This window comes from Cheilinus undulatus, linkage group 13 (assembly GCF_018320785.1).
Source record: "Cheilinus undulatus linkage group 13, ASM1832078v1, whole genome shotgun sequence".
In the NCBI taxonomy this organism is placed as follows: domain Eukaryota; kingdom Metazoa; phylum Chordata; class Actinopteri; order Labriformes; family Labridae; genus Cheilinus; species Cheilinus undulatus.
In genome coordinates, this window is record NC_054877.1 from 44,519,662 (window position 1) to 44,591,750 (window position 72,089).

Below are 72,089 nucleotides of genomic sequence, written 5' to 3' on the forward strand. Positions count from 1 at the left end.
TTCTGTAAATAAGTCCAGAGGCACAGCTTTAATGCTTCCCTTATTATGTTGTTGGCCTCTCAATGCAAATACGCAACAGCACACAGAGACGCTGAGCCATTATGCAGTTATTTAGGGAAAACACCCCTTTCCATGCAAATTTTCTTTATTGCAACAAGCTAACTAATAAAGAGGATGGTAATAGTGGAGCATAAATAAAGATCAGCCTGCGGTTTGCAAGAGCTGATGGAAGAACGCTACAGTTTTTATGGCATGCGAACTTTCCAGAGATCAAGAAACAATTCCACCTCTGTATGACTTTAAGATAAATGATATGTACATAAGGTTGTGTACATAAACCATAACCAAGATCCATGAGTGGCATCCTTATGCATGACGAGGATGTGGTTTTTCTTTAGGTTTCCTTCATTCACAGCTGAAACTTCATCATGGTCGTGCTTATGTGAACACATTGCCTTTCGTTAAATGCATTGTCTGTTATTCTATAATAAACATGGGTTGTTAGAATCCATGCATGATGCAGGTGGAATTGGACAGATCTGTTGCGGGTGCTGGCGGGAGTGGATGGCACGTGCTCCGGAACGGATGCTAATGGTCAGAAATCCAATGTGGGTGGGCAAGAGGCGGGGCTCTGGTTAATACAATGAGACAACACGGTTATATAAAACAGTTACAAACAGAGGTTGGGAGATTTATAAAGATGTGAGTAAACTGAGAAGTATTTTAAAATGTGCCGAACGACTGGTGCTGAGAGCTTCAGAAAAAAGGGGTCCTAAGTCTCTGCTCCAGCAGATTTACTGTGATCAAATTTGCTGGAGCAAAGTAAACAGAGCATCCTGAATTAACATCCAAATAGATGGGATGTAGGGTAAAACAGGAGGAGCAAGAACAAATTGTTAGTCATTGGTTAAATATACTGAACTAACACATGATAAAAAGTTTGGTTTACTGAGTTTACCGCGGCTGCTTAGAGCGAGATGATAAAGAGGAGTGTCCTGCAGCCAACAGAGGGTATTTACTGATGCCACTTTGAGCAACTGCTCAGCCAGGCTGAGTGGCAAAACATTCTGAAACACACATGTCTGCTTAATGGGGAATAGATGAAAAAAAAACTAAATCTGCTCACTTGAAAGAGGTCCACACTGTTTACTAAAGACAGTGGACAGCTGACTTTGAGATGTGGTCATATATCAAGCTTCCTGACATTTTCATTGCAACTATAAAGCAGAGCCTGAAGGTACACGAGTCTGGTTCATGGGTGATGGATGTGAAATTGAATTAATGCCAAATTTTGGGTCACTGTGAAGTTAAAGATGAGTTGTTTCTGTGTATTTCAGTGATGTCTATGTACAGGTATAAAACATTATCATTTGTTTTCAGATGCCTTGCCACCTTCGGTATTATTTTACCCTGTTGTTGATCTGCTGAAATTTAAGCTCTTAATTTTCCTATAAGGTAAAAACACGAGGATAGAAATGGAGAGGTGTTCAGCTTCTATTCATCACTAACTGAATGCTTGTGGTACAGTAATACTCCAGCTTCATCTTGTGTCTTTGTTAACATAACATTATGGCTCCAAAAATTCCTATATAGACATATTCCATCAGCTGAGGATCTAAAGGGCCCAAGGTGAACATCATCAAACGTTACTTTTTAAAAAGACAGCACTTTTAGTTTTAAAAGTATCTTTCTCTGCCTCTCAGTGGCTGGAACACCAGAGACTAATACTGCCTGTGAAATCATATGCATACCCTCTGTATAATGAGTCTGAGGAGATTACCCACAAGTGAGGTTTCTCAGTCATGCACCGCATTTTCTTTAATTTGATGAAAAAACTACCAATACTACTGATACTAGCATTCTTTAAATTTTCCCATGATATTTGGAAATTTGTTTGAAAGGTTGGGGGAATTTGTGTTTTTTAGGCATTTTCATGGTTATTTCTGAAATATATTGTAATTTTTATCATTTGGATTTTGGGGAACATTTTTAGGTTTATGGAAACAGGGAAATGTGTTTGTAAATTTCGGGGAATTTAAGTGGTAAACTTGGGCGGGGTCTTGACATTTCAAGAATTTTCATGGAAATTTAGGGGAATTTTCTCTTATTTTCATGAAATTTTTGAGGGATGTATTTAAACATTTTTACGTATTCTTTTTAGAAATTGTATTTGTAAATTTTGAAATTTGTGGGGGGGATTTTTTTTGGCATTTTTTCATGGAAACTTGGAAAATGTATTTGATTTGGATTTTAAGGGGAAATTTGCTTTAGAACTTTCAGGTATTGTTATGGAAATTTGGTTAATTTATTCCTACCTTTTAGGAATTTGATTGGTGATGGGGGTCTTAAAGAGTTAAGAATTGTTAGGAAAATTTCAGAAAATTTGGATGTATGAGGGAATTTTCCCTCCCTTTCATGGAATTTTAAGGAATGCATTTGTAAAGTTTGGAGGAAATAAAAAAAATTAGGGTACTTTGGAAAGTTTGGGTAATTTGTTTGGGATTTTTTTCTGCATTTTTACAGTAAATTTGTTTCAAAGTTTGAGGGTTTTTTTGTAAAATTTAAGGCATTTTCATGCAAATTTTGAGAAATTGTGTTTTTCATGGAAATTTCAGGAAATATTTTGGATGTTTGGGGGAATTTTCAAGGAATTAGGGGGATGTTCTTGTAAAATTTTGGGGAATTTGTTAAAATAATTTTAGGGGAAACTTTTAATGAAAACTTGGGGAATTTACTAGAAAATTTTAAGGAATTTATACGTAAATTTTGATGGGAATTTGCTTTAGCAGTTTCAGGTATTTTATGGGAAATTTATTTCTAACTTTTTGGGAATATGATTGGTCATGGGGGGTCTTAAAAATGTGGAATTGTCATGGAAATTTCAGGAAATTTGGATGTATGGGGGAATTTTCCCACATTTTCATGGAATTTTGAGGAATGCATTTGTAAAGTTTAGAGGAAAAAAAATGGGGGTACTTTTTTTGGAAGGTTTGAGGAATTTGTTTGTGTTTTTTCTGCATTTTGAAAGAAATTTGTTCTTATGTTTGAGGTTTTTTTTTTAATGTACAGCATTTTCACAGACATTTTGAGAAATTGTGTTTTAGGGAATTTAATGAGAATGGAGCCGGGTGTCATAATTTTCATGGAAATTTCAGGAAATATTTTGGATATTTGAGGGAATCTTCATGGATCTGGATGGATGTTTTTGTAAAACTTTGGGCAATTTATAATAACAATTTTAGGTGGAATTTTTTAATGAAAATTTTGGGAATTTGCTTGAAAATTTTAGAGAATTTATACGCAAATTTTCATGGAGATTTTTTCATTCAATGGTTGAGATCTTGCTATAAATTCTCCACTGAAATTTTTTGATACTCTTTATGTATATTATCAAATATGTTTCATAATTTTCACAGAAACTGTATTTTTTTTAATTCTAGTGAGACTGTGTGGATTTTACAAAAGATGATTTCTAAGAATTTCATGACTTTAGTGTAAATGTAGTTGATGCTTGACCTCCGCGGTCCATCATCTAAATGACTCCCCCGTCCTTCTCTGCATTACTCTATTTTTGACTGAAGACCCCCAACAACTGACCAACATCTGCTCTAAAAATGATCCAGTGCTGTAATTTCTGCAGTAAAATGACCTTCAGTAGATTTGTGGGCATCATCTGAAGAAAAAATACTCCCTGCTCAAAGGCTGAGCTTTTGAAATGTTACGGACTGATCACAAGTAAGTGGGAGAAACTGCAAATATTTAATGTCCCATTCAGTCCCAGTCACCCTGAATGCACCCTAAATATTTTACAGCAAATATCTAAAATAACGTTGAAGTGTACTCGGTTTACAACGTGTCTAAATGAAACCCACAAAGCCTTAAACACAGCGGAAACCCTACTGTGGAGGAGTCAGACCAAAATGTCTCGTGCGTCGTGAGTGCGCAAAGTCGTGTGAGCGCGCGAGCAGGAGCAGAAGGCGTATCCACATCAGAGGAAGGGGGTCGAAGTGGGAGGAGGAAGGAGAGGAGGAGGAGAGGAGGGGGTGAGGGGGGGAGCGGAGGTAAGGAGAAGGGGAAGTGTTGTCGGTCCGTGACATGAATGAACCATGTTCGGTAACGGAGGCTTAGCTCTCCCGGTCTGCTCCTTCCTCCTGCTGCACCTCCCGGTTCTCCCGCTCAACAACAACTGGCACGTTAAGGTAAATAACTCGCTGTTTGTCACCCTTTTCCCTCTCTTTTCTTTGCTGTTTGTGCTTTTTAAAGTGGTGAAAAAGTTACGGAGGGGACTGGGGAGTTTGCTCACAAAGTCTGTCACAGAGCTTCGACCCCCTCTATCCCACCTTTACTTCATTCTCGGAGGCTTTTTTCCTGTTCGACCAGGTTAGAATGAAGCCAGCAGCGACAGTGTCTGAGTTTAACAGCCTCCAGAGAAGCAGAACCGTAGAACCACAGAGTAAGATTCAATGCAAGGAGAGCTATCTGTTACCAAATGCGAGAATGACACTGTCCCCCCCGAGAAAACGGTGATACTTTGTTGAATTAACGGGATGCATGAGTGCTGCGTCAAGGACTCAACGGTAACCACGTTTAACACCACTGTCTGCTATCTGTTCACATGAGTTCTATTAACTAGAGAGGGGACACGGGTCACAGGCTGAATGGTGAGTGGTGTTTTCTGCTTAAAAGCCGTTTAACTTTGAAAAATGAGAGTGCTTGCCTAAAAAAACACTCCAAATATCCTAAACCTGCTTTTTAAACCATGGCTGCTCTGTTCATTATCAAAGTTGCAGGTTTAGACTCCCACACTCCCAACCCCACTGCCCCGCTTTGACTCCCTGTTGAGTAGGTTATTGCTATGATGTAAAATAGCATTCTTTCTACCAAAGCATGTTTAATTCTTCTGTTTTCACAGTGCTGTTCAGAAAACATGCTCTGTGTCTGTAGAATAGATTTAAGATAAATTATGGATGCCAAGGAGGGACATTTTGTCATCCTGGTTAATCAGTAGTTGTAGTTAAAGCTACAATATTTAGGAATTTTTTACTAAAATGTTTATATCAGCGTTACTTAACCCTGCTTAACCAAAGAGCCAAATTGTTAAAAAAATACCTTTGCAAGAGCCATAAAAGCTTAAATGGTAAAAAGTGGCACAAAAATGGGTTAAAGTGGTAAAAAAAATAATGAGTTAGAGGGGGCAAAATGGTCAAAAGGCAGCAAAAATGGGTGAAAAGGGGCAAAATCGGCATAAAATGCCAAATACTGGGTTAAAAGTGACAAAAATGGGGAAGAAAACATAGCAAAAGGGGCAGAAAGTGGCAAGATTTGGGCGAGAAGTGACAAAAAATGAGTTACAGGTCAAAAATGGTCAAATAGTGTTAAAAACATCACATAAAACTGAGTGTAAAATGAGTAGAAAATTTGGGAAAAAATAAAAATTTTGAAAAAAGTGGCATTTAATGGCAAAAGGCAGCTTAAATGGGTAAAACTGGGCCAAATGGATAAATAGTGGCAAAAACAAGTGATGAAAGTGGGCTTAAATCAGCAAAAATTGATTGAAAGTGTCAACAATATTGCAAACAAGGGCAATGGAAATATACAGACAAATTTAGAAATTGAAAATTAAAGCATGGGAAACTGACTAATGTGACTTACAATTTCTGAGGTCAAAGTTTCCCTTTATTTAAGGTTTTCTGGGGAATAATATTTCAAATTAAGACATAAAGAGCCACAAATCATCACATAAAGCCATGTTTTATTTACAGTAGAAAATGAACAACATATCTGATGTTAAAACTCAGACATTTTACAGTTTCATAAAAATATTAACTCCTTTTGAGTTTGATTGCAGTAACATCTTAAAAAATTCAGGACAGGGCAACAAAAGGCTGGAAAAGTAAGTACAGCTGGAGGAGTGTTTAGCAACTAAATGGGCTAACTAGGAACAGACGTCAGCAACATGACGGGGTATTAGAGGAGCATTTTAAAGAGGCAGAGTCACTCGCCTCCAATTTCCACTTACAGCAACCACACCGCAATCCACGGGCGAATCGTACTGCAAAGCACATCGTTCCCTCTCTAGTCTATCAGAGCATTTCCACAGCTGGCGCTCCAGTCAGGCAGCGGTTCGTCTCTGGAGCACCACTCCGCTCCACCTCTTTTGAGATAAGCTGCAGGTCTATTTTCAGTGCTGGCCGCTGCCAAACCACGTCAATTACCGTCAATCAGAAAGCTCCAAACAGGAAGTCACAAGTGTAGAATATCCGGTTCTTTCAAAGTACAACACAATGCAAAGAGTCCTGGTCAATGCATTGGTCAATCAATGTTACGTCTCATCCTGCAGTGAGAGCAAAGGGTCACTGAGAGGTCAGTGGGTCACAGAGCTACAATGGCGCCATTGACATTTAGGCAAAGAATTTTACATAAAACAAAGATCCTTTAAGCAAACATTAACCTTTTAAATTCCTAATGTACTCACCCAGTGGTGGAAGCAATAATTTAATGGACTTATACTGGAAAGGATGATAAATTAACCCAAAAAGGTAAAATAGTCCGCTGTTGACAAACTGTTCCTGCATGAACTCACAGTTCTCCCGTGATCTCTGCCCACTGATCAGGGCGAGGTCACTCGCCTTTGGTCAGAGCAAACCCCTGGTGCTTTGGTGCGTCATCCTATGTGTCCTATTCTCCAGTCTGCAGAAAACTGCATGTAAATTTGTGGAACAATCTCAGAAAAAAAGTTCCTCTGCGTAAATTTGCAAAGACCTTGAATATTCCACAGTCTACAGTCCATAAAATTATCAAAAAAGTCAGAGAATCTGGAGAAATTTCTGTGCACAGGAGCCAAGGTTGAAGGTCATTAATGGATGGCTGTGATCTTGGGGCCCTCAGGGGCCACTGCATTTTAAACAGGCATTATTCTGTACCAGAAATCACTTCATGGGCTCTGCTTCCAGAAATGATTGGCTGTTGATGCAGCTCACGGTGCCATCTTCAGAACAAGTTAAAGCTGGATCATGCAAAGAAGAAGCCATATGTGAATACGAGCCAGAAATGCTGCCATCTTTTCTGGGTCGAAGCGCATTTAAAATGGAATAAGAAAAAAAAAAAAAACCTGGAAAACTGTTCTTTGGTCAGATGAATTGAACTTTAATTTATTTTTGGAAACCGAGGACACCTAGTTCTGAGGAATATAGAGGAGATGGACCATCCAGCGCACAGTTCAAAAGCCTGCATCTCTGATGGTATGGGGTTGCATTAGTGCCTATGGCGTGGGCAGCTCACACATCTGGAAAGGAACTATCAATGCTGACAGGTAGATTGAGGTTTTAGAGCAACATATGCTCCCATCCAGACAACGTCTCTTTAAGGAAGGCCTTGATTATTTCAACAAGACAAAGCTAGACCACATCCATCACAACAGCATGGCTTCGCAGAGAGTCCGGGTGCTGAAGTGGCCTGCCTGCAGTCCAGACCTTGCACCAATTGGGAGCATCATCAAAGGAAAAATCCAGCAAAGAGGACCCAGGACTGTTGAGCTGCTAGAACCCTACATCAGACAAGAATGGGACAACATTCCTCTCCCAAAACTCCAGCAACAAATCTCCTCACTTCTCAGGTGTTTACAGACTGTTGTTAAAGGAGAGGACATGCTACTCAATGGTAGACATGGCCCTGTCTTTACTCTTTTGAGATGTGCTGCTGTGATCAAATTCAAAACGAGCTAGTATTTTTTTTTTTATGAAATGGCAAATTTTGTCATTTTTGACATCTGATGTGTTTTTTATGTTCTACTTTGAATAAACTATGGGTTTATGAGATTCAAAAATCATTGCATTTTCCTTTTTTCTGTTGACATTTTACACAGCGCCCCAACTTTTTTGGAACTGGGGTTTGATTGGTTTGATATTTTTATTGGCATTTATTGGCCCTGTTTACAATCGCAGCAGGTGCAACATTTTTTTGACCTGAAATTTGCGTCAAACTACTAGTTTAAACTTTTTCGCAGCAGCAGAGATGTTATGCCTGACATATTATGCAAACATTCAAGTGCCAGTTTTTTAAAGAATATTCAACAAAAAATTCTACATTCTTAATTTTTGTACTTTATTCTTATTAAATATGAGAATGAACAAACTTTTCCATGCAACAATTCATATCCAAACGGCAATACGATTCAAAATATCAAAGTGTGATATTTTTAAAGAATGCTCCAGCCCTTGTTTAGGAATAAAAGAAAGTTAACCCTTTAAAGCCTATTGTATTATAGTTGATAAATACCTTAATGAGACCTCTATCTAATCAACGGGATCAATAAATTACTAAAAAAAAAACTTTTCAGTACAATCAGATAAATGATAAAAATTTCCTTCCAGTGGATTATCAGGTCTGATGTATCAAATATGATACAAAAAAATATGAGAAATTTTATGGCATTTTTTCTTTTTTGGGGGGATTTTGGTAGAAGGTAAAAAAAAAAAAAAATTCAGTTCCAAAAAATTGGAATTTTCTGGCTAATATTTGAGTTATTAGACTTAATTAGATAGATTGTAGATAGATAATTAGATAAAAAGTCTGGAATTGATTTGTGTTTTCATTTCATATTTTCATTTTACATCCAAAGCTTATGACTGAAACTTAGGATCATATTTTGACCTTTTAAATTCATAATTTTGACCTTTTTTTCCTAATATTGTTAACTTTTAGAGTCACAATTTTTTCTTTTAAATCAAATCTTGACCTTTTAAACTCTTTGCCTTTTTTTTTAAGCACAACTAATGGCCATAACTTAATGCTACCCCAATGTGCAATACTGACAGGCTAGATATTTATTATATTTATTACAATTGCAAATTCCTACTTTTTCTCAGGTATAGTAACTCAAATAATGTCCAATAACATGTCCAATTTCTTTTTTTTTGTTCACTGTGTAGAACAGTTTTAGTTTTTGTGTTGGTGATTGCTTACATTTTTCTTCTCTTTTTCTTGTATATTAGAATTATCTGTGCACTTCATGATGAATGTACTTATTCTTCTATGTTTGCTATGCTGATCCTTTGCTGCTATTAACACTGCAAATTTCCCCACTCTGGGATGAATAATGGTTCATCTTATCTTTTAATCCCATGTTTTCACTTTTTAAACTCCTGATCAAGAATTTAATCTCATATTTTGACCTTTTAGAGTCACAATTTTAAATTGTATCTTCTAATTGGACTTTTTAAACTCTTCATTTTGTATTTTATTTCATATCTTGTTCTTTAAACTCATTATTTTACCTCTATCTCCTATATTTGCCTTTTAAAAATCTTATTTTGACTTTTGATTTTGTATTTTGACCTTTAGGACTTGTAAAGTTGACTTTTTATCTTAGATTTTTATCCTTTAAACTCATTTATTTATTTAGCGTTTATTTGTCATGGAAACACAGTAACACTGATGCTGTGATATTTAATCATTTTAACTTTTTTTTCAGAAATCTTAAAATCCTTCATCATCACTGTTTAATTTCCCCCAAAATTCATTACTTGTGAAAACATGGTTGACAGTTTTAGTTAAATCTTGACCCTGTCAGGCCCTCAGGTTAGACCTACATTCAGATTTCGGCCCTCCTGTGATTGAGTTTGACACCCCTGATCTAAGTATTATATCACAGATTGTTCAGTATAGTTGCAATCACGCATTATTACCAGATCGTGCTGCACTTCTCCTCTGCTCTTTTTGTGTGCATCACTGCCTGAATGTTGTTCGCTGACATCACTGACCATTTGGCTCACTGGGGGCTACATGACCAAACTGATCTGCCGTCTGACCAAAAGGTCTTCACAGCCCGACTGTTTAACAGAATGAAGACGTCAGCACAGTGATAGCCCTCCACTGAAGGCTGATGATTCAGCTGTACCCAGAGGCTCTTAAACCTCCTCTAAATCAGCCCAGTTTGGCTTCTTTGCACATTAATTGACTAAACATGAAAGCCTGACAGATAACTAATAAAATGCCCCATCTTTAAGAAAGCACGGATCCAGCTGATATAGAAAAAACGCTGACGTCACATCTGTCTTTTTTGGATGTGAATTCAATTACACATAAAATTGATGGCAGCAGCAGAAAGAAAGTTGTGAAGCGCACAACAACTGGCAGAACATCTGAGACACTTTTCTTGGCAAGGACGCGCAGAGTAAAGCTCTCTTTACACTTTATTACACACAAACACCATGATGCAGCCTAGAAACAGTGATGTAAGGCTTTCTATAAAGATGCTTGGTTGTACTGTGGTGACAAAGTTTGTGGGTTTTAGGATGAACAGCTCAGTTCGTTTACAAAGAGTTCTCTGATGTTTTCTTTGGGAAACAAGCCAATAAACAAAGGCTCATGTATGCTCTTTTTAAAAAGTATTCACAAGTCTATTAAGAAAGCAAACCAGCCAGATCTTGCTCTTACAGTGTCACAAAAAGTATCCCCCCCCCCGAATGTTTTAGCATTTTATTGATTTTATAAATCAATCATGGTCAATATAATTTTGCTTTTTTGGACAAAAAATGAATTAAAGCATCTTTAATGTCAAAGTAAAAACATATTTCTACATTCCCCCCCCTTTAAGTCAGTATTTTATTTACTTTTGGCTGCAATCTCAGCACTCAGTCTGTGTGGATAGGTCTCAATCAGGCTTGCTCATCTGGACACTGATATTTTACTCCAAGCTCTGTCAGGCTGCACAGGGATCAGGTATGAGCATCCCTTTTCATGTCCATCCACAAGTTCTCTGTTGGATTGAGGTCTGGGCTTTGACTCGGCCACTCCAGGACATTCACCTTGTTGTCTTTTAACCATTTCTGTGTAGCTTTCTCTGTATCCTTAGGGTCATTGTCTTGCTGGAAAATAAATCCTCTCCCAAGCTGTAGTTCTCTTGCAGACTGAGTAAGGTTGTCCTCCTGGATTTTCCTACATTTGCCCTCGGTCATTCTGCCCTCTACCTTTACAAGCCTTCCAGGGCCGGCTGCAGAGAGGCATCCCCACAGCATGATGCTGCCACCACCGTGCTTCATGTGTTTGAGGTGATTTGTGTTTGGTGTTTGGTGTCTTGTCTGATTGGCCAAAAAGCTCCATTTTGGTCTCATCAGACCAAAGAACTGTCTTCCACTTGACCATGGCGTCTCCTTCATGCCTTTTGGCAAACTCTAGCCCAGATTTAATCAGAGGTTTCTTCAACAGTGTCTTTCTCTTTGCCACTCTCCCATAAAGCTTTGACTGGTGAAGACCTAGGCAACAGTTGTTGTCTGCAGAGTCTCTCCCATCTCAGCAGCTGAAGCTTGGAACTCCTTCAGAGTAGTCATAGGTTTCTTGGTGGCCTCTCACACTAGTCTCCTTGCACAGTCACAGAGTTTGTGAGGACGTCCTGATAAAGGCAGATTTACACATGAGCCGTATTCCTTCTATTTCTTGATGATGGAATTAAATGACCTCCTAGGGATGTTAAGAGGCTTTGAATTTTATGTGAAGACCCCATGACTTTTATTTTTTAATAACCTTTTTCTCTGAGTTGTTTGGAATGTTCTTTTGCCTTTATGGCGTAATGGTAGCCAGGATTATTGATTAACCACTGACTGGACCTTCCAGACTCAGGTGTCTTTATACTGCAGTTACTGGACTGGACTGGAGACACATTCACTGCACTCAGGTGATCTCCATTTCACTAATTGTGAGATTACTAGCACCAGTTGGCTGGACCTCTGGTGAATTGGGTCAGTCACTTTAAAGGGGGTGAATATTTATGCAGTCACTTATTTTACATTAAATATATTTTTTATTGACATCACTTTGTAGAAATCTGTTCTCACTTTGACATTCTAGAGTTTTTTTATTCATTTTTTGTAAAAAAAAAAAAAAAGCCAGATTATGTTGAGCATGATTCAAAATCAATAAAGGGGGTATAACAGCCAAGGGAATATATTCTATAATGTATGCAAGAGACACTGTATAACATTTAAGCACAGAGTACTCAGCTTTATGTAGCTGATGTGTCATAAATTGCTGATATCCATTTGGGGAGCTTCTTTTGGGATTTGCCATAACTCCAGGGCATGATGAAGTCTGTTAGGGTCCTGTCTTTAGGAGAAAGAAAGAATCGGAGAAAAGGAGTGGGAGGAAACGGTGCTGGATGCAGGAATGGATGCTGAAAGAGGCGTGGTTGAGGTGTGGTCCTAAAACATAGCATAATGTCTTTTACTATATCTCATTTTAAAATGTATCAATATGTTATAAAAACTCGATATATCGCCCAGCCCTACTATAAAGTCATTTTATGTTCTAATGAGAACCATATTTCTTTTTTTTTTTTTTTTATGGATTTATTATAGGCCAATCCAAAATGACCAAGGGCCACAGTTGGCCCATGGGCCCCAGTTTGGATGCCCCTAATATACATTTAACCCTTAAAGCCTGTTGTATCATATTTGATACATACTTTTATGATACCTCTTTCTAATCAAAATGATCAATAAAATACTAAAAAAAATCAGAATACAGTATGATAAATGATAAAAATGCCCTCAAGTGGAGCCCTATAATTTGTGTTTTCAGGCTTTAAGGGGTTAATGGTACTAAGGCCCTGTCCACACGGAGACAAAAACGATACATGTCTGTTTTGTTTTGAAAATGTTTTCCGTAAACACGAGATCGTTTCAGGAAATGCCCGTGTAATCACTGAACCACTGAAAACGCTGAAATCTTGTAAATGAAAATGTAACGCTGCCATGGAAATGCACCGAAAGAGAGAAGAAGATTACAGAGAATCTGTTATAATATCTCTGCGGTGGGTCTAAGACCATCAGGTGTGTGCTGTTCTCGGTGGTGGTAAAGGAGCATCAGATTTTGCTGTAAAAGCCATGATAAGCTCAGTAGCTCCTGCAGCATGAACACAACCCTGTAACCCGCCATTGTTGTTTTGGCCTGAGCCATGCATGGGACTTAAGTGGGCTATGCTATGTGTGATGTAATTGTTTCAAGAAAGATGCGGTTGGCTGTCTAAACAGAGACAAAATGGTAGGCTTTTATAGATTTGTTCACTCTGGGACCTGGTTTCAAAAAGAAGTGTTACGGACTCCCAAAATGCCGCCTCCATGTGGATAAATGCTGATAGGACAACAAACATACTGTACTTTCTCACTGGGTCATAATGTAGAGGTAATGTAAACAAACAAATCCCTCTATTCTCTCAGATACAGTATAATGATAACAAAGTAGATATTGTAATAAAGAGTACAAAATAAACTTGCTACCAAAAACGTGTCATTAACAAAACACATGAAGTTTATGCGGCCCTACTACAAATCAGAGTGGCTCTAAGTGTCTTCTGAGCAAATCTTGGAGGGTAAAATCCGTCTTAACATGCCTCACACTGCAGGAAAATCTGCCTAGAAAATCTTAAAAACCACGAGATACATTTTTGATTGGGAGGGGAGAATCAGGACAATAATCAGCAAGATTATCTTGTTTTGTGTACGCCACTGTAGCTATTTTGGATGTTTTTAACACTACTATTTTAGCAGATTCTGATATTACTGTATGAGTTTGATTTTTTTTCTTTTATTGAAAACTGTGTTCCTGATCTTCTTGATCAGGTCTTTCTTGAGAGAGAGATCTCTTATGTCAATGTGAAGAATCTGGAAAAAAAGACTCACTTAAATAAATGTGGGTTATGTTAATCCATCAGATTATCTGCATCAGATCCTTGCTGATGATAAAAGTTTGTAAACCAGTGTGTACCAGTGACTAAAACTGAGATGCGTGAGATGTAATTGTATCCGCTGGTTTAATCTAAATACTTGAAGCTCCTGTGTGAGTGAATGTGAGTACGAGTGTGGTTGTGTTGAACTAGCCAGAGGCTAATCTGACAGAGTACGGAGCCTGTGTGGGCTTGTTAATGACCCTGTTGAGACAACACACTATGTGGACTATAAGGCTTGATGAACGTTCATGTTTGTGTGTCTGTGTGTGTATGTTGGTGGTGAGATGAGCTGCCATAACGAAAAAGAAGAGACTTAACTTAAAGGTACAATATGAAGATTTTTTTGGGCTAAATTACTAAACCATGATGTGTTTGTACAGCTTTAATACTTAAAATATCAATTTAAATTACCAGGCAGCCATTATGTAAACCTGTCTTGGGCTCATTTCGCACGGGATTAGTATTACCTAGGGTCCTCTTGTAATTTGTAATAATACCTCAGAACTGCAAGATGTTCTTTTTATCAAATGCTGTATTATTTTTACTCCAGATGTAATGGGCCACACACCTTCCAAAAAGTTCAACTTATGTCTCGTCAGTCCACAGATTATTTATCCAAAAGTCTTGGGGATCATCAAGATGTTTCTTGGCAAATGTGAGATGAGCCTTTGTGGGGTTTTTTTGTCAGCTGTGGTTTTTGCGTTGGAACTCTCCAAAGAGTCATTTTGGTTGGCTGACCACTCCTGGGAAGGTTCACCACTGCTCCCAGTTTTCTCCATTTGTGGATAATGGCTCTGACTATGGTTTTGTTGGAGTCCCAAAGCCTTGGAAATGGCTTTGTAACCTTTTCCAGACTGATAGATTTCAGTCACTTTGTTTCTCATTTGTTCTTGAATTTCTTTGGATCGTGGCATGAGGTTTTTCTTTTTGAGATCTTGTAGGCTGACAGCTTCAATTTAAGTGAATTTTTTTTTTGTTCAAAAATTCTGGCGGTAATCAAGCCTGGCTGTGGCCAGTGAAACTGAACTCAGCTTTCCAAGAACTGTGGTTAATCACAGTTAACTCATGATTTAACAATGGGGCAATTATTTTTTTCACATAGGGCCAGATAGGTTTGGATTTTTTTATTAGACATTGGCAGTTTGCTACAGGTCTAAAAATTGTTAATATATAAATTGAAAGAGGGAAAAAACACTTAAGCCTTTTTTGTCCATTGGAAACTGTGGTTCACAGTAAGTTTTGGACACATGCACGAAAGGTCACCTGCAGAATGCAATGTGCATGACATTTTTTGTATGAATTTTAGAAATAAAAATCCACTGAGTTTTCATTGATGCAACAATGCAGCACCCCTATGTTTTCTCTCAGAAATGTCTGTAAATTTGAGTACATCTCAGACTTCACTTGTCCAGTGCAAATGCACCACACCAAACACTGCCGTCATAGGGTAAATGACAAATTATCACAGGTCCACAGGTAATAGTTGTTAATTAGACTTCAGACTATTTGAATTGAGATTTCTGTGTACAGAAATTCATCGTTAATCCATTCAGTTATATGTGTTAAATGTAGATGTTTGTGTGTTGTTGGTGTTTGTCTGCCAGGACAGAAGTGGAGGGAGGGGGGAGCAGAGGGACACCCATCCACAACCACACAGCACCGGAGGACAGAATGTGAAACAGACGAATGACAAGGTGATCAGTCACACATTTGATTTTGAATAAATGAATCAATCATCAACTATGTACTCGATGATGATGTTGCGCTGTGACAGACTACATAACAATAACACAGAGCAAATACACACCTGCTGCTGTTACAGAAATATTTAATTGTCATGCAGCACTCCTTGCAAGCCCCATGTGTCATGTCCATGTTGTTCGTGCCCTGCTTGCATTCCTAATGTCCTTTCCCTGGTGCTGCCATGTTGGTTGTATTAACTTTCTCCTGCTGTATGACCTCTGCCGACCTCACTGGACAAAGGGTGTAGTAGCATCATCAAGGGGACAGAAAAGCAACTAATGCTATTTATTCAGTATATAATTGAACAATTCTTATTGAATTTTCAGTGAGTTGCAATAAGATATTTTTTCCAAATTCCTAAGCCTTAGTTTAATCTACTAAACATTGTGTGCATTGTAATATAGAATGACTTATTGCTTGCTTGTCAAGAATAACAAACACAGTTAGGAACTTAAAAAATTATCACATATTGAATCGCACTATTGGGAGAAAAAAAAAAAATACTGGATTATCTTCTGAAAGCATTCAGCCCTGTTTGGTACCAGATTTCGATTCTCATCCCTAGTGCCAGTACTTGCTCTGTCTACAAGGCTTCTCAGACCACCTACATATGCTGACTGAGCTGGTGAATATCAAACTTTTTACATTATGTAATGACCAGGAGTAATTTGGCAGTTATTTTTAATTTTAGTCTTAATCTTAAGATTAAAATGTTCATCAGTTTTACTTACATTTTAGTCAGTTTTACCCTTTCCACAGAAAGTGTTACATGTTAGTCTTTAATTTTAGTCAAACATTTATTCTCTTTGCCCTGAATCTGGTGTCAAATCATACTAGTCTGCTCTTGAGTCCGAGGCGAGACCAAGACATTCAAAATGTGGTCTTGAGACCGGTCTCCACATTCGCCCTCTTGGATAAAACATCCAAGGGGGTGAAAAATTTTTTATAGCCACTTTAGTTCTAATCTTTCTGTCTCAATATCATACTGCTGATTTTTTATAATGTACATGCAAGGCTATTATTTCTCTGTGTTGCACTGTGTGTGGTTTCTCCCAGGAGGAAGTGTTTCAGTGGTGGGGAGAGTGGTCCAGTTGGTCCTCCTGCTCCAGGAGCTGTGGAGGAGGAGTAAGGAGTCAGGAGAGACACTGTCTTATACAAAGGTAGGTAAAACATTCATGCTGACAACAAGAGGATTTTACTTTATAGCCTTGTTTGCCATGTTTTGATTAGAAATTAAGGAGGCGCTCACACAAGGCAGTCTGTACCTTTCCCCTAGAGCTCTGTTGGTTTGGCCTGTGTGAGTGCTCCATACCTCACTCAGGAACGATACACTTCCTTAGCACTGGCACAGATGGAAGAGGTCGGCTTCAGCATGGTACGATTGTCCTTGCATGCTTAACATGAATGGGTATGGGTGAAAGTGACTGTTTCTGTTAGACAATCAGTTTAAACGTTAGCAGTGTTGGGGTGCTTATCCAACCAAAATGACTCAAAATAAGCTGCAAAGTCAGTAGAGTCATCGTGATGTCTGTGTGCTTTTCCATGGTGCTGTCCATGGGGGTGAGGGTGTCTTGTAGGCTACAGGGGACATGCTTCAGCATTGTACCAGGCAACTGGGTGACTGCGCTCTAAAGCCCAGTTCAGACCAAAGATTGGCAAGAAGACAAGACAGTTTTGGAGCGTTGCTGGCAACAGTCTCATTGGTTTGAACTGAGCCGTTGCAGCTCAAATCAAACCTTCTGATGCAGTTGCTGTGATTAAACTTGGAAATATGAGTGCAGAGGGAGGCAGATAGAGATCATTGATGAGCTATGGCCTTTAATGAGAGAAAGCAACATCTCAGCTCATCTCAGCAGAAAAGATAATTCCTAAATGATCAGTCCGGGCAGGAACTTTAAGCACCACCTCCTGTCTTTTCTATGTTTATTTCTTGGATTTGTCAGTCTCCCTATAAAAGCAGACAGAGACGCTCTCAGCAGGAGACATGCACATGCACCACCTTGGTTTAATAAGCTTATTTTTCTGATGTTTCATAATTTTTCTGTGTGTGTGTGCAGTAGCCCAGTCTGGAGGGGTGAGCAGAGACACCGCCATGCACAGAGGGATGTTAGGTTAAGCGTGTTTGTAGCCATCTTGTTACCTTTGACCTCCCCCAGTCAGACCTGCGGAAGTTTCTGTCAACCATGATTAACACCACCCTGCCCTCACTTTTGGCCTCTGCTGCTCCCCTCCTCCTCCTCTCCCACTTCTTCCCCTTATGTCTGCCCCTTTTACTCCTCTTTTCATTTTTTTTACATTTTTTTTTTCTCCTCTCCACTTCCTTCTCCCCACGGCGCTCACCTCGCTCCCCTTCCTCTTCTGCCCTGTCCTCATCACCTTCTGCCAATTAGATGTGACACTCTCACATAGTGACCTCCCGCTCACCTCCTCCTGCTGTCTCTCTCTCCTCACCATCTAAACAGAGCGGGAGGATGGACTGAAGACAGAGGCGGTGATCGACAGAGCTGCTGTGTTTGTGTGGGGTGGGGGGTTAACATGCTAATGAAAGACAGATGCATTAACTCCATGTTGGAGTTCTGCAGTGACAACCCCTCCACAGCGCAGAGGGCTTGCTTAATAATCGACGAGCATGATTCATGAGCAAACCAAAGAGCAAGAAGAGACTATGACAAAAAACAATACATCCCTTATTATTAAACAACCCCAATGCCAAAAAGTAGGGGCATTATCTAAAATGTAACCCATATTTTATGAGAATAGAAACAACATATCAGATGCTAAAAAAACATTACCTCATTTTGAATTTGATGGCAGCAGCACATCTCAAAAAAAGAAGGACAGGGCTATGATTGTGTAGCACCCCCTCTTCTTCTAATAACAGTCTGTAAACATCTGGGAAGTGAGGAGGCTAGTTTCTGGAGTTTTGGGAGAGAAGTGTTGTCCCATTCTTGCCTGATGTAGTATTCTAGCTGCTCAACAGTCCTGGGTTATATTTGCTGAATTTTTCCTCCTATGATGCTCTCAATTTGGGAATAGTCTAGACTGCAGGCAGGCCACTTCAGCACCTGGACTCTTCTACTGTGAAGCCATGCTGTTGTGATGGATGCGATATGTGGTTTAGCATTGTCTTGCTGAAATAGTCAAAGCCTTCCTGGAGAGAGATGTTGTCTGGATGGGAGCATATACAGTATTCCTCTTAAACCTCCTTATACATTTCAGCATTGATGCTGCCTTTCCAGATGTGTAAGCAGCCCATGCCAGAGGCACCAATGCAACCCCTTACCATCAGAGATGGAGGCTTTTGAACTGTGCACTGATGGCAAGCTGGGTTCCTCTCCTCTTTAGTCCACAGGACATGGAATCCATGGTTTACAATTACAAATTGTGGTTCATCTGACCCCAGAACAGTTTTCCATTTTGGCTTAGTCCATTTTAAATGAGCTTTGGTCCAGAGAAGATGGTTTCATTTCTGGATTGTTCTCACATATGGCTTCTTCTTTGCATGATACAACTTTAACTTGCCAACTGTGTTGACAGACAATGATTTCTGTAAGTGTTGGACTTCCAGTACAGAACCATGCCTGTTGTAAATGCAAAAATTCTCGATAGCCCAAGATCACTGTCATCCAGTACTGACTTTCAGCCTTTTCCCTTGCTCATAGAGATTTCTCCAGATGCTCTGAATCGTTTGATGATATTAGATGGTGGGATATTCAACATCTTTGGGGGAACATTTTTCTGAAATTGCTCCACAATTTCTAGACACCAGATCATCATCAGATTCAGCTCAATCAGAAAAAAAGTTCACTCTGATTGAGAGGGGTGATTTATGTTGATAGTTGTTCAGATCAGTGTCCATGAAAACACCCAATCTGATCATCTCTCTCTGTTTGGGATGATTTTTGTTGCATGTGTGTCCTATTGACAGAACAGACAGAAACATGGTGTGAGCAAAAAAGAAAAAAACTGTTCTGTTGCCATGACAACTTTGTTTTTACTTGAAAAATACCTTCTTCTATGGGAAATTTTTGGTAGATTTGCCCGGTGGGATGATGCTGTGCATGTCAGAGCAGTTTTGTTCAGATCAAATATATGATGCATGAACATGCATATCTGAATTAGATCACATCTTGTAGCATCCATGTGACCAGAGAAGTTTCAATGTCCAATCAGAATAAATTCTCTCACATATTGGAAAAATAACTGCAGCCAATGAGTTGTATAGATTGACCACACAGAATGGGACTATGGATTGGCACATGGTTGCAGTTAACCAGTCTAGCTATTTGGGTTGGATCAGACAGATGTCCAAAACCAGGACTGGATTGGCTCTTCTCTGGATATGTTAGTGAAACTTTTATTGAAAGACAGTTCTTTGAGAAGAGAATCTGAATCAACTTTTATAGAGGTTAAGTCAGGTAAGGTCAGGTGTCGGGGCATATGCCAGTTTGTCATTTCGCCAACTGCTCCGGCCTCCTGATGGCCGTTATCCATGCCCCATCTCTTCAGGTTTCTTTCCAGCTGACCTCTCCATGTTGCACACAGCCACCCCCACAGTCTGGACCAGCCATGCAGGTCCTGAGCACCCAGTATGCAGTGAGCCGGATCAGGGCCAGGAAAGCGCGCCAGGTGTCCATAAAAGTGCAGCTGCCATTTTTAAAACAAGCAGCTGACCCTTCCCATCCCATCATAAATTTAGGGCTAAGCAACATAACAAGGTTATCAAGCTAAATCACCCACCTGTCTTTGGCTTTCAGGATTTTCCAAGAGTAAAGGTTTCACAGTGTGATAATTAATCCATAATAACAGTACTTGGGATTAAATTTAACACCTATCTGTTATATCCTAACCCTGTTAGGTTACTTGTATAAAAATTAATAGTCATACTCCAACTGTAAGTTTAATTATTTATTGCTAAAAGTTAACAGCGTGGTGGTACAGCAGCATTCTCATCCTGAACCCAACGTACCTTGCATAGCTCAATCTACGGAAGCCACAGCTGGCCAAAATGTGTAACACTATCCATTTACTAAATCATGTTTTATTATTTCTACAGTTGCAGTGACAGATAAAACGGTTGTTTGCACCACCGTGGTGACACACGGATGAAGAGCCTCCATGTTGATGTTGTATCATGTTCTGAAGGGAGAGATTTTGTTTGGAGAAGTTCCCCTTCCTGTCGTTGAGAGTGCTGTTTATGTTGGTGAGGATCTGATGCAGCTAGAGCTTTTTTTTTTCTGTAAACAGTTTTTCTGCTGCTTGAGAAGATGTTAATGAGTGCAGAGCTTGTGAGACTTCAAACTAAAACAATAAGCCAAAAAACAGCTATAAAACAAGTGGAAAAGGAAGAGTAGAGCTTTCAGCTCTGACTCCATTAGAGTTGAGAAATATTCAGCTGAGCTAAAATCAGGGGAAGTTTGGAATTAAAAAACACATTAGCATCAGTTGGTATGAGGCTCTCTGAATGTGTTGTGTGATTTGTGCCAAGTGTCTCTGAGGTATATCTAAGTACTGTTTGTTCTTTGTGGCAGCTGCTCCATCTACTCATTATAGAGTCAAACTCTCTTCTCATTATGAGTGCAAAAAGTCAGTGAATCACTGTTTAGAGGAGAAATAAGACAGACTTAGGTGAGGAAAAGAAAAGGGAATGCTGATTTTGATACTGCTCCTTCCCCAGGGATCTTTCATTTTCAAACAAGCCCTAAGAATTAACTCAAGACCTTATTGTTGCTTCAGTTTCTTGTAATAAGGATGAGATATTTGACTATTTCACCAGTTTGTAGTTTTAAATGATGCACCAATGGAAGATCGGCTTTGGCTGATGGTGACCCTATGAACACTCATCGATCCACTGATGACAGTTGCCGATATGTCTAATGTGTAAAACGGACAAATCTAAAGTGCATGCTGTAGTGAGACAAAATGCTAAAATATGATAACCTGACAAGCCAGAAGGATTTGTTTCACACATCAATCTGATAAACCACTCATAGACAGTGTTTGGGAAAGGGCAGAGCCTTTGAAAAAAACTTGGGGGGTGATTGGATGAACATTCTGTCTGTCACATCTTTACGGGCCAATCAGAGCAACAAAACACATGACATAGCCCCTACCAAGGAGTAAACTCCATAGAGAACTGCATTACGGGAACAATTGTGACTGTAGACATGTCAGTACACGACTTTTGTTGTTTTTTGAAATGAAAACAACTCACTGCTGTTCTTTGTTCTTCTTTTAATGAAGAAATATCGTCAAGTTCTGATAAAACTGGCGCTTTAGCAGCATCCATGCTAATGTCTTACGCCATAATTGCACCGGCCTCTTGTCACTGCTTGCTTACGTCAAGACTCTGCCACGCCTGAAAGTACTGCCCCTCGATGTAATTGGTCCTGTCACTTTCTAACCGGGCCCAAAGGGTTCAAGCGGGAGCTTTGCAAAACGATTTCGCCAGTGAGAATCACAGAAACAGGCGTATCCAAGCAATGAAAGTTTTTGCTTAGCGCACCCTGCAGCTGACTTGTCCAGATCATCTGAGTTTGCAGTGCACAGTATTCTTAGATGTGGCTGGAATGAAAACAGGACACTATCAACATTCACCTGATGCCTGCTTGTGCCTCCTTTAAAGTGACTGATCTAATTCCACAAAGGTTCAGCCATTTGGTGCTAGTAGCCTCACAATTAGTGAAATGGGGATCCCCTGAGTGCAGTGAATGTGTCTCAAGTGATTGTAGTATAAAGACACCTGTGTTTTGAAGGTCCATTCTCTGGCTAATCAGTACCCCTTGCTACCATTACAGCATGGAGTAAACAGAACACCCCAATTATCTCAGAGAAAAGGCTCTGAAAAGAACAAGTCAGGGGATGGTTAAAAAAAAATCCAAGGCACTGAACATCTCCTGGAGTTCAGTTAAATCTATCATCAAGCAATGAAAGGAGTATTGCAATATTCCTGGAAAAAATGGTGGCAGAAATTTAATGGCGGAAATTTCTCTTTGATTCTTAACTGCCATATTCTTAAAAATGTTTGGATTTGATTGAACAACTTCAGAAATTAAGGTTGGGATTTGGTACTAGACCAGTTAAGAGTCACTGCTATAAATTTCACTAACATAGAAACCATCTGATTCCATCCCTTCCTCTCTACCCACCACTGTTCTTTCTCTGTCTGGCAGTTGTGTACCTAGCAGAGGCGTATAACCACCAGGTGGAAGTTCTAGTTATAACAAGGCACTGTGTTACTTTGTCTTGCAGACATTGAGACGCCTAATACGTAATGATTTTTCCTACGAGTTTACAGTAAGAAACTATAAGTTTTACTTGTCTCTGTTTCAGGCTGTCCACCACCCAGAATGTAAACAGCTCATACTGTGTGGGCTCTCCTAAACAGTACCAGCTCTGTCCAAACCAGGTATGACTTGACAAAGATTTTACATTAATATAGTCTCTATTTAACCCTTAACACTGGAACATGAATCTGTTAGAAATCATGTGTTGTGTTTTCCAGCCCTGTCCCAGCCCCAGTGTTAGCTTTAAACAGCACCAGTGCTCCCAGTTCAACTCCAAAGCCTTTGGAAGGAGATACTTCCAGTGGATACCTCTTTATCCAGGTACACCTCTCTCTATTCAGGTCTGGACACTATTTAAAACATGCATGCTGTCCTTTCAAGAAAGGATGAAAGTAAATAGTCACAAACTAATGGAGTGGGTCTGCTCAGAGAGAGAATTTGTGTCACACTGAGTACAGCGAGAGAGAAAGGCTGAGCTCACTCATGCAGCTCTGCGTTTGTGCAATCCCAAATGATAACCACATGTAACTAATTCAATCTAAAGACTTCACCCCACAGAAATCCTATACTGTGATGTCAATAAAGTAAATATGGTTTAAAAATGTGTAATTTCCTGTGCAGCTGATTACATCAGCATCTCCAATAAGCCATGTGACCTGCAGTGTACAACCATCGGAGGCGAGAGGCAGCTGCTGGTTCCTGCCCATGACGGCACATTCTGCCGCGATACCAAATACCATGGAGTCTGTATAGAGGGAATCTGCCAGGTAACCCAAATAAAGAAGATTTTTTTCCTAACGCCATGCTAAATTGGTCTTACCTTTGGAAGTTTGTTTGTTCCATCGTGTTCTCTTGCAGCCCGTGGGCTGTGACGGGCAGCTGTACAGCAGTAAGACTGTAGACAGATGTGGTGTCTGTGGAGGAAACGGGACTTCATGCCATCGTGTGTCGGGAACATACAGGAAGGCACTCACACAGTTAGGTAACACACACACAAACACACATGTTAACTGACATCAATAAAACTGTATATATACAGCACTATGAACAGATATATATATATATATATATATATATATATATATATATATATATATATATATATATAGACCATGATTGATTTATAAAGCAAACAAAATGGTTATACATCCAAGGGGGTGAATACTTTTTGTAGGTACTGGACATTTTGGCTGAGTTTTTATGTAAAGAAGTTACAACTTTTTTTTTTTTCATGACATGTTCTTGTCAATACATTGACACTGCAGACCAGTGATACTCAACATGTGGCTCTAGAGAGACTTGTGGTGCATTTGTGATGATTTGTGGCCCTTTTATGTCTTATTTGAAACATTATTCCCCAAGAAAACCTTCAAAAGGAAAGTTTTACCTAAAATTAATCAGTTTGTTTGCAACACTTGCACAGAAGGCTTTAATTATCAACCTCTAGTTTTTGTCTGCATTTTTCCATCGCCCTTATTTGCAATTTTTTGCTACTTTAATTCCATTTTCACTGCTTTTTGCAATTTTTGCCCCTTTTTTAAGCCTTTTTTGCCACTTTTTGCCCATTTAAGCTGCCTCTGACAATCAAAAATTTCTATTTTGCCGCTCTTTGATGCTTTTTGCCCATTTCCCCACCATTTTTTCTGAATTTTGCCCATTTTAGTCACTATTCACTCATTTTTCTCCACATGTTTGCCACTTTTGGACAATTTTTGCTACATGTAACTCATTGATTGCCACTTCTCACCAATTTTGGCCACTCTCTGCCCTTTTTTGCCAATTTTCTCCAAGTGTTGGCCACTTTAAGCTCAATTTTTCCACTTCAGTTAGTTGCTTTTAGCCCATTTTGACAGTTTTATCCTTTTTGCAATTTTTTTGCCACTTTTTGCCACGTCTTCCCAATTTAAGCTGCCTTTTGCAATTAAATGCCACTTTTTGCCCATTGTCCCACCTTTTTTCTGATTTTTGCTAATTTAAGTCACTCTTCACTCATTTATCTCCGAGTTTTTGCCACTTTTGCCACATGTAAATAATTTTTTGCCACTTTTCACCCATTTTTGCCACTTTCTGCTCTTTTTTGCCACTTTCCTCCAAGTGTTTGCCACTTTAAGCCCATTTTTGCCACTTCTTTTTAACACTTTTTTTCCCTTTTGACATTTTTATCCTACTTTTTGCCACATTAATCTGCCTTTTACAATTAAATGCCACTTTTTGCCCATTTCCCCCCTTTTTTTCCTGATTTTTGCCCACATTAGTCACATTTCACTCATTTTTTTTGGACAATTTTTGCCACTCTTAACTCATTATTTGGTCACTTCCCACCCATTTTTGCCACTTTTCTCCCAGTGTTTTCCACTTTTTGACCATTTCTACCACCTTTAACTTATTTTAATTGCCACTTTTCACCACTTAGATTGTGGCTCTTGCAAATGTATTTTTCAACAACTTGGCTCTTTGGTTGAGCAGGATTGAGTAACACTGCTGTAGACCATAGTCCACAGACCATTATACCTGTATATAAAATCTGTGTTTCTTCCATCAGGCTATGTGTTTATCGCCAACATTCCAGCTGGAGCTTCAGACATTCAGATCATAGAGAGACACAAGACTGAGAACATCCTGGGTGAGAACCTACAACTTCTTTAAGGTCATTAAACTGAATATCAAATCAACAGATTTGAATTACATGTGCTGTGAGCTGGAAGTTTGTACCACGTTTGTTTATTATTGATGTTATAAATGAGATGTTTAGGAGATTAGACAGGCTACATTTGTACTCATCCATACCCTAAATGATCCAGTATTTTTCTCTCCTCTGTAGCCCTGTCTGATGAGGCGGGGCACTTTTTCTTTAATGGACACTCGGTTTTTGATAACCCTCAAAACTTCCGAGTGGCAGGAACCGTGTTTAAATACCGACGCCCCAGTAACGTGTTCTCTGATGGGCTGGAGTACATCATTGCTCAGGGGCCCACTCATCAGGGCCTGAATGTGATGGTAAACACAAACATGTACAGCGCTGATATTAGAGTTTATGTGAATTTAACACCTCTGTGAAGTGTTTAATTTGGGATTTTCTCTGTGAACGTTCAGTACTACAACTTGAACGGGAAGCTCCCCCATATCACCTACGAGTTCACTATCCCATCCCGTGACGTCACAGCGGAACACATCACCACAGGCCCCGCCTACAGCACCCTTAACCTCACCCATAATGTGGTCAACGAGGGTGTCAGAGGGGATCGATTTCAGACGTCCAATCAGAGCAGAGGGAGTGCATCGTCCTTTCATCACTACAACACCCAGCTGGGAGCCGATGACCGATCAGACGTCCATCTGCAGGAGGAAGAGGAGGACGGAGAGGAAGAGCTGGTGTGGGAGATCAGGACGCCCAGTCCACCACCACCGGCAGCCATGTTGGTCTACAGGCCTGCTGATGTCACCAGTCATGTGATCAACCATAATGACGTTGAAGAGCTGGGACCACCAGCACCATCTGGCTACAGTGAGTCACAGATGTCATCAGCTTTCTTGGTCTGTGTATCCATATTTGACACCCATATAAGCATGCACAGCAGTGTGTAAGTATGCTATAACCACCTCCAGGGACAGAGGGGGTCTGACAAGTTTGGGAACACCTGATACAGAGCACTCAGACAGGTTACACAAACTGGACTTTTCGGGACAAGTGCACATGGGCCTAGACTGAGTGCACCCTAAAGTTATCTGGATTACTATGATCCAGACCAATGGTTTGTAGTCATAAGTTGCTGTGTGGCCACATAATAATCAGTTTGACACTAACTAATGTTTCATCTATTTCTGTAAGAAATACAATAAATGTTATGTATGTTTTGTAGGTTCATATTTTCACTGTTGGCTTACTAACAGCTTCAGAAAGAGCAATATTTATGTGTTAAAGAGGTAAAGAGGAAAAGTCTGGTGCTCAAGAGGGGTTTTGTTTCCTTCCCTGCCAGTAGGGGGTGCTGCAGCACAGACTTTAACCTGAGTGGAAGTAAGAGAATGAACCATGGAGCTTTCATTTGAAATTAATACATCCAAGAAATAGACTTTGATTTTTTAAGCCAGCTATTCTAGTCTCACTTAATATTTTGGCTTTTTGAAGCTGTATTAAGCGCCATATTATTTTTAGTTACATTTTGGCCACCAGAAATGTACTTCAGGACAAAAGTTAGGGCTTTCTTATCCTTGAGTCCAGTTCTTAAAATTATTCATAACTATGCCTGCTTATTTTTGAGCTTTTGTGGGATATACAGGAATATTGCAAGTTTAACTCTGTTGTACTGTCTGACACAGTTATACAAAAGTAAACAAAGCACTTTAGAGATTCTGAACTAAACCTCTTTAGGTCAATAGGCTGGTTTTACCTGGTTTGAGTAGTTTGTCTCACTTTATATTTGATTTTCTTTATAAGGAGGATCCTCTAACTCCATTGATGAGCCATCCACTGCTGATGACAACACTCTGCTGCTCTCCTTCCCAGGTACGGTTCACAAATGCACTCTTAAAAATCTAGCATGAGAATAAAATTGCCACTGAAACAGTGTTAATTTTGGCAGCTATTTTTCATTTTAGTGTTAGTTTTAGTCTTTAAATGAAATGCATTTTAGTTTAGTCCCATTTTAGTCATTTCTACCCTTTTGAGTTTTAGTCGACGAAAACTCAAAACATCTAAGTCAAGTTTTAGTCCATAAAAAGTCCTCACATTTTAGTCTTTACTTTTAGTCCAAGCATTTATTTTCTTGCCTAAATCTGGTGCCAAATCATGGTAGTGTGTTCTCTGCACTCTGCCAAACCTGGGGTCCCTGCTTTCTACAGCTGAGAGGCAGAATAGATAAGGATGCATTGTTTTTTGACGGATTTACCCACAGTGGAGAAATATCAAAGATTTCGAATGTCAGACGAAAACTATATTACATTTTAATCTAGTTTTAGCCATCTTGATGAAAACTAAACTTAGTTTTTGTCAGTTTTATTCATCACAGATATATTTTTGTTAGTCTTAGTCTAGTTTTTGTCATAAACAAAAGGCTGTCAACAGTTTAAGTCATAGTTACAGTCTATGAAATTAATGCCACTGTGTCGCGCTCTATGCTGTTTTTGTGTAGGTGACGTCTCAAGCATGTTTAAAGGAAATGTACTCAAGTCTAATACAAACTTCCACATCAAACATGAAAGGATATAACTTGTGTTTTTACTGGTTGATCTATGAAGATAACTGAGGAGCAATAATTTTAGTTTTTATTAGGATTGGGCAATTAATTGGAAATTTGATGAAATTGCAATATGGCCTGCTGCAAGTTTCAAATTGCAAGAGGTGCAATATTTTTTTGACCTGAAATTTGTGTCAAAATACAAGTTTTACACTTTTTTTGCGGCAGAGATGTTATACATGACATATCATGCAAACATTTAAGTGCCAGGTTTTTTTAGAATAGTCAACAAAAAATTCTACCTTCTTAATTTTTGTACTTTTTTCTTATTAAATATGAGAATGACAAAATCTCTTCAATGCAATAATTCATGTCCAAATGGCAATATGAGTAAAAATCATCAAACTGTGATATTTTTAAAGAATTCTCCAGCCCTTGTTTGGGAATAAAGGAAAGTTAAGGAACATTTGTGTATCAAATCGCAATTACAGTATTTGGGGAAAAAATTCGCAATTAGATTATTTTTCCAAAATCTTTCAGCCCTAGTTTTTATTAAAGTACAGTCAAGAGAGTGCAAGCCTTTTTAAATGAACTGCTTTAGTTTGGGTCACTTGGGTGTTTTAGAAAAGCCTCTTTCTGTTCCATTACTCCACAGGCAGTCACAGTGTTCCTGCTGCATCTCTGCCCGAAGACGCCCCCTACCTGTTCCTGGAGGAATTACACTACAACCAGACACAAATAAATACACACTCCCTCACCCAGTCCAATACACACTCCATCAACTACACAAACACTGATGCACATGTCGAGACACCGTCCTCCACCGACAAAGAAATACACACAAAAATACACACAGAAAGTGACACACACTTGGACGCACACCCTGCTGTGGTGGTGCGGCTGCAGCAGGTGTCAGCCGTCCAGGCAGCCGGTACAGAAAGGTATGAGATGGATGGGATATTTCAATATTTACTTAAGTTTTCATTTAAAAAAATCATTTAGAAGTTAATCTGTATGAAACTTCATAATGACAGTCTAGATCAGGGGTGTCAAACTCAAGGCCCGGGGGCCAAATCAGGCCCGTGGTATTGTTGTATCTGGCCTTCAAGATCATATCATATTTTTATTGTAATTGGCCCACTGATATGAGGTCTGCAGATTTACAACGGTATAAAAATGTAAACTTAACCTTTGAAAGGTGAAAAAGTAACGAGTAAAAGTCTTTGGATAAAAAGTCAGGAATGTGGAAAAGAAATCAATTTGTTTTCATTTCATATTTTCAATTTTGCATCTCACAATCAAATTTATTGGTTGACTTTTTTATATTTTGACCTTTTAAATTCACAATTTTGATTTTTTTATATATAATTTTCAACCTTTAAATTCACAGTTGTGAATTTAAAGTCATGTCTGGACCTTTTCAACTCACTGTTTCAAATTTGATCTCACCTTTTGACCTTTTTAACTCCTAACTTTGACTTTTAATCCCAAATTTTGACCTTTTAGACTCAATTCAAAATTTAAACTCATGATTTTGAATTTTATGTATTATTTCCAATCTTAAAACTCCCAACTTTGACATTATTTCTCATATATTTGCTCTTTAAAAGCATTATTTTGACTTTGAATTTTGTGTTTTGACCTTTTGAACTAGTAAGTTGGACTTTCATCTCAGATTTTGAGGTGTTAAACTTGTGATTTTGACTTTTTAAAATCTGAAAACCATTTATCATCAGTGCTCAGTTAGTTTTTTCCCATTTTTTTTACTGGTGCAAATGATAATTATGGTTAAATCTTGACCCTGTTTGGCTCCCAGGTTAGACCCAAATTCAGAATCCGACCCCTGCTGTGACTGAGTTTGACACCCCTGGTCTAGATGTTTGTTTAAATGAAATTTTATTTACACAACCCTCCTTACCTCCTCCTGGTAAACTACAGTCTTTAAATGTTAGCTTTTATAATATAGAGCAGTGAATATAAGGTCTCAAATATGTGCCTTTCTGTCTTTGTGTCTTCAGTAATGATTTCGACGTGGGTCTGGATCCTGACGTGAGCCTGGCAGACATGTACCGCTGGAAGGTTTCTGCTTATGCTCCATGCAGCTCCACCTGTACAACAGGTAAACACATGCAGGAATACCAACAGGATAATAAACACATCGTAGCTGACGTGCACTGTCTTAAAAAATGTAACCATGTATTGAAACAACAAAGACTGCAAGCCATGTGATTGGTCCACTGGGTAGCACAGGTGACTACCAGTCTCTGAATCATGCCTACAGGCATACAGGAAGGAATTAACCCCCTTGGATGTTTTACCCTTCTATTGATTTTATAAATTATTCATGGTCAATATTATTTTGGCTTTTTTTTTTTTTTGACAAAAAAGAAATTACTGGGGGCTCACATGAGTGCCGTGAATGTATCTCTCAAGTGGTTGTCTGCAAAGATAAAGCCACTGTTGAAGAAAACTCAGATTAAATCTAGGAGTAGAGTTCACCTAAAGATGTGGGAGACTCCATGGTGAAGTGGACGAAAGTTCTTTGGGCTAATTAGACCAAAACTGCTTTTTGGCCATCAGACTAGACTTTATGTTTGGCATACACCAAATACTGCACATCACCACAAACACACCATCCCCACTGCAAACCAGAGTGATGGCAGCATCATGCTGTGGGGAAACTTCTCAGCAGTTGGCCCTGGAAGGCTTGTAAAGGTAGAGGGTAAAATGAACGCGGCAAAATATGGGAAAATCTTGGAGAAGGATCTTATTTAGTCTGCAAGAGAACTACGGCTTGGGAGTAGATTTAAAGTCAACAAGATGAATGTTCAGGAGTGGCCGAGTCAAAGCCCAGGCCTCAATCCAATAGAGAATTTGTGGCTTGACTTGAAAAGGGTTTTTCATGCCTGATCCTTGTACAACCTGACAGAGCTGTTTTGCAAAGAAGAATGGAGTAAAATTGCAGTGTCTAAATGTGCAAGCCTGATTGAGACTTATCCACACAGGCTCAGTGCTGTGATTGCAGCCAAAGGTGCATCTACTAAATACTTTCTTGAAGAAGGTGAATAATTATGTAGTCACTTATTTTAGATTACATATTTTTTTCAATTGACATTACTTTGTAGAAATCTGTTTTCACTTTGACATTGAAGCGTTTTTGTTTTTTTTTTAGAAAAACAAATCTGTGTACTCTCTGTAAGCATGTATTTGTATCTCCAGGTATCTCCACTAGTTATGCCCTCTGTGTGCGGTATGATGGAAGTGAAGTGGACGACAGTTACTGTGACTCTCTGGCAAGGCCTGAGCCAACACATGAGTTCTGTACTGGGAAGGAGTGTCCTCCAAGGTACCGTCTTCCCTTCATACATGCACTGTTAAGAGTAGCTGTGGTTATCAACTGTGGCTGATTGAGTTTTTAAGAATAAATTAACTCCAAGCAGCATATTCAAGGCTTTCCTTAATTTCCACAGAAAGGTCTAAGGTGCCTTGGTCAGAAAGGTGCCTTGTTAGGTAAGCCAGTGATTTATTTGAAACTGTTCCGTGTGTTAACACCTGCATCTCCTCCTGTCCTCAGGTGGGAGACAAGTGGATGGAGTGAATGCTCTCGAACCTGTGGAGAGGGCGTCCAGTATCGAACCGTGCGCTGCTGGAAGATGCTGTCACCTGGTCTTGATTCATCTGTCTATGACTCGCTGTGTTTGTCACATGACCTCCACAAACCAGCCAATAGGAAGGTCTGCGTTGGCCAGAGCTGTGGACCACAGTGGGAGGTGTCAGAGTGGTCAGAGGTAATGCAGCAACAGCAAATGGCAGTGTTTCTGTGTGAGGGATGTTAATGTTAAATGGTTACTTTTCAGGGAATATATCTAATGCTTGTCTGCTCAAACCTGCAAAAAGGGACAACAATGGGTTCTTCCAATGCATATCAAAACTTTAATTTTAAATGTCAGACAAAAAAGACAAATCATATTGGCATTTTATCCATTGATTTTTTCATTTTTTTAGTTATCTGGGAAAACAGCACAATATAGCATGTCCTTTGAAAGTGTCAGCACACTGCAAAAATTCTTATCCAAACAAGTGTATTTGTTTAATTTCTTGTCAAAAATATCTAGTTAAACTCATGACTCAGCCTTAGATTCCTTACAATTCCAAGTAAACATCATTTACATGATATTACATGCAAAATTTAAGCCTGTATTGCATTTGATAAGTAAAAATATGTATTGGGCTGCAAGCAGCGCTGTGCTTGCTCTCGCATCTTCCTGCACGTTGGAGCTTGGTGCATGTCAGGTTGTTGCATAGCTGGAAAAAGGTTGGCTTGCTGCAGTGATGTCAGTCAGAAACTGAACTGTGAAACACATCTTTTTTGAGATAAGTGAAGTCAAGTTAAATGCCTCATTTTACCCTTTTTTAACAAACATTGAAAATGGTGAACTTCCCGTTGGTTTTACAAAATAGGTTAAAGAGTCTTTTTTTGTAGGCCCTGCCACGATGCACACGCCTGCCAAATTTAACAACTGTATTGTATTTTTAAAAAATGTAGGGGGCAGCACTGTCATGCTCACTATAATAACTCAAACAATCCCAACAAGTTCTTGACTGGGCTCATTTCTACCAATTAAATGGCAGTAGATGCATTTGCGTCCTGTTTACCTGAAAATTATGCAAATTTGAACGCTCTTTGTGGAAACACCCTTTGAGTGTTGTACAAGGTTTTAAGAATTTGTCATCATTTAGGGTACCTCTAGCTGCCTACCAAAATTAAGCTCGATTGGACTAATGCCCTTAGATCAGTTAATCCCAGAAGAATCCTCAAAAATGGCCAAAAAACACAACATTTTGACAGTTTTTCCAAAATGGTGGAATTCCTGTGGATGATTCATTGTGATGACCTCTGACTGTTATTTAGGTCTCAGGATGCTCTATATCAGTGGCTTTTCAGCCCGTGACCCCCAAAATAAAGGTGCCAGAGACCGGAGACCCCCACTGTACCTGGAGGTGGTTTTAACTGCCATGAACATTCAAGAATAGTTGTGTGCAGACAAGGCTGTCCATAAGGAGAGATAAAGGGGAAGGTTTCTGGGACCCAGCCAAATTGGGGGCCCATGGAGGTCAGCAAAACCATGGTCCATTGTGAAGTTACATTGTGAAAACCATATTTTATATTTCACCTGAATAATAACCACTCTTACCAAAGAACAAATATCTTTATTTATTTAGTTCGCCTTCTTTAGATGAAGAAAAAACTTTTGTTAAAAACACAATTTAAATGGGTTTAAATATGCTAAAATTGGTGAATAATAGGAGAAATGGTGAAAAGGTGGTGAAATTGGAATTTAAAAGAACATAAATGGGTTAACAGTGGCAAAATTTAGACAAAAGTGGCAAAATAATAACCAAAAATTAGTTAACGTGGCAAAAACAGGTACAAAAAAGTGGTAAAAGGGGTTTATTAAGTGGCTGAAATGACTTTGAAGTTCAAAAAAAGCCGCGTAACTGCTTTATTCATGCCATGCAGGTCTTAATCAGTCTTACCAAGAAGTAGTATGACAAATATTTTTTAATGGCACACAGATATGTTTAAAAGTTTTCTGTAATCAGATATTTAAAGCTTGAGATAGTTTTCACCCTGTATGTTTGAAGAACAGTGACTTCCTGTTACATGGCAAGAAATCAAACTGATGAGCTGCCAGAGCCACGCCCCCTAAGTTTTTTACATGTTCTCCACATTTTTTTTTTCCTTACAAGATCTTTTCCAGTTCCAAACAAAAGTTACCTTGGGTTTGGGTGACTTTTGTAGGAGCAGTTAATCCCAGAATGAGGCTTGAATAAATCCAACTTTGACCAACCTTGTAACCAAAAATTTAAAATTGAAGACTTCCTGTTGATTTGGTGATGATGCTCCAAGAGGTCCTGACATTTCACATATGCTTGCCAAATTTCATAAACCTAGGTTGAACTGGCAATTGGGGCTGAATTTTTTAAACTATCATTGGTGGTGTCACTCGGCCGTTTGGCTGCTTCCTGTTTTATGGCGGTAATGCATGCATAACAGCATCTTTAGTCACAGATCTTTGAGCAGAAAGGTTTGGTATTTTAGGTTTGTGACATCCTATCCTCAGTGTGGAGGCATTAAAAACTGCCAATGGGGAGAGGCCATCCTAATGCAAGTCCCCCACAATGACAATATTTTCTCGTGTGTTTTACAATGAAATGATCAGATGAAGTGTATCTAATTAATGACTTCCTTTGCTCAATAATAAAACTCTTCTCTGAATTATGAGTAAGTCATACAAGATGCAGGCTTTCAAATGACACAACACAACAGATAACCATGGGCTGCTGGCATTGGTTCATGCTTCCTTATGTGCAGAGGTCTGTCATTTGATACCGATGTTACTAATGCATCCCTGCTGACCTGCTGTCTGTTTGTGTCTCTGTGTCAGTGTTCAGCTCGCTGTGGCTCTCGGGGGGTTCGTACTCGAGAGGTTCGTTGCTCAATGGAAATGAGACTCTGTAACAAGTCCTCTCAGCCAATAGAGAGCCAGGAATGTGAAGGCCCGCCCTGTGACAGAAGATGGACGGTTACTGACTGGGGCCCTGTAAGTTAAATCACACAAACACATTAAGCACTAAACATACACTACAGCAGACCACTTCAACAGAGTCTGAACAGGAAACCTTCAGATCCACAGTTTTGTTTGTGCGTGTGTGTGTGTTTCAGTGCTCAGGTGTGTGTGGGGAAGGGAGGATGGTGCGTGCTGTGATGTGTCGATCATCAGGTGGAGTGGTGATGTCAGAGGAGCAGTGCGACCAATCACTGCGTCCGCTGGCCATCCATCCCTGTGGAGACCCAGACTGCGCCCCCCACTGGGTGGAGCAAGAATGGCAACAGGTAAAGGTTTAAATCAAAAAACCATTACTCTAGGTCGACCAAGGTCATAATAGTTTTGGATTTTTCATTAGTTTTAGGTTTTACCTTTTGTTTTAAATTTCAGTTTGGTTGTAACTAGTTCTTACTGATGTTTCTTAGTTGATTTCAGTTTTTATTTTGCAAAAATGCTTTGTTAAGTTTAGTTTTATTAGTTTTAGTATTAGTTTTAGTTTTTACCTTTTGTTTTAAATTTCAGTTTGGTTGTAACTAGTTCTTACTGATGTTTCTTAGTTGATTTCAGTTTTTATTTTGCAAAAATGCTTTGTTAAGTTTAGTTAAGTTTTATTAGTTTTAGTGTTAGTTTTAGTTTTTACCTTTTGTTTTAAATTTCAGTTTGGTTTTAACTAGTTCTTACTGCCGTTTTCTCAGTTTATTTTAGTTTTTATTTTGCAAAAACGTTTCATTTTAGTTTAGTTTTATAAGTTTTTGTTTTTTTTTGCAATGTGAGATAGCTGCCAGGGGCGAGACCCAAAAGGGCTTTTCACTTTTCATTGTAATTGTTCAATTTTAATGTTTGCATACAACTCAAGACCTAAAATGAACATTGTGGGAAATTGTTGAATCAAGTGATTTTATTCTCTTCGGGCTTGGGTGTTCATGTCAGTCAGTATGCTATTGTTAGTTTTTTAAGCACACAATACAGTTTTAGTTAGTTTTCAATTTATTTAGTTTCAGTTAAGTAAAACGATTTTTACATTTTAGTTTTAGTTATTTAGTTATTTTTAGTTAACTATAATAACCTTGAGGTGAACAATTTCTATTTATTGATATTTCAACTCACAACATAAAAAACAGGAATATATGCAATATGGCTCTTAGACAACAGAAAAGAGAAAAGTGCTTTCTATTATATTAAACACGCCAAAAGTCAAAGTTTGTTTTACCTCTGAAACTCTCAGATTTTTCCTTTAACTGAGCTTGTAGTAACATGCATACTACTCACTTGGAGAGAGAAAAGCTTTTCTACTGTGCACGAGGAACTTTGTAAATAATCTATCCCTCTGTTAAGTGACCAACCACATTAAAGTGTTTTATTTGTTGTGATGCCCTTTTCTAACATACAGCGTTGGCACTGACACATTAATCATTCTGTGTATTTGCTGTGTACGCGTGTGCCAGTGTAATGCTACATGTGGGCGTGGCCTGCGGCAGCGTCAGGTGGTGTGTGCGGGACTGGAAGGCGGTGTGTTTAAAGAGTTTCCAGAAAGCAGCTGTGACTCGAGCAAAAGACCGGAGAGTAGCTCACCATGTTTCCAGAGACCGTGCTCCAAATGGTTTACCACCTCCTGGTCCCAGGTAACTAACTGCCTTTTAACCAGACTGGATATGATGGATGGACATTAAAGATGGACTAAATAACAGCCACATGGGTGGAAGAATATTTAAATCTCCCTCTGCTGACTGGCTGTACTGTAGTATTGATGAACTGCCCAAATAATAATGGCCCTCATTTATCTAACGAAGTTTGGGTATACGCTCATTTCCATGAACAAATCGTACAATCTGGTTGTGCATATGACCTCGGCTTGTGTCTGCACGTTTTTAACTCAGTGTGGGGTCGCTGTGCAGCGTGAATCTGGCGTTGATAGATTAGATATGACATTTTAAAATATAACTTTAAGCCAAAGTTTTGGCAATTCCTGTTAGCAACATTGCTTTTGGAGAATGTTGGCTCATGAGCCTTCAGCTGATTTCCACTGTTTGTGAGTTTTGATAAATGAGTGTCTCTTTGCCAGTTTGTTCTAAAAAATAAAATGGTAATCATTAAGTTTTGCAGCACACCGTAATAACACAATATCCATCCATCTATTTTCTGCACCACTTATCCTGTTCAGGGTTGTGGGGGACTGGAACCCATCCTACAAATATATAATGACTGATGGTAGAGAGATGTCACAGTGTTTTTTTTTTCACAATTTGTTGTTTTGGAGGCCCAGCTGTCTGTTTCTGTTCAGTTTCATGTCAAGAAACTCAAAAGTCCCTATCTGCTCTACCCCCTCAGTGCAGTAAGACTTGTGGGAGCGGTGTCCAGGTTCGAGAGGTGAAGTGCTACCAGGGGGAGGAGCTCGTCACTCGGGGCCACAGCTGCGACTCTGCCCTGAAGCCAGAGGCCCGTCAGAGCTGCGAGATCCAGAGCTGTCCGACTGAGCCTCCAGGTGCTTAAACAAACACAACCTGATGCAACATTTGTGCTCATTTTCAGCTCCAGCATGCGTCACAGTCAGAAAATGTTTTTCTACGACTGTTTACACTGTTTCTCTTTCTCTGTGGTGACAGCAGCAGCCATGCCGGCGGCGGCGGTGGCTGTAGATGATTCCTGCCAAGACAAACCAACAGCAAACTGTGCACTGGTCCTGAAGGTGAAACTGTGCTCTCACTGGTACTACAGGAAGGCGTGCTGCCAGTCCTGTAAGGCACCAAGACCCTGAAGTCTGAACTGAAACCACTCACCTCAAACCACTGGTACCAAAGCTCACATGGTGCTACATAAAGCCTGCTGCTAGAAATGTTCAGCCTCATGACATTTGCCCAGAGATATCTGCATGTAGGTGCTGCGTTTGGGCTTCTGACTTATCTATGTGAATGCCATTTTGGAGAGTGGTAGACATGTATTTATATTCAAGGTAATATGATCATTCAAAAATCCTTTAATTGTACAATTATTATCTCATTTATTCAGGGGAAAACAGCAGATTGGTGCTTTCTTAAGTAAAGGCAATGGTCTAGGATGGCAAATCTTCAAATGTTGGTGTGTTTTAGAGAGCTGCCTTTCCTTAACGTAGAGTTGCAAGAAGCCAGTAGACCAGGGGTATCACTCTCAATCACAGCAGGAGCCAGATTCTGACTTTGGGTCTAACCTGAGGGCCTAGCAGGTTCAATATTTAACCATAAAATGTCAACCTTGCTTTCACCAGAAATGAATGGAGGGGGTGATACTGGGGGGATGATAAATGATTTTGATATAAAAAAGTCAACATGATAAGTCTTAAGGCTCAAAATCTGAGATGAAAAAGTCCAACTTATTGGTTCAAAAGGTAAAAACATAACATTTAAAGTCAAAATAATGTATTTACAAGGCAAATGTATGAGATAGAAAGTTGAAATCATGATTCTTGATGGTGAAAATCTAAAATAAAAGTCAAATTTATGAGTTTTAAAGGTCAAATATTGTATAAAATTCAAAATTGTGAGTTTTAAAGGTCAAAACAATAAGATAAAATTCTTATTCGTTAGTTTTAAAGGTCAAAATAAGAGAGAAAAATCAATGTTAGGAGTTGAAAATGTCAAAATGTGAGAAAAAAGTCGAAATCATGAGTTTAAAAGGTCAATATATGAGATAAAATTCAAAATCATGAGTTTTGAAAATTAAAATATTGCTCAAAATTTAAAATTGTTGATCTGAAGGGTCAGAATATAAGAGAAAAATTCAAAATTTTGAGATAAAAAGGTCAAAATATGAGATAAAATTAAAAAAGTTATGAGATTAAAAGATCAAACTTTTACTTAAAATTTAAAATTGTGATTCTAAAAAGTCAAAATAACAGACAAAATTTAAACCATAACTTTGAGTCATAATTGTGAGATACATCATTGAAAATATGAAATGAAAACAAATTTCTTTTCCACGTTCCTGAATTTTAATCAAATAATTTCTACTCTTTATAGTTTTTAAGACTCATTGGGGATATTATAAATCATCAAGGTTAAGTTCACATTTTTGTACTGGAGGAATTCTGCAGAACTCATACTGGGTGGGCCAGTTCTAATAAAAATATGATATGATCTGGTGGGCCAGGTATAACTGCACCACAGGCCAGATTTGGACCCCGGGCCTTGAGTTTGACACCCATGCATTAGACAGGCAGATAGACTTCCAAACATCAGAGACTAGCCGTGCCTAGTCCTACCCAAAATAGCGTCTGCATATATATGTCTCCTGTGGCCCTGGCAGCATCTATGTGTTTATATCTGTGACATTTACTGTTCACTCTTCCTCCAGTCACTGAAGTCAAAGGTCACCCTGTGGTCACTGTCCTTACCTCTTATCTTAATACACAGTATAAATTCAGCTCTGGGGTTCAACAGCTATGTGTCAGTTCAAACATAGCTAGTCTGAACACACGTTCTACCTTATGATGGGGTTTATGATCTTAAATTTAAGGTGCTTCACCAGCTGAGACAGTTTCTACAGAGACTTAGGTTTCATGTTGGTGTAAAGTCCCAAAGTTGTCACAGTGCATCAGTTTGAAAAGTGAGATGGTGGGAAAAAAGGGTGGGGCAGAGGTGCAGCTGTTTACTTGTGCTAGCTGCGATTAATGAAATCCCCCAGAAATGTACAATGACTTTATTTTTACTTTGCATGAATGGAATTTTTTTTCTGACCAGTAATATGTTGTTGTTGTTGTCTATTTCTCCTCCCTGTGTCATCATTGTTGTTTTCCATAAAGGCTGCAGGCTTTTGTTATCACCTCAGAAACAACCAATCTATCAGCAGGCCCAACCCTCCAACACCACAGACCAAACGCTTTTCTTCCGCCTACTTAATGCACTTTAATATCTGGCTTATAGAAGTCCATAAAAAGTATTAGAAATATAGATGTTTCTGCAGTTTAATTTGAATTTATACCGTTAACTAGGGATGGAAGTGCATCAAATTAAACCAAGTGTGGCACCGTTAGCTGTTGACTCCCTGCCTGCTCTGGGAGTAGCCAGAGAAATAGAAATATTAACCCATTATTGAATTCTTTGTTAAATTGCCCGTGTAAAAGTTGATCAGTGGGCATGACAAGTAGACAGTTATGATGTGTGCCATTAAAACACTCCTCAGTGAATAAAATGAATCACAATGCATTGTGGGATATGTGGTTCCTTATCCTAGTAAACAAATATATGCACAGTCTTGCAACTTTTGCTGGTTATCTTGGTTCATGCATTTAAAGCATTGTAATATGGATTTTGTGAATCAGTGATCAGATTTTGTGATCGGTCCAGGGTGTACCTCACCTCTCGCCCAATGACAGCTGGGACAGCTGCGCGACCCCCAATGGGACAAGTGGTATAGAAAATGGATGGATGGATTTGAATGATATATTTTACTGAACCAGAGTTTCTGAAAATATGGGTGAGCACCGTGAGCTCTCTTAGAATGGGGCAGCATGGTGACACTGATTATAGAAAAATATTTTCACTGATTGGTCCAAAGAAATGAAAATTTTAACTGTCAACTTTACACCTTAACTGAAGACAGAACTTACACATAGCTGGTGCAACAGGATGCTGGTTCCTCACACCGAGAACTGATCCCAAATGTAACTGTGATGTACCATCACTACTAAAGATAAAACATCTAAATTGATCCAGATACCTCCTCACAGAGTTATCATTAGATTAGTTCTCCAGACAAAGTTACAGCTCTTTAGCACCCCGCCTGAAATGACTGTTCATCTTTTGACTCTGGCCCTGTAATGTGAACATCTGCTCACCTGTTTGTGTTACCGGAAGACAGAAGAAGCAAACCATTCTGATCTTAGAAACATGCTCTATAAATAAAGACTTTTATTATTCTTTCTAGAGGTTTGGTTTTTATTTCTACTGTTGCATTTTCCTCTGATGTCTTTCCATTTGGAGGATTCACGTTTCTTCGAGTTTTTCTTCAAAACTGAAGGAGTGATGTGGGATTTTTTTAATGTTAAAACAGTGATACTCAACGTGTGGCTCTGGAGCAACATGTGACTGTTGTGATGATTTGTGGCTCTTTTATGTCTTAATTTGATATATTATTCCCCTGGAAACCTCAGAAAAGAAAACTTTGACCTCAGAAATTAATCACAATAATCAGTTTCTTTCCCAGACTTATGCAGAAGGCTTTAATTGTCGAACTTAATCATCTCCTTTATCCAATTTATGCCCTTTTTCACCATTTTGCCACTTTTCACCCAATTATGCTACCTTTGCCCTTAAATACCACTTTTTCTACTTTTTGCCACTTTTATACCATTTTGCCCCTTTTCACCAATTTTTCACCACTTTTCTCCAATTTAAACTAACTTTTGCTATTTAACACCACTTGTTTATGCTTTTTTGTAACTTCTTTACCCATTTTTATTCAATTTTTTCCCTTTTTCACACAATTGAGCTACCATTGCTATTAAATAGCACTTTTTTCCTATTTTTTGCCCATTTTTGCCACTTTCATCCTAAATTTGCCCCCTTTCACCACTTTTTCACAACTTTACACCCATTTAAGCTAACTTTGTCCAATAAATACCACTTGTTTCCATATTTTTGCCTTTTTTATACCTTCTTTCAGCCACTTTGATTTCATTTTTGCCCTTTTTCACAATTTTTTGCCCATTTACGCAACGTTTTGCCATTAAATACCACTTGTTTCCTATTTTTTTTGCCCATTTTGCCACTCTGGACTGCTTTTTGCCCGTTTTAGTCACTTTTCTCTCGTTTTTGCCACTTGTAGACCATTTTTTTCCCCTTAAACTTGTTTGAATGCTACTTCAAGCCACTTTTGCCACTTTTCACCACTTAGATTGTGGTTCTTGCAAAGGTATTTTTCAACAATTTGGCTCTTTGGTGGAGCAGGGTTGAGTACACTGTGTTAAAACCTAAAAAGTCTGATGCTAAATCAGAAAACACTGTGATAAGCTGTATTACTTCATTCATAAGACTCAAGTCAAACACTTTTTAAATCCCAGCTCATCACATTCTGACTTTTTAGAAATTGGCGATTTACATTATTTGTCAACTGGCCATTCAACCTTTGTCTTAAGGTCTCTTTCTGATGTTTTGAAATGCCATTGAGATCTGTGGCACTGCATCGTCCAATCAGGAAGTGATATCCGATACGTGTGTCAGAGAAATGTTTTCCAGGGAATCCTGCCGTCTCTTATCCTTGCTCATCAGTCCTCAGATCTTCCTTCTATCTCCCAGATCTTCTGTCTTTAATAGTTAAAGAACTTTGGACATTCCTTACAATAGCAGGTCAAGAAATACGTCCAGTTTGACTCATTCAAAAACTTTGGATGCACAAAAAAGGAAAAAGTCAAGGAGTATCAAACTGGAAGATTTTCTTTTACTTTCCTCACTCTGAGCTTTTTTCAATGTGGAGATGATTAATAATTGTGCATTAATATGACTCACACCCATGAACAATATTAACTAGGATCTATAATTAGCTGAGCAAAACTAGTGCCCTGACTAGGATTAGTTTTTTGATAGAAAAGGCATTTATATCAGGAACTTAAAAAGCCACCGAGCTGCATTATCAAACATTTAATGCCAATTCACAATGCCAGTTTGAGGTCTGATATCTATGCCACTGTGACGTTTCACTTTCACTATGAAAGTTTGGAGATATAAAGTGGGAACAAGCTTTTCCCCAGTTCTGTTCTGGTTTCAGAGATAGTAACAGAGGCGAGACAGGATCGGTGGAGTCAGCAGGCGCATGTAGCACTGTGTGAGAGCATGTCTGAGCATGTGAAAGCAAAGCTCCCAATGCCTCGTACTCTCTTGAGCTCCTGCAGGGCCAAAACTGACTGTGAATTAGCGGACACAGATTATGCTGAAGTGTAATCAGTATGAGTTTCTTGAGGTGTAAAGACGGTGAATTACACTGTGAAAATATCAAACCATTTAAGCCTACCAAACAGGTGGTCTATGTCCATCTAAATCTGATACTTTTTCATTGTGGTGTTCAAAATAAGGTGGCACCGTTTGAGCCAAAGCAAACAAACCGGTTGGGGCAGCGCTGACCAGAGCCTCCTTGTTTTGTGAGAAGTGGATTTTTCTTTGTTGTTTTGTTGTAGAGTGAGACATGACATCAGTTAACAGAGCTGCAAGCTGAAGAAAAGTGTTGGGGCCATTTCACCTGAAATGTACTATATATATTTGTAGGTTGTGGCCCATGTACAGCCATATTAAGCCTGTGGCTCCTTTCCTGAACCTAGAGCAGGGGTCATCAACTACATTTTCACAATGGCCAGATTTATACTTGACAGAAACTCTGGGGGCCAGACTTTCAAATGAACAAAAATTGAATAACTATGTTTGTCTGATTAACGTATAATTGTAGCAGTATTTGTATTTTCTTTCTAAACCCAGGACATTTTTAGGCATTATCGCCAGTGAGATCATCCCTGTTATCTACAATGCAGCAGGTCACGAGGAGACAGGTCTGACAGCAGAATTGGCTGGACCCCTGAAAATCCCAGAGAATGGGCCCTCCCCAATTATGATTTAGTACCAGTATGAACTCATTTTTGACCCTTCTAACAACTTTTTGATACTTTTTGCCTCGTTTACAATTTTTTTTTTTTTTTTCTGATTTTTAACCCCTTTTAAACCACTTTTCCTGCATGGTTTACCCTCTTTGTGACACTCTTCTATCAATTTTTGCCACCTTTCTTCTATTTTTGCCACTTTTTAACCACTTTAATGACTTTTTTGCACCATTTTTACAACTTTTCAACCAATTTTTGATAATTTTTGCCCACTTTTGCCTCTTTTACCCAATTATTGCAATTTTTAACCCCCTTTAAACCACTTTTCCTGCATGTTTTGCCCCCTTTGTGTCACTCTTTTACCCATTTGTTTTACTTTTCTTCTATTTTTGCCACTATTCACCCATTTTGCCGCTCTTTAGGCCCTTTTTGCAACATTCCTGTCAATTATTGCCCCCGTGTGCCACTCTTTAACACCTTTTCACTACTTTGCCAGGATATTTTTGCTATGTTTTTGACACTTCTAACCAATTTCTGACACTTTTTGCCCACTTTTTCCTCTTTAACCCAATTATTGCCATTGTTTAACTCGCTTTAAATCATTTTTCCTGCATTTTTATCCATTTTTTGCCATTCTTTTATCTATCTTTGCCACTTTTCTTGTTTTTTTGCCACTCCAAACTGCAACATATCCATCAACTAAACATGCGTTGTTGAAATTTTCTTGGAAACTTGGGTTGTGATCTGTCATAAGACAGCCTGGTGGGTCCTGAGGCCGGACCAGTTGAGAACAACTGCTCTAAAGCACATTATAGAGACCAGAGGTTTGGTTCTGTGTCCTGTTAGAACTTATCTTTCCCATCTGATCAGAGCTGCTGTTTTTATTGTTTTCATTCAATTTATCACACAGACTGATTGAAAAAGATTAGATGTTTAAACAAATGTCTGGTTACGCTCTAAACATTGAGGACACATAAAACTACTTCCTGCATGAGGAACATGGAGGGAGACAATTGAATATCGAGGTGAAAACAGGAAAACCAAGCAACGCAGCAAACTATCAATAAGTGAGATGCTTAAATTTCAGAGTGACCTTAGAAATCCTCACCAGAGTTGAATGGTTGGCTGATTGTGGAGACAGACTATCCGCTGGTTTACCTGAAGGACTGTTTAACAGGAGGTACTAATTACACTCTCACCTGTAACCTGATCTGTTTTCAGATTTTCTATCTTATAATTTACCTTTGTGTTGTTTACTGTGAACACTTCACCTTGTCATGGTTACTGGAGACAGGATCCCAATGGATGAGCCCCCCCCCCATGAAATCACATCACACATGAACGCTCAGAGATCATTCAACTGATCGGGTCCCAGCATCACAGTCAGAGCATTTCACTGACGGACAACACGTCGTTTGAGGATACTTATAAATTCATACAACTCTCAAGGACCCCAGATAACGCTGAGAGGTTTCATCTGCAGGAAACGGCTCCAAACATGGTGAGTACTTCACAATCAGATCATCTTTAAAGAGCTGAGATCTGTGCAAAAAAAAACAAGTATTGTCTTAAAACTTTAACTTTGGTCAACTTAAGTTGACATTCAGGTAAGTTTCCAGGAAGGATTTTAACGTTTCTACTCAGATAAGATCAATGTTATTGATTTCACATAGGAAAGATTTCTGAGTCAGCAGCTCAAGAGTAAAAGCAAAGGCAGTTAGGATTATTTTTATTTTCAACTTTGATTGAGCCTGAGCCAGTGAAGCCAGTGCAATTTTACAGGGCAGGAACAATACAAAATTCTACCTGTGACTTTCTTATTCTGGGTCAGTGTGGACTAATGTCTGTCTGTGTATTGCTTTTTTTTTTTTTTTTTGTGATGAATGTATTGATTGTGAGCAGCCCAGCACTTATGTCCATGACAAATTTCCCCCTGGGGACAATAAATCTTATCTTATCTTATCTTATCTTATCTTATCTTATCTTATCTTATCTTATCTTATCTTATCTTATCTTATCTTATCTTATCTTATCTTATCTTATCTTATCTTATCTTATCTTATCTTATCTTATCTTATCTTATCTTATCTTATCTTATCTTATCTTATCTTACTTCATTTTCAATCCATAAAATGTTCTTTTTCCATGGTTAACCTCATGTTTTAATCTTCAATCTACCTATAATAAGCAGCTCTGTGTCCTAACAGGGAGTCAGATACCCTTAGTTTAAGACAGAAAGTGCTAAATGATACAAAAACAGCAGAATTTCAAAATGCAAAAGAAAGGATGTGATTAATCATGATTAACTTCAGAAGTTGTGAGGTTAAAAGTGATTTGGATTTTAATCTTTTGACAGTTGAAATGAATATATTATCTACATGATAATTATTTTTATTTTATTTTTTATTTAACCAGGTTGAGACTCACTGAGATTGAGATCTCTTTTACAAGGGTGACCCGGCCAAGAGGTCAGCAGCACATGTCATGATATATAATACATATTCAAGAGACAGAATGCAGTCAATAAATTTAAAAAATGATTTAAAAAGTGCAAAGCTTATTTGCAATTGAAGTGCAATAAATTGTTGTGGAGCGTCAAAGATAAAATGAAAGGCAAGAGGAACAAAAACACGGAAAATGTCACAAGAACACAAGGCATCGTAGCTTTAAGTTCTTTTAAGAAGAAGAAGTCCAATTAAGCCCACCGCCTACTTAAGATAAGATTAGAAACTAGCTTTTTGAGACAAAATGTCTTGAATTAGTGTCCTGTCTAGTTCTTGAAAGAAGATAATTCATCTTTTACAAATTACACAGCAGCTTAAAAACCTTATGCAATGTCACAAAAGCTTGTTTCATCTGATATATGATTCATAAGATACACTATATTGCCAAAAGTATTTGCTCACCTGCCTTGACTCTCATATAAACTTCAGTGACTGACATCCCATTGTTAATCCATAGGGTTTAATATGACGTCGGTCCACCCTTTGTAGCCATACAGCTTCAACTCTTCTGGGAAGGTTTTCCACAAGGTTTAGGAGTGTGTTTATGGGAATTTTTGACCATTCTTCCGGAAGCGCCTTTGTGAGGTCATGTTGGAACAGGAAGGGGCCATCCCCAAACTGTTCCCACAAAGTTGGGAGCATGGAATTGTCCAAAATCTCTTGGTATGCTGAAGCATTCAGAGTTCCTTTCACTGGAACTAAGGGGCCAAGCCCAGCTCCTGAAAAACAAGCCCACACCATAATGCCCCCTCCACCAAACTTTACACTTGGCACAATGCAGTCAGACAAGCACTGTTCTCATGGCAACCACCAAACCCAAACTCGTCCATCAGATTGCCAGATGGAGAAGCGTGATTCATCACTCCAGAGAACATGTCTCCACTGCTCTAGAGTCCAGTGGCGGCGTGCTTTACACCACTGCATCCAACGCTTTGCATTGCACTTGGTGATGTATGGCTTGGGTGCAGCTGCTCGGCCATGGAAACCCATTCTACGCACTGTTCTGAGCTAATCTGAAGGCCACATGAAGTTTGGAGGTCTGTAGCGATTAACTCTGCAGAAAGTTGGTGACCACTGCGCACTATGCACCTCAGCATCTGCTGACCCCACACCATTATTTTATGTGACCTACCACTTGGTGGCTGAGTTTCTGTTGTTCCCAATGGCTTCCACTTTGTTATAATACCACTGACAGTTGACTGTGGAATATTTAGGATCAAGGAAATTTCACCACTGGACTTGTTGCACAGGTGGCATCCTATCACAGTACCATGCTGGAATTCACTGAGCTCCTGAGAGTGACCCATTCTTTCACAAATGTTTGTAGAAACAGTCTGCATGCCTAGGTGCTTGATTTTATACACCTGTGGACATGGAAGTGATCGGAACACCTGATTTCAATTATCAGGTATTTGGAATGTTTGTGGAGATTATTTGGAATGAAATACCTTGAAACTGACAAAAGTAATAAATAAACCTTGACAAGAAATTAACTTGTGAAAATCAGACATTGCTTTTGAATTGTGGTTCAACAGAATCATTAAAAAAACAAACTAATGAAATCGACCTGGACTCAGTTGATGGTACCCCTAGAAGAGATGTAAAATAATTGGCTCATAGGGACATGTTAAACAAAGGTGTGTCCTGTAATTAGCATCACAGGTGTCTTCAAACTTGTAATCAGTCAGTCTGCCTATTAAAGGCTGAAAAGTAGCCACTGTGCTGTTTAGTATCATGGTGTGTACCACACTAAACATGGACCACAGAAAGCTAAGGAGACAGTTGTCCCAGGAGATTGTTCCTTTGACTACAGCTGATCATATTATTCAGATGTTTAAGGTCCACAGGACTGTAGCCAACCTCCCTGGACGTGGCTTTAAGAGGAAAATTGATGATAAATTGCAGAGACGGATGCTAGGAATGGTAACCAAAGAGCCCAGAGCAACTTCCAAAGAGATTAGAGGTGAACTCCAAAGTCAAGGTACATCAGTGTCAGAATGCAACTCTGTTTGAGCCAAAGTGGAGTTAATGGAATACAACTGAGGAAGACTGTTGAAAGCAAATCATAAAAACAGTAAGACTGGAATTTTTCCAAAGTGCATATTGACAAGCCACAAAGCTTCTGGGAGAATGTCCTTTGGACAGATGAAACCAAACTGGAGCTTTTTGGGAAGTCACATCAGCTCTGTGTTCACAAAAATGAAGCACAGAAAGAAAAGAAGACTGTAGCTACTGAGAAACATGGAGGAGGCTCGGTTATGTTCTGGGGCTGCTTTGCTGCATCTGGCGCAGGGTGTGAAAGTGTCAGAAAGCTTAGTCTTAGTCACAAGTCCTCCATTGACCCCAAACACAGAGCTAAAAACATGGCTAAGAACAAATATTTGAATAATGAACATCTGTAGAAGGAGCTAAAACATGCAGTCTGGAGAAGGCAGCCTTCAAACCTGAGACAGCTGGAGCAGAATGGTGATGAGGAGTGGGCCAAAATACCTGGGACAGGTGCAGAAGTCTCATTGAGAATTACAGAAGTTGCTTGATTGCAACAATTGTCTCAAAAGGTGGTGCAACAAAATATTAAATTAAGGGTACTATCATTTTTGTCCAGGCCAGTTTCATTAGTTTTTTTTTTTTTTAATCTATTCTGTTGAACCACTATTCAGATGCACTGTCTGATTTTCATTAGCTAATTTTAAGTAAATTTTTATTTATTATTACTTTTGTCAGTTTGAGGTTATTTCAGTGGCTGTTGTGGTTTTTTCTTTCCTTAACAGTAGGGTACCAACAATTCTGTCCACATGTGTAGTTGGACAGCTGATTTAAAAAGATGAGGCAGTATTTTTAAAGTTGTAAGACTAACTTTTGGTGTTTAGTCTCTATGGTTAGACACTGGAAGTTCCACCCATAATCAGAGCTACAGTCAGGCCCCAGAATAAGGTGGATATTTTTAACTTACTTAATGTTACAATGAACAGGTTCATGAGCATATGACACAGTAAAGTTGTCCTGGAATAGCTTGATATTAATTATGGTTATCAAATTTTCATTCATAATGTACAAAGAGAAGTTAAAGATAAAGTTTAAGACATTTTGAAGGTTGGATTTGGTTAAAATCCTACATCAGATGAACTCGAATTACTCTATTTTAATGAGTTCATTATTGTTAGCAGCCTATGTTTAAATGTGATCCAATCAGGACTCTTTTCAGAGTTGTTTTGAACTGATTTTACTAATTCATCTTGTTCTTTCTTCCTGTTTCAGATGTCAGTCTCGCTCCTCGTGTTCTTCACAGCCTTGGTGTTGGCGTGCTGCGTGAAGCCCTGTGTTTGTTTCCCTAACGGCTCGGTGGCGTTCTCTTGTGGCAGCCTGATGCCGGTACACCCCCCCTTCACTCCGTCCACCAGCAGCCCCCCCTTCACCGTGTCCACCTCCAGCACCACCTACAGGCCAGGGGGAGACATCACAGGTTAGATATTGTGTCCTCCTCCCCTGTCTTTCACTGTTAATTCTCCCACACCCCACCTCTCCTCCCAGGGGTAGGGTTATGTAAGTGTTCCCAGGTCAAAGGTCAGGTTTAGAGGAACATACTGTGACCTCAGTCTAAACTACTCCTCCTCTATCATCAGTATCAGTGTAGCTCAATCCTGTCTGTATCTTGTTAATGTGAATCTTTCCCCTCTCTGCTCCTCTTCTGCAGTGATGGTGGCGACGGTGACAAACAGCTCCACAGAGTTTCAGGGTTTCATGCTGCAGGCCAGGAGCAGGAGTGGAAATGGTAAAAACACAGTTATAATTCTTTATTGAATGTTTTTCAACTGGTTAATCCATAAGACCCACCTCTTTAAAGAGAAATTACAACCCAAATCTCAACAAATCACACAAATGTTTTGCAGGGTCTTCATGCCTTTATTTGGAGAGGACAGGAGAGTGGTCAGTGTAGATCAGGGGTGTCAAACTCACTCACAGCAGAGGATTCTGAATTTAGGTCTAACCTGAGATTCTAACAGGGTCAGCAGTAACCATAAACTGTCAACAACATTTTCCCCATTGATGAATTATGGGGGAAATATAAAACTAAGCCCTGACAATAAATGATTCTGAGATTTTAAAAAGTCAATATGATGAGTTTAAAAGCTTAATCTGAGGTCAAAAAAATGTCAAATTTATTAGTTCAGAAGGTCAAAACACAAAAGTAAAAGTCAAAATAAGGGTTTTAAAAAGGCAAATATGTTGAAGAAAGTTGAAATCATGATTTTTTTTGTCAGTATGAGAACATTTAAAATCATGAGTTTTAAAGGTCAAAATATGATTTAAGATTTTAAATTGTAAGTCCAAAAGGTCAGAATTTGGAATTAAAAATCAAAGTTAGGAGTTGAAATTGTCAAATGTGAGATGAAGTTTGATAAGTTTAAAATATCAAAATATGACTTCAAATTAAAATTTTTAATCCAAAAGTCCAAATGTTTGTAACAGGCAAATAAGAGAGAAAGTTGAAATCATACGTTTTTAAGGTCAATGTATGAGTTAAAATTTTTAAACTGTCTTTAAAAGTTCAAAATATGAGTTAAGACTTTAAATTGTGAGTCTAAAAGGTGAAAATATGAGTTCTATTTTTAAATTGTGCATCTAAAAGGTCAAAATATGTATTATAATTTTAAAATTGTGCGTCTAAAAGGTCAAAATATGAGTTATTATTTTAAAATGTGTGTCTAAAAGGTCAAAATATGTATTATAATTTTAAATTGTTAGTCTAAAAGGTCAAAATATGTATTATAATTTTAAATTGTGAGTCTAAAAGGTCAATATATAAGTTATAATTTTAAATTGTGAGTCTAAAAGGTCAAAATATGAGTTATAATTCTAAATTGTGAGTCTAAAAGGTTAAAATATAAGTTATAATTTGAAATTGTGCATCTTAAAGGTCAAAATCTGAGTTATAATTTTAAATTGTGCATCTAAAAGGTCAAGATATAATTTTTAATTTCAAATAGTGCATCTTAAAGGTCAAAATATGAGTTATAATTTCAAATTGTGCAACTTAAAGGTTAAAATATGAATTATAATTTGAAATTGTGAGTGTCAAATGTCAAAATATGAGATTTAAAATCAAAGTTAGGAGTCAAATTTGACACTTGGATTTTCTTTTTATCACATTCATCTCTGTGAATGTTCTTTGTGGCCCAACAAACTCTTCCCAAGTAGCATGAATATATTCAATGACACTGATAAAATCTTAAAACCGGAATGCAAGCAGCATAGTCGAATAATTAACAGAGTGTCATCAGTTAATCCAACACCAGTTAAACCATGACACCAGTTCCATACAACCCTGTCTTTGACCATGAGGTCAAAGACAGGGTTGTTGACAGGCACAGATCTGGGGAAGGCTGCTAAAAAGCTCTGCTGCACCGAAGGTTCCCAAGAGCACAGAGGCCTCAACCAGACCAACCAGGGCTCTTCCAAGAATTGGTCGCTTTTCTAAACTGTAGCAATCAGTGGAGAAGGGCCTTAGTAAGAGAGGTGACCAAAAACTGGATGGTCACTCTGACTGAGTTCCAGAGATCCTGTGTGGAGATGAGACAAAGTTCCAGAAGGACAACCATCAGTGCAACCAATCTCAACTTATGCCACATTTGCTAGCTGGAAGCCTTTCCTCACTGCAAAACACATGAAAGCAAAACTCCAATTGATCCAAGGCTTCACAGACTGATGCACTCAGGTCTTTAACATCATGATCACTTCACATCAGTTTATCTTTACACCACTGTTGCTGAAATTCATCAGCAAATTCATGACTTACTAACCAGAGCAACACAGTCTGCAGCTGAGCCTTAGCATTTGCAGGAACCTTTTTTTTCATATTCTCTGTATGATTGTTCCAGCTGTGCTGTGGCCTGTGGGGAAGTTCATCAACCTCAACCCATCCCTGTTCACTGCTCTGCACTGTCAGAACCAACAGGTAAAAGAATAATACACCTCATCTGAGTCTATATTACACACATCCTGGATAAAAACTTTCAGTAACTCCTCGATTTATTGTTCATTTTCTAATGTCTATGATTTATTATTTGAAAAACAAAATAAGTATAACTATTGTGTATGTGTGTGTAGAACTCGACGGTCAGTCAGGCAACTGGAGCCAAAAGGAAGATGATCCAGGTGACATGGCAGGCTCCCAGCGACGATACCTATGGAGACATTTACTTCAGGTGATCCTGATCTATCTGACGTGTGTGAACCTGTGTGTGGAGCTGTTGTGTTGCAGTAACAGCTCACCCGTCACTGCAGGCGTGCTCTGTTTCACTGACCTCCTTGTGCTCTTGCTGTTGACAGTGCGACTGTAGTCCAGGATTACACCAAATTCTGGGTTGATCTGAACAGCAGCCCTCTGAAACAGGACAGCAGCTCTGCCGCCGGAGGAGTGAGTATTCACGGACTGTTGGTCTTGCTAACCTTGTAAAGCCAGATTTCATGTCTGTCATCAGGCAGATCCATCCTGCAAACCTCAAGCCAAAATGCTTGATCCTGATTAGAGAATGACCAAAGCAATCGGTGTCATTTCAGGCGGTAGCACAGAGGCGGTAGCTGCTGCACTGCTGCAATTGCAAACGGCATTAGTGTGGATGCTGCTATAGCGTCAGTTCAAACAGTTGTTCTGACTGTAATGAATGTGACAGAATGTTTGTCCAGTCACTCTCAAAGTTCTTCAGAAGTGTTCTGTCCTTCCTTATCACCATCTTGTCCAGATGGATGTGAAATACACTAAGGAAAAAAATATCTGGCCACACCTGTTAATTACTGAATTCAGGTGTTTCAATCAGGCCCGTTGCCACAGTTGTATGAAATCAAGCACGTAGCCATGCAGTCGCCATTTGAAAACAACTGCGATACAACATGGGTCATTCTGTAGAGCTCGGTGACTTCAAGCGTGGTACTGTGATGGATGACACCTTTGCAATAAGACAGCTGGTTGAAATTCAGTCCCTTCTGGATATTCCAGTCAACTGTTATTGATATCATTAGAAAGTGGAAGTGTTCAGGAACAACAGCAACTCACCCATGAAGCAGAAGACCGTAAAAATTTACAGATTGGGGTCAATGACTGCTAAAACATATGGTGCATAAAAGTCTCAAACACTCTGCTGATTCCATCGCTGAAGAGTTAAAAACCTCAACTGGCATTAATGTAAGCACAACAACTGTGTGGCAGGAGCTTCATGCAAGGGTTTCCATGGCTAAACATCTGCCTGCAAGCCTCACATCCCCAAGTCCAATGCCAAGCATCAGATGGAGATGTGTAAATCACACTGGACTGTGGAGCAGTGGAAGCGTGTTGTATGTAGTGATGAATCATGCCTCTCTGGCAGTCAGATGGGGGAGTCAGGAGAACATTACCTGTCTGACTGCACTGTGCCAACTATGAAGTTTGGTTGTGGAGGGACCCTTTTTTCAGGGTCTGGACTAGGCCCCTTATCTCCAGTGAAGGCCAATCTTAATGCTTCAAGTATACCAAGACAGTCAGACAAAATGACTGTATGCAAGCAGCGAGAAGAGGCCAACTCGGTCACAGCGGAGGCAGACGCAATTATGCGGAAGACATTAGAGTGGAGGCTGCTAAAGTGCCAGTTTTATCAGAACTTAACAACATTTCTTTGTTAAAAGAAGAAAAAAGAACCGCAGTGAGTTGTTTTTCTTTCAAAAAACGATATAAGTCGTGTACTGACATGTCTACAGTTGCCATGGTTTGCGTTACGTAGCTCTCTACGGAGTTTAGCCTACTCGTTGGTAGGGGTGCACCTGGGTTTGGGGCTATGATGTCACGTGTTTTGTTGCTCTGATTGGCCCATAAAGATGTGACAGAATGTTCATCCAATCACCTTCTGAGTTTTTTTCAAAGGCTCTGCCCTTTCGCCAAACGCTGTGTATGGAAGTTTTTCCAGATGGATGTGTGAAACAAATCTATTAGGAGTGTCAGGTTATTATCTCCAGTGAAGGCCAATCTTTTAAAATTATTTTTATTTTTTGGCTTTTCGTGCCTTTATTAGAGAACGGATAGAGTTGGAAACGTGAGCGTGAGTGGGGTGAGACTTGGCAAAGGGCCACAGGCCAGATTTGAACCTGGGCCGCCCGTGTACATGGTAGCAACTTAGACCGCCAGGCCATCTGCGCGCCATGAAGGCCAATCCTAATGCTTCAGCATACCAAGACATTCTGGACAATGCTATGCTTCCAACTTTGTGACAACAGTTTAGGGAGCTCCCTTTTCTATTCCTACGTGACTGTGCCCCAGTGCACAAAGCAAGGACTATAAAGACATGGTTTATTGAGTTTGATGTGGAAGATCTTGACTGGCCTTGACCCATCGAGCACCTTTGGGATGGACTAGAATAGAGATTACGAGCCAATCGCTCTCAACCAATATCAGTGCCTGACCTCATAAATGCTCTATAGGCTGATTTCCTGCAGAAACACTCAAAAATCTTGTGGGAAGAAGAGTTGAGGCTGTTAAAGCTGCAACAGGGGGTCAACTCCATATTACAGTACATGCATTTGAATACAATGTCATTGAGAACCTGTTGGTGTAATGGTCAGGTAGCTGGATACTTGGTTATTAACGCGTCTTGCTGTGTCAGCAGGTTTAATCCAACAAGTACAACTGGTCCTGCAGTTATGTTGGATCAAGGTTGGCCCATGTTTTCATTACAAACAACGGGCAGCACAGTCAGAATAAAAGCAGACAGAGATCCACTTTTACATGGTGTCTCTGTAAGGGTTCTTTGGTCCACACCAGGGTTTTATTGATGGCTTTCACAGCAGCCCAAACAAACTTGAGTTTAAGTTAGTTTTAAACAGGTTAGATGTGAAAGCACCCTGAATAAGTGATGCGTCAGAGCTGACCCTGAAATGTTTCTCTCTCTCCTCAGGTCTTCTCCCGCTCCTCTCTGCTCTTCATCAGCCTGCTGAGTCTGACTGTTTACTGCTGACGTACACAGCCAAACACTATCATGATTTAAAGGCTTTTTGGTCAGTCTTTCATTAATTAAACATCATAAATAGAAGAAATGTATCACACTTTGAACAGATACAGCATAAAAGCATTATTTATGAATGACATTACACCTCCAAGGAGCTAAGTCAGTCATTACAAAGCATTCAGAAAGTATTCAGACCCTTCATTTTTTCTGTTTTGTTATGTTGCAGCCTACAGTTAAATTCAGTCCTGAGCTGAAGGTTCCCAAGAGCACAGCAGCCTCCATCATCCTCAAATGGAAGAGGTCTGGCACTACCAGGACTCTTCCAAGAGCTGGTCACCCAGCCAACCCCTCAGGTTCTTGGTCACCTCTCTTACTAAGGCCTTTCTCCTCCAATTGCTCAGTTTGACTGGGTGACCAGCTCTTGGAAGAGTCCTGGATGCACCAAACTTCTTCCATTTAAGATATATGGAAGCCACTGTGTCCTTGGGAACCTTCAGTGCAGCAGAATTTTTTGTGTACTTGTACTTTTTTTAAGTACTTTTTAAAATCACTACTTTTACTTTTACTTAGGTTATATTTTGGGGGAAGTACTGTACTTTGTTACATTTTAGAAAGAATAAAGTACTGACGAAAAATAAACACAAAGCACGAACATGAGGAGGTCTTACCTCAAATTTCCACATACAGCAACCGTGCCGCAATCCGCTGGCGAATCATACAGCGGAGCACATCGCTCCCGTCGCAGCAAACCTGCGGCACATCGGTGAGCAGTGCAGTCGTCCTATGGGGAAATCGCGGGTTAGCTTTCTGCCAACAACAAGAAAATGGTTACAAGTTTGACTTCCACAGCACCTGACAGTCGGTAGCAATTAGCGAGAGAATGATACCACATTTCATCCTGTCACATTTCACTTTAGATTAAGTAACAATTGATAGCAAACGACCTTGTTGGAGATCCATATTCTCTTATTCATATTACACATTAAAGATCATATTATATTACATATCATTTCACCTCGAAAAAGGAGGACAAGTAACTACTCAGAACTCAATACTTACTTAAATGGACTTACTCTCTACTTCTGCTTTACTAGAACCATAGAGCAGTGCTTTTACTTGTACTTAAGTGCATTTTTCCCAAAGTAACTTCTTAAACTTGAGTAGAAAAGTCCAGTACTTTTTCCACCTCTGCCTGTTTCTGAGCTCTGCAGGCAGTTCCTTTGACCTCATGGTTTGGTTTTTGCTCTGATATCATTGTCAGCTGTGAGGTCTTTCTTAGAAAGGTGTGTGCCTTTCAAAATCATGTCCAAACGATTTCATTTAGCACAGGTGGACTCCAATCAAGGTGTAGAAACATCTCTGCAAAGATCAAGAAAAATGGGATAAACTTCAAGTGGTTTTTGAAAAACTAATGCCAATGCGATATTTCAGTTTTTTTTTTTTTTTCCTAATTTGCAAAAATGTCTAAAATTCCCTTTTCACTTTGTCATAATGGGGTACTGAACGTAGATTAATGAGAAGGAAAACATGAAATTTACTGTAGCATCAGGCTGCAACATAACAAAACGGAAAAAGATGAAGGAGGTCTGAGTATTTACCTGGTGCAGCACCTTCATGCCATTCCACTCTATAACCAACAGCATTAAAAACCATGTAGAACAATAATAAAATGTATTTTTCCTCCATCCACACCTGTTCTTTTTGTACTTATTATCAGCCATGTGGTCATAAGATTAATCCAAATCAAATTTTATGACTTTTGTGTTAGAGAAACAACATGAGATGGCTGATCTTTGTTTTATGTTTATTATGTTTATGTTTATTAATCAACCAATTACTGATGAGCCTTTTGTTGACCTTTGTTTGGTTGTCATTTTTCTGTGCTGACCATGACAGTGGCCACTGTTACATGAGGTTTTTTAATTCGGAATTAATTATTCAGAATTAAATAATTCGGGATGAAAGTATTGTCCTTTGCGTATACATTGAAAGAGTAATTCAGAATTGAGGTTTACATGTTTAATCGCCTTTATTCAATTCCACTTAAGGTCTGGGGGTTGGGAAGAGTTCTGATTGGACAGGGGGCGGACGTGACGTATTTATGTCTACCAGATGAAAACAAACTCTGTCTGCTTCCATTCATCCATTCTTTTCATTATATCCATATCCTCTAAGGCTCTTATTAAATAAATAGTCTCAGCTCGAGTCCAACGCTTGCTTTGGGTGGCCATCCTGGAACATGTGCCCGCTAGCACAGGATATGTACGTCATTGCGACAGGACAAGGGAATGAGCGTGCACAGAACGACCGGAATTAATTTAAAGCGGAATGAACGTATACATGATCGAGGAATTATTCAATTCATATTGAAAATCAGAAAAAACCTGCCACTTACTTCGGATTTAAGTTTAATTCGGAATGGTCATTTTCATTCGGAATTAGGTGTTCACCAGCTCATTTTTAATCTTTTTAAAGAGGATTTAATTTTTATTCTGAATTAAAGGGGAATTAAAGCTCTCATGTAAACGTAGCCAGTGTGGCATCACGTAAAAGTCATGAGTATGACCTTGGACATACACAGAAGAGCTACAGAGTCAATCTTGAATTTGAGATCTGTAGTAGATCTGGAGCAGGGCTACACGGCAGTACAGGGGTTAATGCTGTTGCCTAACCCCAGCAAGAAGGTCTCTATGGAGGACCAAACCTGCCAAAATTAAAAATAAATAAATAAATAAAAGTAAAAATAAAACAAAAATAGAAAACAAAAAAATAAAATTCAAAAATTAAATACAAAAAAATAAATAAATAAATGGAAATAAATACAAAATAAATATATATACATATATAAATAAATACAATTAAAATAAATACAAAAATAAAAAATAAAACTCAAAAATTGAATATAAATAAATAAATAAAAGGGAAGTAAATGCAAAAATAGATAAAATAGATATATAAATAGAATTAAGAATCAATCAATAAAAGTGCTCTGCTCTCACTTTTATTTATTTCATGCTGCAGACACTGTCAGCATGAAATACAGCAGGAAGTGTGTCTTGTCTCCTAAGTGTGTCTTGAGTTGAACTATTTGCCTATTGGTTGATCAACATGTGAGTGCAGAGATCTACTTGGCACTGGAAACACGGAAGTCTGCTCTGTGAGGAGCAGCAAAAATGGGAGGAAAACAGACTAATATCTGCTTAAATCGGAAATATTTGGGATCCAGACTGTTTCCTAGTCTGTGGAAATTTATATCCTTCCACAAATCATGTTTCCTGACGTTTATCTGGACCTGATTTTAAGCACACAAAGCGGAGCCCGAAGGCACATCAGCCTGGTCTATCCACGATGGATGTGAAACTAAATTAATGCTTAAGTTTTGTGAATACGAAGCCTTGGAACAAAAATGTAGACAAAAGTTGGTGAAAAGTGACTGAAATGGGCAAAAAGCGACTGAAATGGGCAAGAAGTTAGTGAAAAGTGACTGAAGTTGTAAAAAACCGTACAAAGTTTGTGAAAAGTGATGAAAATGAGCAAAAAACAGCAAAAATGTAGCAAAAAGTTAGTAATAAGTAACTTTAATTGGGCCAAAAATGGCAAAAACGTAGCAAAAAGATAGTGAAAAGTGACTGAAATGGGCAAAAAAATGGCAAAAACGTGGTAAAAAGTTAGTGAAAAGTGACTGAAATGGTTAAAAAACAGCAAAAATGTAGCAAAAAGATGGTGAAAAGTGACTGAAATGGGCTAAAAACAGCAAAAATGTAGCAAAAGGTTAGTGAAAAGTGACTGAAATGGGTTAAAAATGGCAGAAACGTAGGAAAAAGTTAGTGAAACGTGACTGAAATGGGCAAAAAGCAAAGACTGGCAAAAATGAGGAAAAAAAGTGGCATTTAATGGTAAAAGTATCTTAAATAGGTAATTGCAAAAAGCATAATAAAAGTGGCAAAACGGGGATTAAAGTGGCAAAAATTGATTAAAAGTTGCAAAAAATGGACAAAAGGTGCAAAAAAAAAGGTGCAATGGAAATATACAGACAAAAATGAAGGTTGTGAATTAAGTTTGACAATTAAAGCTTACTGTAGAAATGTTGGAAACAAACTTATTTATGTGACTTGCAATGGATAATTTCTGAGGTCAAAGCTTCCCGTTTTTAAGGTTTTCCGGGGAAATAATATTTCAAATGATGGCATTAAAGAGCCACAAATCACCACAAAAGAGCCACATATGGCTCAAGAACCATGCGTTGAGTATCACTGGTCTAACTGATTAAATTAAACGGGTACATCCACCTCTATCAGAACTCATGGGGCTGGGTCTGATCATACATGCTGATCCACATTATAAACTGGCTAGAAAAAATAAAACAAGTATTTAACTTTAAAGGAAACTCCCATAACATGACAAGAAAATTTACATTTACAGACACAGAAATGTCCGGAAACATCAGAGCAGGAAGAGTCAAAGGAAATGAAGCCAGGGATTTCTCTGATTGCCCTCTTTTCATCTCCAGACGTTTTTATAACATCCCACTGGCCTGATTTAATCTTATAAAGCTTATCTTTAATAATCCACAATTAAAATGATGAATTCACCGATAACTTAAACCCAGGAGGTCATGATATTCTCATCAGCTGGGTCCTGTTCCTGTCTGACCCAGATGAGAGCTGTTGTCTCCTCTTACATAATCGCTCCACGTTTCAGTTTCCAAAACATCAAATTATCCTTAAATCATCATTGTCTCTTAGTCTGCAGAAGAACAAAAGCAATCTTGGAGCTGCAGCAGGAAGCTTTCAGGGGAACTTGGCCTTGGATAAATGGCTTCCTGTTTGTCCCCCCGAGTTGTTAGCTGGGTCAGCACGCACAGAACAACAACAGCAGCCATCTCGGTCTGATGCTCTGATCCGTGTCTGAGCTACGACTCTGCTGCACTGTCTGTGATCCTTGTTCTGAGCTCATTTGAAAGTACGGCCTGCTTTATGGTATCAGAGCCCAGCTTTATTGTTTCCTCATTGGGACTGCTGTCTCAGGGCGAGGATGCAAATTAAAAGCAACCACGAGTGTCACAAATAAAAGGGAAATCACAGAGCTTATGGAAAACCAGATGGGAAAATGCCTGGTTCACTGAGGACGCGTTCTGCTAATGTTTTATCATCCAGGTTTGCTGGATTTTACCACCTTGTTTCCACTGCAGGGGGTGAAGCAATACAAAAGAATCATTTAATCACTGAGGATATATGTCCAGTCAGCATTCCCTCAACCTGAACAATCTCCCTGTCCCTGCTGATAAGAAACACCCCCGCAGCATGATGCTTGATGATGGTTATGGGCAGGTGATGAGAGTTGCCTGGTTTCCTCAAGACATAACATTTAGAACTGAGGTCAAACATAAACATCAGACCAGAGAATCTTGTTTCTTACAGTCTGAGAGTCCTTCAGGTGCTTTTTTGCAAACTCCTAGTAGGCTTTTACATGGTTTTCACAGAGGAGAGGTCTGGCACTCAGTCTCCGCTCTAATTCGTCCCAAAGGTGTTCTATCGGATTGAGGTCAGGACTCTGTGCAGGCCAGTCAAGTTCACCAACACCAAACTCTCTCATCCATGTCTTTATGGACCTTGCTTTGTGCACTGGTGCACAGTCATGTTGGAACAGGAAGGGGCCATCCCCAAACTGTTCCCACAAGGTTGGGAGCATGGGATTGTCCAAAATCTCTTGGTATGCTGAAGCATTCAGAGTTCCTTTCACTGGAACTAAGGGGCCAAGCCCAGCTCCTGAAAAACAAGCCCACACCATAATCCCCCCTCCACCAAACTTTACACTTGGCACAATGCAGCCAGACGAGTACTGTTCTCATGGCAACCGCCAAACCCAGACTTGTCCATCAGATTGTCAGATGGAGAAGCGTGATTTGTCACTCCAGAGAACGCATCTCCACTGCTCTAGAGTCCAGTGGCAGCATGCTTTACACCACTGCATCCAATGCTTTGCATTGCACTTGGTGATGTATGGCTTGGATGCAGCTGCTCGGCCATGGAAACCCATTCTATAAAGCTCTCTACGCACTGTTCTTGAGCTAATCTGAAGGCCACATAAAGTTTGGAGGTCTGTAGCGATTGACTCTGCAGAAAGTTGGCAACCACTGAGCACTATGCACCTCATCTATCGCTGACCCCGCTCCATCATTTTACGTGGCCTACCACTTTGTGGCTGAGTTGCTGTTGTTCCCAATTGCTTCCACTTTGTTATAATACCACTTACAGTTGACCGTGGAATATTTAGGAGCGAGGAAATTTCACCACTGGACTTGTTGCACAGGTGGCATCCTATCACAGTACCACGCTGGAATTCACTGAGCTCCTGAGAGCGACCCATTCTTTCACAAATGTTTGTAGAAACAGTCTGCATGCCTAGGTGCTTGATTTTATACACCTCTGGCCATGGAAGTGACTGGAACACCTGATTTCCATTATTTGGACGGGTGAGTGAATACTTTTGGCAATATAGTGGCAATTTTATTTACCACAGGTGGACTCCATCAAGGTGTAGAAACATCTCAGCAAAGATCCAGAGACACAGGAGGAACCTGAGCTAAATTTTAGATGTTTTTGTAAAGGGTCTCAATATTCAATGTGATATTTTGTTTTTTTTTATTTTTAATAAATTTGCAAAAATTTCTAAAATTCTCTTTTCACTTTGTCATGATGAGGTACTGAGTGTAGATTAGCAGGAATAAATATGAAATTTTTCCACTGTAGCATCAGGCTTCAACATATCAAAACTTAAAAAAAGATAAAGGGGGTCTGAATTCTTTCTTGCTTTAAATAAGCATGACAGCATTTCATTGTGAGTAAAAGTATGGTTAAAAAAATGTCACCTTTTATGGTGTATTTACTAAATAGAAAAATGAAGTTTTGTTTCCATGAATAAAGTTCTCATAATGAAGGGGGGAATGCACTTAAAAAGGCACTTCCATGTTTACGCATTCTCTCTAGTGTTGCGTACTGTGTCAACCAGGAAGTGGGCCTAACATGCCGGAGATGCTGAGTTTAGAGAAATTAAACTCGCCACCATGACAACATGTTAAAAAAAAATGAAGTTCTCTGTCTTTGACAACTTTAATAAATATTTTGAGATATTGTTGTTTAAAAAATACATCCAGGGATGGTCACTTTCTTAGTAAATACATTTCAGTGCATTTATCCTACATATTGTATCTTGAATTTACCGTTTTCATTTTCTTTATCCCTACACCTATGCAGCTTTAGTTCAGTCTGCTTTATTCCTTCATCTTTCTGCAGTCTTCTCCTAACAAACAGCTCTTTATCAGTGACGCTGATCTCAGCCATCATCTTCCCACAGCTTCCACTGACCTTTTGGGAAAGTCCAAAGCTTTGGTCAAACAGCATCTTCTTCTTTTTTGGGGAGAAAGCGCCTATCTGAGATCCAGATCTGAGAGAGGAGCTGAGGAGGGAAAACACGAGTGGCTTAGGAGGGGAATGTAGTCAGAGAAGACGAGGGGGGACAGGGGATGAAACGGGGAAGAGGAGGAAAGGGAGGGTACCTTTTCTTCCTCTCAGAGCCATTATCATTCCAGCATCTGATAATAGAGGGGTGTTAACACCACAACATGGATCATTTTACTGAAACACCCTCTGGCCTAGTCGACCCCCGACACCCTCAGTGTCATGGCAGGAAAGAACCAGCAGGACTGTTTGATTTTTTTCCTGTGAATTGTGAAATAAAGTATGATTTGTGTAAATTCTAATCCCACAATTTTTAAAGGAGGGATGGGGGGCGGTGCTCTAGTTATCAGGGTATCAGTTAGCCCCAGTGAAGACTGATGTGGTCAAAACATGATGGCTTTTTAAATGATTTTGCCACCACAATAAAAGCTTTTTAGTATTTCCGTCCTCATTTGACTATTTTTTGGAGTTTGGAGTGCCTGGTTTCCTTCTTTTTGGACATTTCTTTCCCCCAGTTCTCCAAGAGCACCCAACTTTGGTTTACTATAGATGCACCTAGTCAAACTGAGCAGCCCGTCAACCCCACATAGAGGTCTGCAGCCACATGCCTCTCAGAATTTTGTCCATCTCTTCTTTGCAGAATTGTTTTAACTCAGATACACTGGAGAGTTTTCCAGCATCGACCTGTTTAAGGTCATGCCACAGCATCTCAAACAGATTTTGGCTGAATCCCAATTCTCCCCTGAATGCTTAATCTTAACCCGCAGTCTCAAAATACACGTTTCTGTGAAGTTCAAGGGCTGTCCCAATTCTCCCGAGAGTTGAGTTGAGGTGCAAGTTTGAGGGCTTCATCTCCCTCAATTTTAGGATGTTCCTGGAGCTCCCTTATCATTCAAAGAAAGATGGCGGCGAATGTGGGGAAGAAATCAAGCTGCAAATGTAAATTTCTTTGTTAACTCATTGAGTGCCATAGATGTATATATGCATCAAAGTGTTTTTTCAGTGGCTGGCACAAAGGGGCGCTCTCACACTCCCTGTGAGTAGTTTTGGGGCTTCTGGGATACGTAGTCGGAACACTACAGTCAGAAGAGACGGTAGATCAAAGCCACAGAGATCAGAGATGGAGACCCTGAGGCTAAAGAATGACGCGAGGTCTCCCCCGTGTGTTGGAGAAATAAGGCAGCCTCTCGCCAGCTGGATGCATACAGCAACGACACTTCAGAGACGGACTTTTCTGACCCAGACTGAGGAATGGCTGCCGAGTGAGCGGATCGGATGTTGTTTTCCGTCCCAGAGCAACTCGGCCTGCCGAGAGGCTAAAGAATGGTGCGAGGTCTCCCCCGTGTGTTGGAGAAATAAGGCAGCCTCTCGCCAGCTGGATGCATACAGCGACGACTCTTCAGAGACTGACTTTTCTGACCCAGACTGAGGAATGGCTGCCGAGTGAGCGGATCGGATGTTGTTTTCCATCCCAGAGCAATGGAGGTAAGTTAATGTTAGGATCCCACTGATTATTCAGCCAGATTTGTTGAATGAAACCATGACTCATGCCCCTGTGATTTCAGAGGCAGACTTGAGAGGAGAGCAAGTTGGCAGAAAAAGAGGTAAGAACAAAAAATTCTATATAATAGATTATATATTATATATAAAAACATATTATATAGCTATTATATTACTTCTATAATATACAGGCAGTGCCAGGGGACACACAAGCAGGAGAGGACGTGGCGTATAGGGGGGTCCCGTGGAGGCCGTCCAGTTCCAGTGTGAATGACAGTGACTGGAAGCATTGCTATTTATTTTACAATAAAATAACATTTGTAATACATTTTTCAGATGTCTTTTAAGTCATCGAAGGCAAAATTATAACATTCAAATCACTGTCTTACTTGACGGACAAAAATGCATTTTTCTCAGCTTTCTAGAAAAAACGTGGTCTTTTTGGTGAAACTAGCCTCTATTCAACTTAAGATAAATGAAGAACGGAACAAGGTGCAAACAAACTTTTTTTCCATGATGAAATGGAGAGTTTCTTCTTTCATTTGAGCTATTTGGTGTTTTCAGAGTCGTAGTACAAAATATTCTGTGGGTCTTGAAAGATGACTCAAAATGGCCAAAAATGCTGGCACAAGCCACTTTCCATTTGATAAAAGGGCTGGCACTCAATGAGTTAATAGTGATCTAAAAATTACGAAACCACTCCAATATCTTTGTTTAATGTTATTTTACGGATTATTTTCCTTTTTTGTAGCATAACATTTACTTTTATTTTTACGATTGTAAGCCAGTAACCGTGCAGTCTCGTTCTTCTTCTTCTTTCTCTGAATCGACAGACTATGCAGTTTTAGCTCTCTACAGCTCCCTCAGTTTTAGCTCCCTCTACAGTCTGAAATCATAACTAATATTAAAGGTTGTCCCATTTCTAAGTCAAGGGGTGGCCCTTACACTTGGTTTTGAGGGGCGAGTTAAGACTGAGGGTTGAGCTTGAGGGTAAGATTGAGGGTTAAGGGGAGAATTGGGATTCAGCCTTAAGTCTAGACTTTATCAAAGCCACCAAAACCTGTTTTTTTAGCCATTCAGATGTGGCCTTATGGTTTTAGTCAAATGTGAGACAAGTCTACGTTATTTTTGGTCAGCAGTGGTTTTGGTCTTGGAGCTCTCCCATGGGTGCCATGTTTGAGGGTCTCTTTCTTATAGTTGAACCATGAACTCTGACCTTAACTGAGTTAAGTGAGGCCTGCAAGTATTTGGATGTTGTTCTGGGTTCTTTTGGGACCTCCTGGATGAGTAGTCGTTGCACTCTTGGAGTCATTTTCCTTGGCCGGCCACTCCTGGGAAGGTTCATCACTGTTCCAAGTCTTCTCCATTTGTGGATAATGGCTCTCACCATGGTTTGCTGGAGTCCTAAAGCCTTGGAAATTGCAAATGGGATAATTTTTCACATAGGGTTGGGTAGGTTTGGATGGCTTTTTTACCCTTAAACAAATGAAACCATCATTAAAAAATGCATTTTTCTATTTACATGGGTTTTCTTCATCTAGTTTTAATATTTATTTTGTGACCTGAAACATTTAAGTGTAATAAACATGCTTTTTTCACAGCACTGTATAAAAGAGGTGGACATGCTCCTGTCAATAAATCCATCCTTCCTCTGTGCATGTATAGTAGGACAAAGACAGTAGTCCAGTTAAACGTCATAGTTGGGCTTGAAGTTTCTTCCATTAAAGGTTTCTGTGTTGGATTGTTTTATCTGATTTCACGGTCTGAGGCTTCAGGTTGTTAAATCCCCTTCTGTTCATTTTATGGTTTTGATATCAGGAATAAAAATAAGTTCGGGTTGACGGGACTCACAATTTCCCCAAGTAAAGTAATGTTTACTCAGGTCAAGACAAACTCACTCCATCCCTTATCTACACTGCTTGTCTCATGGACTTGTTGCCAGCCAATCACAGGGCTGAGAGTTGTAAATTTGCATTTATTGCTGTTTTTCATGTGTGGCTGTTCTATGAAGGAGGAGCTGGGGTGGAGGAGGGTTGTAAAAAGTGGCCTGTAGAGGGAGCAGCAACGCAAAGCCAGGTTAGAGCAGTTTAAATATGACAGCATGAGTGTGATTAGCCAATAGCTTGCTTAAAAGCAAATCAGCTGGCCATCAGCTGACGAAGGCTAGCTGACCTCAATTATATAGCAGTGCCCAGGGGCGTAGCACAGGGAGAAAAAGGGTACTGATTACCCAGGATCCACAGTAGGGAGGGGCCCTTGGGAAGCCTGCAATGAAAAGTGTATTTTGATTAATTTTTTTTTAGTAATAAGTTACATTATTCAATCAAAACTGAATAAATCAGTGATCCTGCATGCTCATTTAAGCTGCCTTCTGCAGTTGAATGCCACTTATTTCCCATTTTGCCACTCCTGATGCTTCTTGCCCATTTAAATCACTTTCACTCATTTTTTGCCACGTTTTTGCCACTTTGGGACTATTTTTGCCACCGTCAACTCATTTTTGGTCACTTCACACCCATTTTTGCCACTTTCTGCCATTTCTGCCATTTTTCTCCCAGTGTTTGCTGCTGTTAGCCCATTTTTGCCAATTCTTTTTGTCACTTCTTTATCATTTTTGACACTTTTATACTACTTTTTGCACATTTTTGCCCCTTAATGTCATTTTTGCCACCTCTTGCCCATTTAAGCTGTTTTCTGCAATTAAATGCCATTTTTTGCCTATTTGTCCCACCTTTTTTTCTAATTTTTGTCCAGTTGAGTCAATTTCACTCATTTTTTGCAAAATTTTGTCACTTTGGCACCATTTTTGCCACCGTTAACTCATCTTTTGGTCACTTTCCACTCATTTTTTTCCATGTTTCTGCCATTTTTGCCATTTTTCTCCCAGTGTTTGCTGCTTTAAGCTCATTTTTTGCCACTTTTTTTTGTCACTTCTCACCCATTTTTGACAATTTTATCCTGCTTTTGCAATTTTTTGCCCCTTTTTGCCACTTCTTTCCAATTTAAGCTACCTTTTGTTTTTAAATACCACTTTATGCCCATTTGTCCCACCTTCTTTTCTGATTTGTGTATGTATGGATTGTATGGATTTGCTGTGCCTTGAAATGTTGGCTTCATCTTTGGTTTTTTGCCTTGGGCAAAAAAAGGTTTAAACCCACTGATTTATACAATGTACATAAATAATATCAACGGTGAAACTACTGGTGATTTGTTGGATTATATTCAGATGAGGAAGAAAATAAATCACTATAAAAATTAAAAAGCCTGCTTGTATTTAACTATGTTTACAGCAGGAGTCAAGTTTTCAATTCATGAGAATTGTTTGGTGGAAAAGTTTAATTATTATTTTGTGTTCAAAATAAATAAGAGAGTAAACAGATTAATATTAAATATTCATAAACGTTACCCATTTTGTGACTTTAAGAAAAATATGGGAAAATGGCTCAGTTTTTTCCATTTTCTGTCAAACTTGGATATATATCAAGAGTTTCTCTGGATTTCTGGCACTAGTTTTGAGCAAATCCGTAATTCATAAAAAAAAAGTCAAAATAGTCTGGACACCCTCCTCAGGCAGCATGGTTTACATGGAACCATCTTTTTTTGTTTTAATATTAACCCATTAAAGCGTGAAAACACAAATTATAGCCAGAAAATTCAATTCTTTTGGAATTGAAATGTTTATTTCACTTTCTAATGAAGTCCAAAAAAAAAAAAAAAAAAAAAAATCTAAATTTCCATAAAATGTAACATTTGTATATCTCTCTTTTGACACACTGGGTGTTTTTGGTAACTGATCATCCACTTGAGGGCATTTTTATCATCTATCAGTTTGTATTCAGAGGGTTTTTAGTCATTTATGATCATATTGATTAGACAGAGGTATCATAAAAGTATCAAGTATGATAAACAGGCTTTAAGGGGTTAAAGTTTTATTTTATTTCAGCTTGAATCATCATTAATGAGGGGGGCATGACTCGGGCAGCAGGTTAGGAGAGGGGGTCTTCTTAGTCGGTGAGGGGGGAGTATTTTTTTTTTTTTCCTTCAAGAGAGTCAAATTTCCAACTCCGTGGGTCTGAGAGTCACTCAGCTCTGAACTGAGAGAGGCTTTGTACTGAGAGAGAGAGAGAGCAGTGTGACTTCAGGTCTGAGCAGAGAGAGACAGAGCAGGGACCACGGAGTCTGCCGGAATTTCATCACGCTCATGCACTTGGAGTTCACTTCCAAACCTGGATTTTTACTCCTTTACGCACTAAAATGTCTCCGGGGTGAGTTTATTAAATGCCACCTTCACACTGAATATGCAGATTAGAGTTACTTTAAATGTTTTTTGGACCTTCAGGTCGTTAGCAGACCGTCCTGTGATGCTGCCACTTTTCCTTTTTGCGCAGCTCATCTGTGCGCAAAAGCGCAGCATCAAAATCCATGAAAAACAAGCCACTGATACGACATTTTTTATGACTTTTGAAAGTTTATAGACTACATTAAACTTGACCAAACTGAACTTTCATTCATTACGTGAGTGCTGTGCCTCCTTAGGTGGTCTCATCTCGTCCTGCTGTGCTCGCTGGCCTCTGCCCTGCAGGTTTTTGAAGGTAAGACTGACGCCGCTGCATTCGTCCTTACACCACACCTTTAAGGAACACACAGCTGTGGTGGATCCTCGGATGAGGAATACTGCATCTTTAACTCAACAGATGCGTTATGAAAGCAGTGATATACTTATCCTTTACTGAGTACAAGCCTGTGCGTTTATTAGTATGCAGACTGATCTATTGTGAAGGGATCTATTTGGTCTTTATTAGTGTAACATTACTGTCCATTTATCATCACAGGGGTCAACACATTTATAATAAAAGTGAGTTCAAAGCTCACTGCTGTCTTATCATTTAATGCAGTGATACTCAACGTGGCTCTTTTGTGATGATTTGTGGCTCTTTATGTCTGAATTTGAAATTTTATTCCCCCAGAAAACCTTTAAAAGGGAAACTATGACCTCAGAAATGATCTATTGCAAGTCGCATTAATCAGTTTGAATCCCCAAATTAGAACAGTTGGCTTTAATTTTCAACCTTGATTTTTTGTCTATTTCCATCGCCCTTGTTTGCAATTTTGCCTTTTTTAATTTTTTGTTGCCACTTTTAAGCCATTTTCACTGCTTTAACCCCATTTTTCCATTCCTTTTTGCTACTTGTGGCCCATTTTAACTACTTCTATCCAATTTTTGCCACCAGTGCCTCTTTTTGTTATTTGCAATTTTACCTTTTTGCCATTTTTTGCAACTTTTCGCCCATTAAAGCTGCATATTGCCTTTGAATGCCACTGTTTTCAGCAGTCTTGCCACTCTTTGCTACTTTTTGACTTTTTTTCCACATTTTTGCCCATTTAAGTCACTTTTACACTCATTATTTTGCCATGTTTTTGCTGTTTTTTGGCCATTTTTGCCATCTGTAACTCATTTTTGCCACTTTCTGCCCTGTTTTGCCCCTTTTTCTCCCATTTTTTTTCCACTTTTTGCCATTTTTTGCATACTTTGCCCCTTTTTGTCGCTGTTTGACCATTATATACCATCTTTAACTTTTTTATTGTCACTTTAATCATTTTTTGCCACTTTTCACGACTTACATTGTGGCTCTTGCAAAGCTATTTTCCAACAATTTGGCTCTTTGGTTCATCAGGGTTGAGTAACGCTGATTTAATGTATCCAAAAGCCTGTCATGATTTTTACTGGTCTTTCAAGCTACAGTTCAATAACCTTGCTCTCCCCTTTATCTGAGAATCTTGTTTTTCCTCAGATAGGACAATCATGTTTTTAAGTGTCTTTAGAGGCACTATGAAGCAGAGAAAGGCTTTGCATCCTGTGTATGCTTTACTTTGAATGAGGAGAAAGATTTTTAGCATTAATGTTATCGCCTTGTTTGTGTGGAAAGGTGCAAAAATACTTTTCAAGTCTGCTCAGGACTGATCAGGTTTGAGGTTACTACACACTAACAATGCATCTTCAGCTGACCTGATATTGGCACACTCACACACCTCTTCATCACCACAACTCATTTGTTTGGCTTTCTTACTCTGGCTTGGTATCCCAACATGCCCTGTGCCGTTTAGCTTTTCTCTCATGTTGTCTTGAACATGCTTTCAAAGGACAAGCTGATGCACCATTTAGCAAATAAATCTTGTGGATTACAGGATGGATTAGAATTACACACAGATGCATCATTTTCACATCCCTATCAGCCATCTGGAAACAACGTGGGCACGCCAGAGTCAAGCTGGAAAGATGCGGTCACAGATGCTAGCAAAGGCCGAGCTTGATGGAATCTCTTTTATTTGGGCCTTTTCACCCCGGTGATAAGCTGAGGGACTGCTGGCAGTTTTCAGGGCCCTTGGGACATCCACAGCACGACCAGGGGCTTGTGGCAACCCTACTACTTGCCAGGACAGTATCCTAGGCAGGGGTTCTCAACCTTCGGGTCAGGACCCTATTGGGGGTTGCGAGACACTGAGAGGGGGTCACCAGATGCCTAAAAAAAAGACAAAGAATATTTTTTAAATTACACTGTTGCCACTTTACAACAATTTTACCAAAGTTAAATCATTTTTCATCACATTTTAACATTCATTTTTTGCCAATTACAGAACATTTTTGCCACTTAAAACCCATTTGTGTCAATCTTAAACCCCTTCCACCACTTTTTCTGCCTATTTTTGTCACTTCTAAACCAATTTTTGCCACTTTCTGCCTGTTGTTGCATCATTATTGCCATTATTTACCACTTTTTGCACCCCTATTTGCCCATTTAGCTTGTTTTTATCAATTTTTCATCCCAGTCCACCTAATTTCCACCATTTTTTTGCACTTTAAAGCCATTTCAGAGACTTTTTAATCCCATTTCACCACTTTTTGTGCCCAATTTTGCCAATTTAATCAATTTTTGGTTATTATTTGCCACTTTTATGTAATTTCCACACTTTCAACCCATTTATGTTCTTTAAAAATCCAATTTCAACACCTTTTCCACCATTTTTGCCATTTAAGTTCATTTCAAGTAATTTAAGCAATTTCTTACCCATTTTAAATATGTTTCAACAAAAGTTATTTTCATTTTAAGAAGGTTATTTACTACACAAATGAATACGTCAAAGATAAAATATGGTTTTAACAGCTTGACTTTACAATGGACCATGATTTTGCTGACCTCCATGGACCCCCAGTTTGGCTGGATCCCACAAACCTCCCTCCTTTATCCCTCCTTATAGATGACCTTGTCTCCACATGACTATTCTTGAATGTTCATGGCTGTGTTCAACCACCTTCAGGTACAGAGGGGTCCCTGGTCTCTGGCACCTTTATTTTGGGGGTCGCGGGCTGGAAAGGTTGAGAACCATGCCCATCCACCCCTTACTCCGCCCTTAAGGTGTGGACTTTATCTTTTCAGCAGATTATTTTCCCATGCTCCTAGGACATCCAGAACACAGCGTGGGTTGTGTTACCCTCCTTCCTGTCATCAGGCAGCTTACTCACCACATCTACACCTTATTCCAGCCTTAGTTTTTGGACCAAACATGCTTGTTCTGAACTGCACATCCTTTTCTTATTGAAAGGCCTTCTTAATTATTAACATTTATTTTATTTTTTGTTTTAAATAGAGGAATGATGAGCCATTCTGAATTGGCTCATATAGGAAAAATAGGAGTTGTCCACTGAGCTGTCTGTGGGTTTTATAGAGTGTGAGAGACTTTGGAGAGCAGTGGTGGACTTATTTCAATTGTTGTCGATGCAGGGAGACACTGATACTGAAAGGAACACTACAGTATGAGATTTAAAAAGACTGCACTAACTGTGGATTCATTACAATGAAGACGTTAATGCTGCCTTTCTTCCCACCACCGCTGTATGCAGTCTGAACTGTTGGATATCAAACTATTTTCAGGTGTGTCCACACAAAGCATTGAAGATGATCTGAGCGCCCACACTTAAATTTCTGTTAATTCACTGCATAGTTGGGGTCAAAGACGTGTTCAGTTTTAGTGATGTTAACAGACGTCACTCACACACGCCTTCCTCATATATCCATTAGGAAGCACACGAGGTGGGTCAGCCCCCTTTGATTTCCATTTTCACACCCTGACCCCCCCCCCATTGTGCTGTTCCTCTTCTACAGCTCTGCAGGAGAGGAACGGTTTGTTTGTTTGGCAACAGAGCGGCTTCCTCTGCCCTCTTTGTCCCGTCTGTGTACAGTGAGTTAGCTGGAAGAGGCAGACGGGTCAAACGCTGCACCAGGGTGAGAAGTGAAGTGTTTAGTTTGGGTGGTAACGTGTGAAGGGGGTTCATCTGCTCCGCACTCGCTGCCTTTGATTGAAGGGACGGAGGAGGTCGGTTCACACTTCAGCTTTGAAGTACCTTGTTGGAGGAAACACTTGTCCTTGAAAATTTAGGAGTTTAAAGATACATCCATGTATGTTCAGATGAGAGATGTATGCCTGCTGCTCAGTAAAAAGACTGTTTACAGTAAGCACCACTAAGGGTTATGTGCTTATTGACCACAAGCTGAGGAACTT

The 72,089-nt window shown here is 39.2% G+C and overlaps 2 protein-coding genes across 6 annotated transcripts in view; both read left to right on the forward strand.

The window, feature by feature from the left end:
- The first annotated feature begins 4,100 nt into the window (after positions 1-4,100).
- si:ch211-267e7.3 (ADAMTS-like protein 2) lies at positions 4,101-37,866 on the forward strand. 5 transcript variants are annotated; one of them, XM_041803771.1, is made up of 21 exons: positions 4,101-4,199; positions 15,328-15,417; positions 16,032-16,091; positions 16,523-16,626; positions 22,799-22,874; positions 22,971-23,073; positions 23,374-23,519; positions 23,611-23,734; positions 25,295-25,375; positions 25,574-25,749; positions 25,846-26,257; positions 27,188-27,256; positions 28,582-28,867; positions 29,945-30,045; positions 31,146-31,272; positions 31,501-31,714; positions 34,376-34,531; positions 34,654-34,824; positions 35,983-36,159; positions 36,866-37,019; positions 37,141-37,866. In XM_041803771.1, exons 1-21 carry the CDS (start codon positions 4,107-4,109, stop codon positions 37,290-37,292), a joined length of 3,072 nt encoding a protein of 1,023 aa, XP_041659705.1. In that variant the 5' UTR covers positions 4,101-4,106; the 3' UTR covers positions 37,293-37,866. The 5 variants fall into 5 exon arrangements, with proteins under 5 accessions (XP_041659705.1, XP_041659706.1, XP_041659709.1 ...); XM_041803772.1 differs by having other exon boundaries at positions 37,144-37,866; XM_041803775.1 differs by lacking the exon at positions 35,983-36,159.
- Positions 37,867-67,718: 29,852 nt separating this feature from the next.
- Positions 67,719-72,089, forward strand: part of col15a1b (collagen, type XV, alpha 1b) — a 102,681-nt gene continuing 98,310 nt past the window's right edge. The window contains exons 1-2 of the mRNA XM_041804289.1: positions 67,719-67,795; positions 68,067-68,122. Coding sequence (XP_041660223.1) covers positions 67,785-67,795; positions 68,067-68,122 — 67 coding nt within the window. The 5' untranslated portion in view covers positions 67,719-67,784. The remainder of the gene's footprint in view (positions 67,796-68,066; positions 68,123-72,089) is intronic.

Excerpts from the sequence above, each read along its gene's own strand:
- si:ch211-267e7.3 (XM_041803771.1), top strand. The coding sequence starts at position 4,107 with ATGTTCGGTAACGGAGGCTTAGCTCTCCCGGTCTGCTCCTTCCTCCTG. Across the intron at positions 34,825-35,982 it reads TGGAGCAAGAATGGCAACAG|TGTAATGCTACATGTGGGCG; the intron begins GTAAAGGTTTAA and ends CGCGTGTGCCAG. Across the intron at positions 37,020-37,140 it reads CTGTCCGACTGAGCCTCCAG|CAGCAGCCATGCCGGCGGCG; the intron begins GTGCTTAAACAA and ends CTGTGGTGACAG.